The sequence below is a fragment of the Taurulus bubalis genome, assembly GCF_910589615.1.
Source record: "Taurulus bubalis genome assembly, chromosome: 7".
NCBI classification, from domain to species: domain Eukaryota; kingdom Metazoa; phylum Chordata; class Actinopteri; order Perciformes; family Cottidae; genus Taurulus; species Taurulus bubalis.
The window spans coordinates 10,980,812-11,033,089 of NC_136595.1; the positions used below are offsets into that span (position 1 = coordinate 10,980,812).

Here is a 52,278-nt window from a genome sequence, read left to right on the forward strand (position 1 = left end):
GCCTTATCGCACCACACTGCTCAGTCTCATTCTAGACCGATACGAATGCTCACATGTTAGCTGAATGTAAAGCATGCCGCCGAGATAAGCTACTCTTTTCCACAAATACTTCCCCTATGGCGAAATGTCAAGCTAATTTAGCTTCTTTATGGGCATGCTTTAGCGCTTCAGCATGGACGTGTTTCCAAACCATCACAGAGGAGTAAATGACTTTGCTGTAATGAGATCCCTCTAAATAGAAGGGAAACGGGCATGTTTAGTCACTGGACTTTTTGAAATGCCACTGGCTGTTATTCTCCTGGAGCAAATCAGGAATGGAGGAGGTTAATGTTTCTCCTGATGCTGGTGAAGGGTGATGGAAGTATTTGTCCATCAGTGAAAGCATGTTGTATAAACTTTAAAGAACACATTCTGTTTTAGATTCAATCATTTTTATATTTTTATTTATTTTAAAATACACATGTATTTATCTCAAACAAGAGTTATATATGTATTTATTTAAGCATCTCACTGGGTAAAACATTACACCTAAAATACAAGGTGATAGAAATTATTTTAATTATGACTAAATGCATAACATGCACAGTTATGAAACCTTCTTTTGTACATGGGATTATATTTTATCGAGGGAGTAAAATAAGATGTAACCTTGATTCTTCTTACCAATCACTGCACAGTCCCAAAATGATATAGTCGTGTAGATGCGAGTAAAGTTGCTGATAAAATGTGTGCAATATCAGATATAAAATCTAAATTAAGGCAAAAATCTAAAATGGTTTATTACAAAACCATGATCATAATGTTGGATCTCGCAGGCACAGGTTTGGTTGTGAAATAGACTTTAAATCAAGATTAGACATTATACAACTGTCAAGGTGAAAAGTATTTCTCATGATGAGTAAACTAATCTGAATGTACACGGATTCATGCTGCAAATAAAGGCAGAGGTTATCACACAATTGTTTGTACCCGACTCATTTTAGAATCGGGATACATTTCTGCCGTATCTTTATCTCAGGTTTTATTAGCGGGTTAAATGGTGCGCTGATTTTCAGTTTTTCCTTTGGGATCCCAAAACAGTCTGTTGTACATACAATTTGAGTTGCATTGGACGCCGCGGGATGATGGTACGTGTCGGTTTGTAGCCTTGGTGTCATGGCCGTGTCACAGGGACTCCCTGGGGTTCCCGTGGCCCTCGTCCAATGAGGCACTGGTGTTGTGGGTGGAACCAAATCTCACACAGAAAGGAGATTTTAACACCTGATCTGGGGTTGGCGCGGTTTCAAAATCTAGGCTTTCAAAATGACTTGTTGTTGGACACTCTCTTTGTTTCAACCACATGGTGAAGCCCCATCAACAGCCTCCACCCTTCTGTGAAGGCTTTCCACGAGATTTTAGAACTTGTTCCAGGAGTTTGCTCCCATTCAGCCACAAAACCATTAGTCAGGTTGATGTTGGGCGATACGGTGTTCTGGCTTTTTGCACTTTTGTCACGCTAAAACAGAAAAAGATACATGCTAAAGTTTCCAGAAAGTTGAAAAGACACTATTCTCTAAAATAGCATGTCTGCAGAACACAATGAATTCCTTTAAATGAAACAAAGAGCTAAACTTAAAGTACTGTACATACTGTACGTGAATTGGGACGAGAGGAGATTGAACAACTTGACACGAGTGAGCTCATGCTGGTGTGTTCAATCTTCTTATCCATGAAGAAGCCTTTAATATGAGTTAATGACAAGGCTGGGGAGTATCCTCACGCTTAAGGCTGACGGAGAGAGCTGTTGTTCGTCGTGGTAATGGGGGATCATTATCTAACTGCATCATCTGGAAGCGGCCAATGATGGGCTGCCATAATAATGTGTTTCTCAGTGAGACAAAGCTGGGGGTTGAAGCATTTCTTTCCATAATTCCAAACAGGCCTCTCTACTTTGCATAAACGTCTCGTTAATTCTGGGACCGGTCCTGGCACCGTCTAATTCTCACTTGACCCCATTTGATCTTGACTTTTTGAACCAGACGATGATAACAGCTAATGTTGCAAATGTGCACGAACCATATCATGTGGGGGCAAGCTTGGAGCCTCGATGAGCTACGCCTCTGCTGCAGAAGAAATGGAAGTTGATAAATCCCCAGGCTCGCTCAAAATGTCAAATACACATCATATGGATGCAAAGAGCTTTTATGAATCATGAACAGGTTTCTGGTATTGAGGATATAATGAAATCATTGTACAATCATTTCAGCCGTTGAGGCCACAGCTCCTTCTGACCCCTTGCAGTGTAATAAAAAAGGCTTGAAACAGACTAAAACATGTGGTGATGGTGGCGTCCACCTCGTCTGTGCAAAGAAGACAGTGTCCTATAATTCTGCTTGCATCCTGTGTGGGCTCTCGTGGTTCTAACCTTGTTTTATACCTCCACAGCCCTGTCAGGGAAGCTAAACTATACCCCTTCATTGACCCAATTTGTCATACGCCAAATGTGTTCAGTTCAACTAATTCTGAAAGAGTATGTTAATAAAAGTGGATGTTGTTTCGGTCAGTTTGCAGTACTGATACTACTACTACTACTACTACTACTACTATTATTATCTAGTGGCAGAAGCAAGACCTTTTAACATCCATCACTTTTATCTGTTTCAACTGATTATCCATCACAATTAGATGATTATTTCAACTTTTGTTTGAAAATTAATCACTTTTATCTTGCTTTTCATGGTTATGAAACCAGCTCCCAACCGGCTCAAAATGGAAGTTTCTTTCGCCACAGTGAGAACCTCATGGAAAGTGTTGGTTCACTGTCACATCTCTCGGTCCCCCTACCTACTCTTCTGCCATCTTGTGTTCATTTTCCAAATATGCTGCATGCAGAGGATGTGATTATGAATGTAATGTAGTAGCTAATGGCAGGAATTAGTGGTCGGGATGTAATGCAGAAATGTGTCTGCGGAGCCGATTTCAACTGCTTGGTATTCTGATCCGCTCCTCACTTCACTTCTACAGCTCACGCTGAGATAAGAGACCAGCTGACCTCTTAGAAACTGCCAAGATACCGTGTTCCTTATTACGAGTGGAACGAGGACTGTCTAGCAATGGAGCCCTGACTAACTGCTGAGCAAAATGATCACCAGTATAATATTAATTCTTAATTACTTGACTGCAACGAAAAGGGAGAGATTGTCTGCATACTGAACTATGAAAAGCTCGCAAAGGTTTTGACCTACAAAATGACAACTCCACCTGTGCACATTAACATTTGAGCATTTAATAACAGGTGTTTAATACGAGCAAAGCTTTCATCTCATGAGGTAGACGCCAACTTCATGAGGTAAAAAGGTTGCATCGAAGGTCGCATTGAACCTTGAAGGCCGTTACAGCTTTTTAGGGGCATCAGACGACTACCAGTACTCTCACAGTATATACTGTGTAGCTGCAGGTTGCCAAGACATGGACTTCGGGATACAACACTATTCAGTGATCCCAAAAGACTTCCTATATCCAAAATTATATTAATAATGAATGGGATGACTGTCTAATCTAAAAGAAAATATCACAAAAAGTGGCAAACTCTTATCACCTGACTCTGCACAGTTTTAGTGCGTTCCAGCTTATTGTTTGGGATTTAAGGGGCCCTACTTTAGCGTTCTGGTTCACTCCCACAGTCCTCACCAGCATCGTTTACAGCAACAGCAGGTAAATAGCTCCAAAAATCCAGTGCACACTACTTGCCCAACACTCAACTGACAGACACAGTTGGCAAATAGCCGTTAAACATAGTGAAGTACTTTGTAGCTAGAAAAGAACAACCATTTCACTCAGGAGTTTGTCAGAAACTAAACTAAACAGAGAACAAATATTAAACTCAATTTGTCATTTTGCTAAGAAGATAAGTTCAAATGAATGCTTACGGTGTTCTGTGTCCGCTGGATGTGTAAATAAGCTTCTGTCAATTAAGCAAGTCAAGAATACCAGGCATGGCGTCAATGTAAGTGTTCAATGTAATATCATTCTCCTCTTAAAGGCCCGAGTTGAATGACATTCACAAACCAAGCGGTGATTACCAGACCTCGGACAATGATTGGGAAAAAGTGTCTCAAACAAAAAGAAATTTATTTATTTAAAAAAAATTTACATCCAATTAAAGACAAAGTTTCATTCATGGAAATCAGTACGATAACAGAATGCTTTCTTTCCATTACTTCAGCAGATTATAATTTTCACATGGAGTGCGCATGATCACTTTGTCTTGATATTTGATACATCGTTGACCCAGAAACTACATGCTATCAGAACCTTTTACAGCTGGGAATGAAATGGATGGGATATCTATATGAGGAGGGCAATCTTGGTACCCATCAGTCTGAAAACAGACAACCCTCTGGGGGCAAGGGGCAATACTTCTGAGGTTACGGTGCAGCCAGCGGAAATCCAGACCGGGACTTCCTTTTCCGTGCGCTGCTGAATGTATACAGTCCAATTTGAACTTGAGATGCCGGACTGGAGTTGGGAGTTGGCATATACGACCGGTTCGCGCCCCAAGTAGCCAGTTTACGAGCTCCAAGATGACATTATGGTCAATGCCTTCTGCCTCTTTAGCTCTTCACATGGACTGTTGACTTGCATTGGGCCAAAGCCGGCTCGCACATGATCAGTCTTTACAACTCAAGACTAAAACCAGAAACCAGCACACTTTTGATGCAAAAATATTGTCCGGTTGCCTCGAGATTTGACACATCAATGCAGAATATGTTTATAGAGATCATGTGCTGGATAATGAAAAGTTCACACTATATGTCGGGCTGCTGCGTGTTGAAAGCAGGTAGGAAAGTCCAAGAGGCTGTCAGAACAGAAATTAAATAAATAACAGCTGCTAATGAGGTCCAGGGGTCCGTGCAGAACTGCAGTAAAGTTTGAATTTAACACAAAATATTGCGGTAGCATGTGGAGGCCTTGTTGGAGAATTCATCTGGTCCAGGACCGAGGGAGGGGCTCTGTGTCGTCCAGGCAGACTGCTGTGGTGGGATTCAGGCTAAAAACTATTGCGTACCTCTGTGGAACGATGCTGCTGAGCCAGCTTACCGTAGCCGCCTCTGGCTGGGTCGTAGTCCTGCCTGTACTCATCTCTCACCTACAAAAGAAACACAACCAGAGGGTACAAGTAAATACACATATTTTCATTACTTTAATTGAGGGGGGTTTGTCTGAAAAAAGTACATACTGGAGGGTATTTGCCTGCATTTCCCCCTCACCCCCGACAAGGAACCAGTTTTTAGTCCAATATTTAGATTTCCTCATTTACGCTCTTCAGAAAGCTCATCGTCTACCACTGCAACACAATTGGATTACATTATGTATTTGTTAACAGCGTAATATAGACTTTCATTTACAAATGTCACGCTATAGTAATGCCGTCCCTTCAAAAGGCCATGGTAAATCGTGCATAATTTATTTTGGACGGGATATCACTTTCTAAATATCATACTGGTGTATTAAAATGTCATGAGTATTGATTTCTTTGAATGCCATTTTCAAAACACCATTTTAATATTGTTTTCCAAAACTTTTTAAGTGTGAATGGTTCAACCTTCTACAATCACTAGTTTCCTCTTCCCCATTGTGGTGAGGAAATCCTGCTGCTTCCTAATCTGTTTTTTTGGAAAACACTGCCAAACTTAATATGCTTTCTTATGTTGTACAATGGGTCTCGAGTTTAACATTTTTACAAGCGCACACAAACATTTTGGGATTGAAGCTGCTGATGTGCAATCTGTTTGTCTGATGCAAAAGCAAGCATTCAGTGTTTCATACACACGTGTATCTTTGAAAAAGAAGAAACGTGTATTTAGCAGATGGGATATTAAATCTGATAGCCAATTTGTAACAACAAAAAAAGATACACATTGGGCAACATATTTCACAGTTCCCATCAGATCATTTTCAGTAACAAACTAACTGGTATGACAGACACCAATATGTTCCTCTCTGTGGAAGTCTGTTTTAAAAGACTATGTATACTATAGTCTATAATTTATCTAAGAAATAATATCCTACATACTTAGAAATTGATTATATAATAGTACAGTTACCAGCAATGCCCAATGTTTACATTATTGTGAGTTTTGGCCAATTAAGTTATGTCTGTTATGGGAGCCCTGATCATTCATAGCTAAAAAGTTGAATTTTCCACAACACAAGATTCAAGAACATTTGACTTCTCTTCTCTCCATGAGGTCACCATAACAAGTGTTATGGTGACCTCAAACCGAGTTAATTTCTGCACTGCAATGCCTTAGTAATTAGCGGACATATACAGACAGTGATATATCTGCATTAGGCTTATATGACTTTTTCCCCTTCCCATATATTTCCCTTGTTAATTTATTAGCCTTAATCTACTTAAGACCAATTCAAGATGGGACCTTGCATCAATCAACATGGTTCCTTTCAGCTCATCAAGCTTAAAATAAATATTGTCTAGCTCACTGCATCATGTCCATCCTTCAAGATTCTTACTGTACCAGAGATAGTTTTAAACGTACGAGCATTGGTTCCCAAAGGAGGTGCCTTGAGGGAGGACTTCATACAAGAACAACAAACAAGTTGTTCCTCACCTGTCCTCCTGATTTTCCACGGCCGTACTGCCGTCCCTCCTTGAAGCCAGCGTCCCAGTCTGTCCTGATGATACGGTCATCCAGCCGTGTGCCATTAATGAAGCGCATGGCATTTTCTGCACCTAAGCGCGTGTAGTATCTGGTACAGATGGGGTTAAGGTCTAAACTTGCACAACATGGTCACGTCATGCTAAATTGGTTTAACTTAATAGTGCATGGATTATTTGGTTCGTCTCCCGGCAGGCAGATGACTTGATGTTGAGGTGCGTTTTCTGTGAAAATGGATGAATGCTTAAATTTACAAGGATACTCGACAAAGCAGAATCCACAGGCTGTCTTCTTGACTTTATCTGTGCCAATGACGATGCGCTTCACGTCTCCACTTTTAGAGAATATCTCGTGTACCTGCACATAAATTACAAAAGACAAGTGAGAATTGTGTCAGAGATAATAAGAAGCAGTTGAACTTAAGACTATCCTCCAAATATTTTACACTCATGAAATTATAGTTTTTAAAAAACTTGTTTGAAATGTATAACAATTTTAATAGAACTAACTGCTAGAGTTGCAAGCCTCTGGAAATCTGACAAATAAAGTCAAAGCCTGGCCAATAAAGATGAAAAACTAGCCAAAAAAAAGCTCTTCAGGTAATACTGGTTTGAGGAAATATGTATACACCTGAGGATTGCGATACTATGTTTTGTGGCAGAGTCCACTGTCTGCCACAAAACATAGTATCGCACATGGCCCAAACAGTAGTGCAATAATGTTAGATATGACAGCGACTGATAAATGCAAATGCAGTCCCCCACAGTTTTCCTAAAATTGGGTTTTAAAAACAATACACACACCTCTTTTTCAAATTTATTGTACTTCATGCGCACACGTGCTTAGCCAAAAAGTACTTACCTGGTCCTCGGTGGAGTAAAAGGAGAGATTTCCAACATACAGAGTGTGGCTCTGCTTCAGCAGCTTCTCCTGATCATAGCGGTTACCCTGAAAATACAAGCAATACGAGTCATTTCACTCGGCACCATTTTAGTAAACTCATAGCTCGATATCAAGCATTTGAGTAAATGGCGAGGATTATCTGATCGAGCTCATTAAGCCCATCAATGGATATTTCTAAATGAACACCAATCAGCGCCTGAGAACTCCTTTACGTTACCGTTGCTCAAGCGTCTGCACGACCAAACACGTGCAGACGAATAATGCTTGAATCTCAAAGTACAGCGGTACAATTACATTTAAGTAGCGAGACGATTTAATTTATATATTTAAAACAAAGGTGACAAATAAAAACAGCGCCATACTGAGCGCGAGCGGCCCGCTCTGTTATTTGCCGCTAACGCTAACGCTAAGGCTAAGTGTTGGCTAAAAGCTGGACAGTTACAAACCTCGGGTATCGGCCGGTGTTTCCCCACTTACCTTAAAATGTTGGTCTCTGTATTGACTCACATCAACGTAAGAGTCGCTAACCAATGCGTTTAATTTAGAAGCCATTGTGAGGAAACGACAGCTAGCTGTCCGCAGAAGGTTCACTCCTGTGTGCTTGTCTTACATTAGTTCCGGTTCATGTGTCCGTCCTCTAAAGAACTCCGGGAGGAACATTCTCTCTGTGATGATATCCACATTACATTAATTGAGTAGCGCCCCCTTTCGGTGGGTTCTTGATACACTGATTTTGTTTGATGTACGTCAATGATAAAATGAAATACGTCGTGTTTTTTTTATTCATTTAACTGAGCAAACGCATGCTATTGTAAAATCCACATAACAGAAGTCGCTTTTATAACAAATATCTAATTCTTGAACAATTAAATTACCCACGGTCACATGACTATTGAAGCTGGCAGCTGAGCTGTGAGATGTGGTGCCACTCGATTGGCTGCTGCCATTTTGTCAATAGGCTCGTTCGTTAGAGCTGCGCCTCGCCTGGAATCCAGACGAGAGCAGCGGCCGCAGCTGGAGGCGTTGACAAAAAACTGCAATCAAGTCGGACAGTTGTCAACTGCCTTCAAAATATACACAGAAACTCACGGGAAACAGTACTTCCTGTTAGTTCCGAACTTTTGTTTACAGATCACGTTTGGATTTATTATATGTGTTTATAAATATATATATTAATGTAGAAATGACTGTGTAGCTGCATCCTTTGGTATTTTTATGTCTGCCTGTGAAATACATTATTACTGGTTTAGATATGTGTTATGAAAATAAGATTTTGTATTATCAACCACACAAGATGTGTTTTTAGATTAAACATGAGACGAATAGTCAATAATCGAGGATTAAGTATTACAACTACACATAAAAAAAGGATTTTCTGCAACACATGGTGTTTGCTGTCAGATCTAAGAGCCAATCAGCTCTCTGATGTGGCGAGAGCCAGGCGTTTCCCATCATGCACTGGGCAAAGCAGTCGTTTGAGAGCAACTACGGTGACTGACTCTGAAATCGACAGCCGGCTTGGTCTCGTGAGAGTATCGTTGAACACGTGTGCATGACGTCAGAGCAAGTCGGGACCAAGTCGGACACAAATCTAACCGGCATGCATTGCGCGCCGATCGCCGCCGATCGATTCTGCGCAGAACTGGCTCATCTCGAACGAGCCTATTGGCTGTTGTTGGAGTAGTGGTTTGAATCAACATTTTATGTCTATTTTTTCTCGTATACTATAAAATATGTGTTGGATATTTTACAGATGTTTTTATTTAAACACATTTTTTCTCATACTTTGCCTTCAAAAAACAAAACAAAACAAAAATATATATATATATATATATATATATATATATATATATATATATATATACACACACACACATATATATATATACATATATATATATATATAAAAAGGGTGTTTCTTCGTTTGCTTTTTGAATATCCTGCATTTAATACACTTGTGTCTGACTGCTCAATAAGACTACATGCCAGATAACTGGCCTTATTCTCACAGTATTTGAAACCTTAATGATTAAGTGTTAAAGTACATCTGTAGGGTGTAATTACCAGAATACTTCAGTGAATCATCCATTTAGCGTTAAGAAAGTGCATTACCCAACTATAGGTCTACTATATACATATAATGAGATATTCAGAGGTATTAGAATTGTGTTTTGTTAAACAATCAGAAGACATTAGTTACGGCTACTGCATAAAATACACATTAATGAAGCCATGGAATAGTGGAAAAATATTTCTTGTTCAACAAAACCACTTCAGACTGCAAAGTTTCCCGTAAGATGACCATTTTATTATCATAATTCAAATATTTAAAGTAAAAAATATTTATCTTTCCATCCCCTGCCTGCCTTCTGACTAAATTAACAAACTAACTTACTTGTGAAAAGAACGTAGAAATATGAATGAACCCTCTAGTAAACATTACAGACAATTAGTAACTATAAACTATTAGGGCATGACTTGATTATCAACCTGTAGCCAAATACTGGGTTTAGCTGCTCACTGTCAGTTCTACTAATGTTTAGGAAGGCCATACATCACTTCTTGTATCATAATAACTTCAGACCAATAAATCAGAGCACAATAAGGAGCACAGTAGCTCTGTCGTGGGTTGTCAACTCCACTCCCGAGTTTTCCATGTAGTCTTTATCAGAGGTCAGATGATCTCCAAGTAGTCGTGCTGCAGCAGCTCCTGGAACCTGAAAGAAAAAGAAAAACATGTATGAAATACAATTAACAGACAATTTCAATCCTCCCACCCCCAATGGCTAGCAATACAATACTACATTAAGAGGTTTTTACTGAACGTATATGCATTGAATGGCCAGAACTGAAAAATCCAGACCATAAATAGTATAATACATTTTGTTTGTTTTCATGAAAATATTAAAGTGGGTTCAGATTTATAAAATATACTTGATGCGTGTGCTATGAGTACAGATCCACTCTTATTTTATATGGTGCATGCTTCTAATTTGACTTTCAGTTAATCAAATTATTCAGAGGAGGGCTGAGGCCATGTTGTATTCCAGGAATAATGTAGTAGGCCTGCACAATGCATGGTGAATAGTGGGGGTGGGTAATATGGCTACAGGTTGATAATCAAGTCATGCCCTAGTAGTTTCTAGTCTGTAATGTTTACTAGAGGGTTCATTCGTATGTCTACGTCATTTTCACAAATAAGTTAGTTAAGTTAGTCAGAAGGCAGGCAGGGGAAGGAGAAAAATAAATGTTTTTTACTTTAAATATTTGAATTATGATAATAAAATGGTCATCTTACAGGAAACTTTGCGTTCTGAAGTAGTTCTGTTGAACAAGAAATATGCTTCCACTATTCCATTGCTTCATTAATGTGTATTTTATGCAGTAGCCGTAACAAATGTCTTCATGTTGTATTCCAGGAATAACGTAGTAGGCCTGCACAATGCACGGAGAAGGGTGGGGGGTGGGTAAAAGGCCCGAGCACCATACTATTGCACCATAAAAAATAAAAAAAAGACCGTAAGCGCTCACGTTTTGAAAGTTGCTTTCTTCTCCATCCTCTCTTCATCAAAGCTCGTTCTTCCTCTCGATGGTGAGCAGCTCCACTTCGAAGATGAGCGTTGCTCCCCCGGGGATCTTTGGCGGAGCTCCCCGGTCTCCGTAGCCGAGCTCGGAGGGGATGACCAGCTTCCTCTTCTCGCCCTCGCACATGCCCAGCAGGCCCTGATCCCAGCCTTTGATCACCTGGCCCGTGCCCAGTGTAAAGGTGAAGGGCCTGTCGCGGGGGATGCTGCTGTCAAACTCCGTGCCGTCCTCCAGCTTGCCCGTGTAGTGCATGTTCAGCACGTCTCCTTTACGGGACTTGATGGAGCAGTTGTCCACTCGCTTCTTGATGCCAATCTGTAGCTTCTTCTTATCGGCTCCGCTCTCCGCCGCCGGGCACAGAGACAGCACGGTCACGGCGAGCAACAGGATGACCCTCATGGCAGCAGTCCACGTCACGGTGTCCACACGACCAGGGCTTTGTTTTGGGGGAGAGAAGACTGCCCTGAACACTCCAAGCGCAAACTGTAGTGAGACGAGTGGTGGGAATTCGCTGGGGAGTCTGTTGCTGAAAGCGGATGTACGTATGATACAACCGGATGTGTTTCCCCGGCTGGTGTCACCGACAAAAACGTTCGGAATACCGTTTGCCACATTGCAGAAGTTAGCTTCAGATTCGTAGATCCCGCTCAACTCTTTAGGGGAGAACTTAAAGATACAACCTGAAACCAACTTCAGCCACGCTTTACAGTGTGTTATGTAGTCGCCTAGCTAGCGCAACCCGAGCTAGTTTTCACCTGGTTCAGCTGAAGTAAGGAAGTCAACTTTGTTATCACTGACCTCAACATACATGACCATATAGCAAGCTACCGTCGATGAGCATAACTCCACCTAACCGTACACGTTGATGTCATTACAGGGATACAGGAGAGTGACGGGCAGCTAACGCGTCAAGGTGCTCTGAAAACACCCGACAACATGCTCGCTCGTATGCTGTTTAACCTCCTCAACAACCTCCAGGTCGTTGAGAAGTTGGCAGAGTCTCGTCCGATTCGCCGGGCGGCCCAGATCACAGCCTACGCCATCACCAAGGCTCAAATAGCCGGCAGGGACGCCTCGAAGCGGGTCATGCGGTCACAGACGCTGCGGCAAGTCCGGGACGAGGCTGGCACAGCCCCGCGGGACGTGGGAGAGATGGGCAGCCGCCTCAAGAGAGTCAGAGAGACCTTTGTGAATGAAGTGAAGGAGGGGTGGAAGGACGGCTCCAGACAGATCAAGAAATAAAGGAAGGAAGGAAGGAAGGAAGGAAGGGCTGGCTATAGGGGGTTAAAGTGACTGGGGGGGGGTGCACTTATCACTTTTGTGGCCAGTTATTAAGCTGACAACATCTCTTGTTTTCGTGGCGTATTGAACCAACAGTGGCTCAAGGGGTGCAAATGTGGTGTGTAAACAATCTGCCTCAGTGATGCAATATAACAGTGTCAGAAAAAAAGTGGCTTCATTTAGGACACTGATCAGTGATCGAGAGCTCCAGACTCACTGATGGCCAGATACTTTATGGGGTTAAACTAAATGCATTGTCTGTATTCACACCTCTAAGAATACATGGGGATCTGCTGTGTTTATTTCATCTTTAAGAAAGCCTGTGGAAAAGTAGGAACTGTCTTGTAGAATTGAAAAAAGTGGAAGTTTAGATTATTAAAGTTAACTGCACTTTTCTAAAGTAAATTGATGATTCAATGAAGACAGACCCTCAGTACTGCCTTCTATCTCTGGCATCTTTACTTAAGCCTGTGATACAAAACCACATACTGTCAGTTCAACAAATTTTGTCCTGTTTCCTTTCTTCCATTTCCCCCCACGATGTGCACTACTACATCAATACCTCCCAAAAAGCTTTTATGGATCTTTAGGACGGTGTCTTGGTTAATAATTGTATCTGTCAAAAATGTATATATAGAGAATGATGTGATTATGCTTTGCATACACAATTAATTCACCTTTTGGCTCTTCACTATTAAATACAATTATAACTTATAACAGCATTTTGACTGCTAGACAGTGTCAATATTGATATGGATACAAAGCAAGTTTTAAAAGAAAAAAAAAAGGGAAAGGATATGTACAATGTTAAGTTAGTTATATCAGGTCTAGATCTTAAACATATTCCTGTGTGGTCATGTGAATGTAACACTTCGGTGTGGACGAATGTCAGAGACTGGCGGTAAGAAAAGCTGTGTCAGGTTTGCAGAGTCAGAGGGTTCACAGACGTCTACAGGTCATTGCTTTCACGTTGTAATTCAGTTAATTAGCTTCCACAACGATGGAGATATGAAACACTGGAAAGAAAGATAAGAGGACATTTTATTGCTCCTTGTGACATTTGGTCCCTGCAGTGACAGTGAATGTTATCATGTACTACCTTTAATTAAGAGTCAAAGACCTGCACACATACACACCAGCCGCCTAGTCAGAGTGCAATAACTTTGATACCTGGCTCCATTTCTCTTCAGATCTTCCATCTACCCTGTGGCTTTGAGAAAACCACGACCCATTTACTATGTGTTGTACTGTCATATAGTGCAGCAATAACAAATCGAATATCATCAGAAAATGATTTGGCAACTGTTTTGATGATTCATTCATTTAAGTAATAATTTTACAAAGAAGCATTTGATGGTTTTTCAATTTTCATATGTGAGAACTTGCTGTTCATGTCCTTGCATCGTATAATATTGTATATCTGTGATATTTGGACTGTTAGTCAGACAAAACAAGACATCACCACGACAAGACAGTCTCATTGGGCTCTAGAAAATTCTGATTGGCTTTCCCCACTGTTTACTGGTGTTCTATGAAATTATCAAGAATATACTGGGATGATTAATCAATTATGAAACACATTTTACTGCTGATCCTGAAACCAAATTCACTTATTGATGACATGACTGGGGTCTTTATATGACAGCTGGGAATATCTGCAGAAAAGTTAACATTCAATGAAATAATAGCGCAACAGAATGCATTTAATAGCTTTATTCCATTTGAACAAGCACAGAAAACAGCTCTAGTCTGGAGCTTTATGTAGCGATACTTGTGCAGACTCACTGGCCTGGCAACTAAATATTAGTTACATGTTACTTAATTTCACATAGAAATATTAGGAGGAAGATAAGGTTATTGTTTCTGACAGCATGAGTCAGTACATATACACTGATATGGCATCTGAACTTCATATAAAAATAAATCTCTCAACATAGGAAAATACACATCCGATCAACATTAACAGGAAACTGCGTCGAGCAACAGGAAGTAGAGTAGATATGACAGGAACAGGTTAGTTTGAGTTAGAAAGAGACATTTCTGGAGTGAGTTGTTTGGGTTAAGGCTTAAAGCAGTCTAGTATAAACATTAATTTTCTTTTATTTCATGCTTTTTTACTCATATTCCTTTGACACTCTTGCATGATTAACAATATAAAGCCGTCTCTTGAGTCTCTGAGTCTTTCCTCAACTGACACAAACTTCTCTTTAAATTATCCAGACAAAACAAAAACTCATTCACTCTCCAGCACACACATGTTTTCTTTATGTTCTCCCCAAATCTAAAAAGGTGTGAGAAATGGCTGCAGGTGGAAGGTATTATGACTATCTGCTGCTAAATAAGTTCTTATCAATAAAACATATTAAGAGAACAATTAATCATTCAATTCATAATTCACCTTTCAGTTGAGGAGAATACATGAAGCAGACAGCTATGCACAAACATTCATCATCACACCATCCAGCACAGCTCTGTGTCGAGGCAACACTAGTACATATTCACTGATATGGCATTAGCTTTTGGAGAAACAAAGCTTTCACTAAGGGAAGGCCGTGTTGGTTAGCTCACAGAGCAAGTGGCAGCAGAACAGCAATCTGACTTCTATTCACATGAAGAGTTTAATAAGGGGGGAACTGATCTGGGGTCAGTTACAGAAGGTACTGTCTCAATCAATACAGTTTTAAAGACACCAGGAGGAGAAAGCTTTAAGGTTAGGTTGATTGACCTCTGACTCACACTCCAAACGTATTGCAGAGATGAAAACAGTCATCTCATCTCTGCAAAAAATAATTGTATTTCTCAAAATGTCAAACTCTTTTTTAGAAGATAAGGGACCTGGTCACTGATCTCAGACGCATACTTACACAAGACAGACAGTGAAGGTAAAGTGATCTAGATCTTTTTAGGAACTCTGTGGTGAAAGTTAAAACATTACATGTGACTTATGTGAAGTTAACAATCTGATTGTCTGTTCTTTGTAAAATGAAACAGGCATGCACAAACCACTAAAGTAATGTAACAGGTGGCAGCATACACACTGATATGGCAGCTCACCTTCAAAAAGTGGCCGCAACACCTTCTCTCATGTCGGATTCACACAAGCTGAAAGTTCTTTTGGGAATTAAACCTTATTATCTGCCACTAAAACAAGTGACAATGTGCTTCATTTTAACACTAGCACTATCTGAATCAAAGGTAGTTTCAACATGCCATCCAAGGGAGTAGGAGACAAGGCTGGACACCTGTGTCACATTACATCCAGAGGTTGGTCAGCATGAAGCTGAACGGAGCCAACAGCAGCAGCCATACAGAGGACATCACTGTAAGAGGAATACATGGGACGTATTAGAAGTTGTACATAGGAAAACAATATAAATGTCTTTATTTATGGATCAATCTTTCTGTCTTGATTCATTTCATGCACTCAAGCATTTTCAAAACTATATTGGGAAACCCAGAGGCTGTAACATCCATTATATCATCTGTAACAACTCAGACACTCCCGGCTGGATTTAGATGAAACAAGGAGACGTAGACACATGAAAAAATAATAATCTTGTTCTTTCATTTCCACTTATTGGAGTAGGGGATAACTCACATGTCAAACAAGCTGACGTAGTAATTACTGATTGTACTGTCCACACAGTCAGCTTGAACATGAGCTACAATATAAGCCTACTGAATATTAGACAGTGTTGAATTTCTTACCAGAGCAGTTTCACAATGTTAATGTAATAGCTTGAATTTGTGGGACGTACGCTTGCAGAGTATTAGTTTGACTCTACTCTGATGTATGTTGGATATAAATGAAACTGGAATCAGCAGCTGGCTAGTTTAGCTTAGCACAAAGACTGAAAAGAGGGGGAAACAGCTAGCATGGGTCTGTCCAAAAGGGTTTTTACCTGCACTCGATGAGTTACACTCCATATCGACCAGTGACTCCATGTAGACCTGTCCGAGCCACTCCTGGTAGGTCTTTCTGTCACCAACGCCCACGAGGCGCACAGTGGAGTCTTTGAAAATGAGATCTGTGCCCTTGTAGCTCTGGGAGTCAAACATCCTGAATGTAGTACCTGTGTCACTGCCGAAATATGTCTACAAGGAAACAGACAGACACATAGGGAATCAGAGAAAAAGAGAAACCAAATTAACACCTAAACTGACCAACACAATTGATTCCCGCCATTCAATTTTAAACCTAAAATTAAAGTGCAGAGACACAACCTGATATTTTTTGTATTCATCTATTGGTAAAATTCACGTTGCAATCACAAAATGAGCCTGGTGGCTATAGGGTTATTTTGTCAGATAGTTGAGAGTTGGCTGCTCAAGATAAGTTTTATTAATTTAATAAACAATTTCCATGTAATCAATAATTATCTATGTGCGTGAGTTAATATGTGTACTAGCATGGGCGTCTTACCTGTGCGCGGTCTAGGAGTCCATAGATAGCGTGGATGTTGGTGTCAGCCCGTACCATTACAGCGTGGGAGGGGACTCTGGCTAGGTTGCAGTGTCTGTACTGTGTGACCTCTGCTTTGGTGTCTTGAGAACAGAGCAACTGGAAGTCTGAAGACAGGAGATCCACTGCCCATGACTCACCAGAGTTACCTGAACAAACACATAAAGTGAGGCGGTCATGTCCCTTAAACATTTGAGACCCTTAAAAGGGAACATCTTGTATGTTGGAGTCACTCGTCTTACCATCAGTGTTTTGGAAGACAGTAGAATGTTTGACGAAAGCCACATCTCCCTCTCCTTTTGCAAGACATCTGAATAGACAGAGAGACAGACACATGTAGTGTTTGGCATAAGTTCAAGTAACTTTTCTATCGGAGGCTACATTGGAGAAGCTCCTGTATTTTGGGCCCTCCCGTTCATATTTACAAAGACAGATTTACATGACTGACAGTTGGATCACTTCTATGACTTGAATCATCAGCACAAACGATGATACGCCAGAAAATCGCAACCATCTAATCATCATAAAGCTTAACATTCTGTTACATGCTGCTAAAGATTAGTGCGGAGAAAACTGGCAATACAATCTGAATTATACGCGTCATAACATAAACCTCTGTGATCTGTGAGAGTCACGTGTTCCTATGTTCAGTAATGTAGTTATCATCAAATACAATTTTGATGGACAAAACTTGAGTGAAACATGTCCCCCTGATGAGGTGCATGGGTTTGGGATGTTACCTGAAGGCACCGTCGTATCCATCATACAGGTCTTTTCCCTTCTCACATTTGTTCTGTCCTGAGCTGTCGCCCACACAAACGCCACACAGGTTGTCGGGGAAACCAGGCTGATTGGCACCTGGTACGCAGCTCTCCTTGAAGAACCCTCCCACCGCTAAGTGTCATGGGAAATACGAAAATAGAAAATCAAAACTGGAAGGAAAAGACAGGCTTTTAAGCCAAATAAGTTGTGTAACCTAATTTACTCAAAAAAACTAAAATTACTTTAAATGTTCATTCCATCATTAGTTTAAACATGCGTTACAAACTGAAGGTTTGGATTTGCGACGATTTCATCAGACAACTCCAGAAGGTTGCATGATTGTCGATTGGTCGCGTGAGGGTTTAAATACTGTGAATTGTATATATCAGTGGTTCTCAAATGGGGGTACGTGTACCCCTAGGATTACGTGAAGGCACTCCAGGGGGCACGTACGATTTTTTTGTTATATATTTCAAATTAGCATCCATTAAAAAATCCTTTAAAAATAGCTATTTAACAAATATTCAATAAAATATAAGTGTAATTTCATGAAATTAATTAAATATATTCTATATTAAATCAGACACTGATGGAACAGCACTGTGTTTTTAGTTTTTGTTTGTTTTCAACCAAAGATGCTTTGTGCTGGTTAGGGGGTACTTGGCTGAAAAAATATTTCACAGGGGGTTCATCACTGAAAAAAGATTGAAAACCAGTGTTATATATAACATTATATCCATTATATTTGAGGTTATATATAGAAGTCATTGGCTGAATGAGGCATTGTTTCTAGCTTCCAAGTCGTAATAACAGACAATGACTCAACCATTTTAATAATCCATTAATCGTTTGAGTCATTAATCAAATACAAATGCTCGACATTCTTTGGTTCCAGCTTAATACAGTAAATCCGAGGATTCTTTGAAATCTTTGTTATAAATGTAAACTGTAATTTTTTCACTACTTTCTTACATTTGAACAGTTTTCATTCTTTGACCACTGGATTCCTACGAATTCTGACGACTCCAGCAAACACCCCCTGCTGCACACGCGGACCCACACCCCACTGACCTTGGGGTATCTGACAATGCTGAGGGATGATCAGGCCTTTCTCCATCAGCGTTGTCACAGGAATGTTCCAGCCGGCCGTGCGACCGTATCCGGTGTGACAGGAGCGGAGGCCACGCAGGCTGTCAAAGTTACGGATGTTGAGACTACTCTTCTTCACCACCGCGACTGCGTAGTATATCGAACCATCAAGGTCATCTGGAGAAAAACACAATGTTGTGGCAAAATGACGAGAAGAGACGCTGATTTGGAGTTAAAACCCAGCGGGAAGTGTTTTAATGAGCATAAGGCAACATTCAACAAGTCCAATGTATTAGAACTTTCAGCGTAAATTCAGTCCTCCTAGATCACTTTCCACCAATCAAACCAGTCGGTTGAAACACAGACAAAGCCCATCCGGCTTTCCAAATATGGTATGTTCTTTTGGTGTGTCCTTCGGGGCCCAGTTCACAGGAGAACTTGGCCACTCATTTGATTTACTTCGGTTGGGTCAAGATAAACCTTTGGCAGAACACACGATTCATGTACGGGAAATGTGTTTACTCGACCCAAGTTTCATGATGCAATTTCAAGAACTATTTGTTATAAAACCAAATGTGTTCATCATAACAAGTTACATAACCCGTTTTCTTACGAGTCCAAATGTAGGGTGTTCAAACTACATTATATGATGATTTTCTTCAACAACAACATTTATCTGTAGAATTTGAAACAAGAATCTGTGACTATGTCTGCGTGAGTCTCTATGTGTCCGTGTCTCTACCTGTGTAGCTCTCGCCGGTAGCCGGGACCAAGCCGTACTCTTTGCCCGCTGAGTAGATGTAACCTCCATCCAAAGTGATGGCATCCGCCTCATTGTCCTACACAAAATGGAAAATTGCAGGAAAGATTGTGATTGCATGACATCAGTTGGTCTTTTTATTCAGTAATCACAGTTTTCTGTTTTTTTGGAGCCTGATGGTTATATCACTATGACCAATATCACTGTTATCACAAGACTCGAGCCGTAAAGTCTTGAGTCAAGTGCAAGTCCTAAAGTTTGTGATTCAAGTTCTAAACAAGTCATCATGTGATTGTGCCCTTTACCAAATTTAATTATTTTAACAGAGAAAACAGATTCACAGAAACAGAAATGCTTGCTGAATGGTTTGCATGACTTTCGGACTGTCCACCACTCTGGTCCAGATGGAAATGGGTCAACAACTAGCGCATTAATATTAGTGAAATGTGTTACACAAAATCACATTCACCTCAGAATGAACCACTCTGGTGATTCCCTGATCTTTCATCTAAAATATGACCACTTTGGTTTATTACAAAACACCTTCAAATGTCATGCTATTCTCGTCACACTTTGAGTTTATTGCTAATTAGCAAATAAGAACATGCTATTAAGCTAAATTAAGATGGTGAACCTGGTAAATATGACTTCCAATCATAAGCTCACAGACACGTCGCAGCCTCACAGAGCTGCTAGCATGCCTGTAGACATCAGAATGTGATCATCTTAGACATCGTCCATCGGCCGCTGGTCTGCACTGACAAATGCACCTTTCCCTCTTGCTTGCTTGGCATTACCGAGTTGCAAGTCTTTTACATTTTTCTGATCAAAAGTCTGACTCCAGTCCAAGTACTATGACTCAGGTCCAAACCTCTGGTTTAGCCTAGAATCAGTGTTGCTGTTTCAGTTTGTCCACCGGACACCACAAACAAGTTTACTTTGAATGTCCTGTTCAGTACACATATCTTGGTCACCCATCTTGAATCTTAGTGATGATTAATATCCAAAATGCTTGTTTGTTACAAATATAAACTCTAAGAAGTATTGCCATGAGTCTAAAACATACAGTCTCCATCAGACTCTGGAGTTTAATGCCTTTATTTAAAGTGAATGAATATCGCTGTAGATGTTCCTCAGGAACCAGCAGTAAGAAACATCCGTTACCTTGATTTTCTTCATGCAGTCAGTCACAGAGTCCCCGTAGACACACTTGATGTTTGGAGTCAGACCTTTACTTTGGAAGTGCGTGCTCATGTCAGCACACTTCTGCTGCTCACCGCTGGACAACACACACCACCGCAGCACATCTGGGATATTTGTAGATGAATGGGTGAGTATAAAGAAGGAAAGAAAGATCAATTGATGTTGAAATATAAATGAATGAATCAATATATTTCACACAGAAGCTACCAAGAAAACCACGAGTGCCATTTTTGTTTCACCTTCGCGTTTGCAGTCCATAGCTGTCAGAGCATTATTATAGAAATGACCCATCCAGTTTTTGGGGTCGTCTGACTCGGCCCCTAGAAACATGGTGGTTGATTCAGAGAAGAGTACAGTTCCTCCGCCGTATGCCGTAGACGAAAACATGTTGAAGCCTGATTTTTCCTGCACACAGTAAGTTGCACTCTCATAGATAGAATCACGGCAATGTGGTTAAATGCAAGTCCGATTGCTTCACTGTGTCTTAAGCTATTTGAGTAGCAGTCATGTTTTGGTGGATGTTACCATCCTGTGTGGACGTACCAGGCCCTCCTTTAGCATGCTGAACACCACAGAAGGAGTGATGTCATTGCGGACAACAATCCCACGAAATGGGACGCGGACCAGATGGCATCTTCTCCACTGAGAGACAGGAGCTTTGGTGCCGTCACGACACAACAGCTCATAGTCCGATGAGAACAGTCCATTTGCCCATTCTGGACCAAGACCTGGAGAAAAAATAACTTATTAGCTAACGACAATGTGGCTTTAATAAACAAATAATTACTGGCTATCCAGCTGGCCAACTAAGAATTTACCATTTGTGTTTTCCTCAACAGTTGTGTGTTTGATGAAGGCTACCTCTCCTGCATCTTCAGCCAGACACCTACAGAGACGGCACGGAAAGAAATTGAGAATTATGGGTGCAAGATATCCTAAGATCCTGCAGAATTAGGGTACCCTAAATCCTGGTTTTTAATAAAATGTGCTTTGCTTCCTGTCACAAAAGGACGCCAACACACTTTGGTTATGCCTTGCATGTGTTTTATCAATGTGAGTAGGGTGGCTCTAGGGATTAGTTCATGTTTGTCAGCTGTTCAGGTCCAATTTTCTTTTTACTATTAGATGGATTGTCATGAAATGTTCATGGTCCCTGCACCTTGAATCCTAAAAACATTGATTCCCTCACTTCTAATGACAGCCAATGTTAGCATGCTAACATGCTAAACTAAGATGTTCAATAGGGTTGATGTTATACCTGCTAAACATGAACATGTTATGTTTTTGTTGAGCATGCTAGCGTTGGCATTTAGCTCAAGTGCCCAATTGATTTAACGTTAATTGTTTCATAGACATTTTGATAAATGTTTAAATAGCTTTGTTTTGGCAACAGTTGTATCCTAAAACAGCCCTGATAATATACATGCATTATTAATACACAATAAAACAAACATTTATAAATACTGTTATTAGAGAAAAGGAAGGAGACTAGATATGTCTTGGAGTGAACTCAAATGACACGTACATACACAGTTCCTCAGAACTGTAACTTCTGTGTGTTACCTGAACGCTCCTTCGTAGCTGAAGTATCTCTCTTTGTTGCTCATCTCACATTTGTGCACTCCTGTAGGATCCTCTCCTATGCACAGCTGACACAGAGAAGCAGGGTCGCCCACCTCGTTTGCTCCGGGGATACAGCTGGCATTGAAGAAATGTGCCACACCTGACCACACAAACACATGTCTCTCCAGCTTTCTGTATATACGTCTATGCATGTCTATGTATATGTATGTATTGTGCATGTTTCCTACCCTCAGGGATGTTGCAGCCCACTACAGACATGTAGCCCTGGTCTATGAGATATCCCAAAGGCATATTCCAGCCAGCTGTTCGGCCTTTACCAGTGTGGCAGCTCTTTTTTCCTGCCAGGTTGTTGATGTTGATGCCAGAATTTGCTTTCTTCACCACAGCAACTGCATAGTAGGAAGCACCGGTTTCTGAGGCAACAACAGCACAGGTGTTAAAACATGACAGTATGTTCTATGAGTACTTTGACAGCAATGTGCTGTATGACATTTCGGCTCTGAGGTCAAGGTCTAAAAGATCAAAGAGCAGACTATCACTCCTGTTTTGAAATATTCCACATGCGGGACAGAGATTATAATCAAGGTATCATGTGTTATAACTGAGGGCGTGCCTGAATTAACTCACTTATTGCAGGTTATCAATCATAAACTAATTACATTTTGTATATAGCTGTATATTTTTAATAATGAGATATAAAGTGTTGATTAGTTAGCTTTTTTATTGTTTTACCTCTGGATAAAGCCAATCTTTCGTTCAGTTAACTTCTAGATCCCGAAAACAACAAACACCAAATAAGGACAGGTTATATGTATCGACATATGCATCCTGCAAACCAGCATCACTGGAAAAAGCTTGATTAAACCTGACAACCATGTTTACCGAAACAAAATACAATTCCAACACAAAGCAACTATAGTGCTACTGCACAAATGTTATGTCATTATGGAGACTCCACATATTCCAACAGTATACGTTTTATCACTCCACGACCAAAACTCACTGAACTAGTAATCAAAGAACAGACAAAATAAACTTCACTTTATACAGCCTTAACCAGGAATTAGGTCTCACCTCTATTTTGTGATCAAAAGTTGTGCTCCAGGGCTGCTCCAATAATTCTGGATAATGTATTTGTCGACATTGACTGTAGAAGCCGGGGATTGAACCTCAGATCCTCTGATTGAAGGACAGCCCACTCTACCTTTAACCCACGTCACCCCATGTTGTCTCTATCTAGTGGATGAATCATGGTACTGCACTCTTTCTAAAGGCATTGTCCTTCAATACAAAGCTTGTCAACTAGTGGGTAATGGGTTATCTTTGAACGAGAACACAGTGGTCTGATTGATTGATTTTTCAAAACAAAACAAAAACAGTTGTATATAGATGGATTTAATACCCAGTTTATCTAAATTAAATTAACATTTAACATTAACATTTCAAATGGCACAAATAAATGTACCCAAATGGGGTAGATTCAGCCTCAACATGCCACTCCAACTTTGCTCTTCTTAACTTTATTAGCATTAGCTTGCACAGATAACGTTCATATGTAACATGGTTTTCTAGAGGTTTAGGGCTGCAACTCCAATATTCCAAAAGATATTCCCAAATTCTCCCAAAAAATTCCAAATGACAGTTTATGTTATGCAAAATGGCATCTTTCATTTAAATCTCACAAGAGTAACCTTTAGTATGATACCAAGATCATTCAAATAGACCTTGTAGTTGCAGAGACTATTCAAGAAAATATTTCCCAAAATGTCAAACTATTCCTTTAACAGTTATACTGAATGAAGTAACGTGCCCTTTTAATTTGATAATCCGACTGAGCAGCAAAAGTTGAACTCTAAGTTGAAATATAATATCGTTCACACCACTTTTTCTCTACCTCTATATCTTCTAATTCTTTCAGATTGATTCCCTCTTTCAGAATAAAAAACACATCTTACGATCAGCTTTTGTTTCACTGCCAGCCATCTTGAAGGAAGCCGTCTTCCCCAGGTTGTAGATGTCAGTGCCGAACATGGATAAAGCATCTGCTTCTTTTTTCTGCACGGATACAGCAAACAAAACGATTGATGGTGTTGAAAATATCACAGGGATTCCACTTTATCTTAACAACATTTAAGCCCCATTGTTAAAAGACTCACAGCTATGAAGAGTTTCTAACAAATATATCGTAGGAGAAGACATTATCGAACACAACAACTATATCTTCCTCCTAAAATAAGTGCATGAAAGTCTAGCTAATTAAACTAAATATTTGGGATTGTTTGAACTTGTGAGGCATTTCCTTATAATGTTTCATATTTAAATGTATAATTCACTAAAACTATATCACCTTAGGAATGTATTGCAACATAACATATAACGTTCCTGCCTTGTTATTTGCTGCTTGATTGTGTGTTCGGACTCTCAACGTATTTTATTACCTTTTTTTTTTACTACCCTTTACAGTAACCCGTCCTCTGATGACCTGACTGATTGATGGATGACTAATGAGATATTATACAATGCAAACGACAGTTGTTCAAACATGTTGACTGACACGATTTTATTCAAATAAGTTCCTGTTGTCAAAATCTGACCTGTAGTTTCTGAACGCAGCCCTCGACCGTCACACCGTTGACACAGCTGAGGGATGGACGGATGGAGACGCCGGCGAAAGACTCCGACATGGCCTGACATTTCCTCTGCTCGGCATCTGAGATGGTGCACCATCTGATGTTGTTCTGGCCCAACACTGAGAGAGAGACACACACAAACACACACAGAGAGCACTCATCATTAACCACTACACCAAATGATTCGTGAACACATCCTGTCACTTCAACAGCTCTGACTATATTTTGCTATTTCAACTGTAACGTCTGCATCAGGCTTCAGGACAGTGCTTCCCAACCGGGACCCCTCATGTTTCTCACATGTTGCTTTTATCTATCGTGAAATACTGGAGAGCGTTTGATACCTTCGGACTTCTGAAACCTATCCAAATGAAACAAACTAAGAAGAGCACTTTTTGGTTGAACTATTAACAACTCATAAGCAACTTGTGACATGCGGTCATGAGTAGATGTTGCTTATGAACCAGTATTTAATGAATCGGATACCGTACAAATATACTTTGTGTTTTCTTATTGAAACAATCATATATAAACAATAATTTGAGGTCAAATGGAAAAATATGGTCAACATGATCAAGCTATTATAGTAATGGTGATCATAATGCTTTTTGATTTTATGTCATGTTTATAGTATTTATGTTTATTTGTATGTTTGTTTGCTGCTGAAGGACAAATTTGTTGAAAGTTAAGTGTATAAATGCTCTCTTACCTGTTTGCAGTATTAGCAGCAGAGCTCCAGTTGTCCTCCACATGGCCATGGCTTCGTTCTCTCTTACTCTTTCGATTGAGTAAAATAACCTCCCTCTCCTTTACTTTATATGATGACTCTTGAGTCAAAGTCCAGCTTCTATCTTCAAGACTCAGCTTAAAGTCTGTGTGCGGAGCTCAGAGTAGGCTGTATATTTGAGTGATTTACAACTCTACATCTACAACATGTCATTCAGGAGTCATAAGACTCTCAAGCTGCAGTATTTGAACTTCTGTAGAGTTTATGTTAAGTGCGCCTCTGGTGTACCTGGTCTGACACGTCTTCGCTGCCTGGCTGCAGGCCAAAGTCTGGACAAAGAGTTCTTTTACAGTCAGAGCCCCACCTCAGCTCTCCTGTGTGGTGCTTTTCCACTGATGGTAAAAAGTAAAGAGGGGATTCATGCCAACACAGGGAGGCAGTTGGTCACTGACTCACTGCTCTGGCTGCTGAGAGGAACAACACAGTCTGCTTACTTGTTTCGTTGCTAACATTGACTTTGTCTCTGACTTTTAGAAGTTTGTTGTGTAAATAATATTTAGATGCACTCAGTTATTCCCAGATTCACTGTGAACTGAGTCTTTTGATCATGAAGTGGTTATTATGGTGGTTCAGGGTGCCACGGTATTCTGTTTGAATTGGGGCTGGGGTTTATTCCCACTTTAATGCACATTTTTCTGATTTCCATATACTCTTTCATATATTACGACTTTACGTAGTAATGTATGTATAAGGTGGTTCGGGCATCTAGTCAGGATGCCTCCTGGACGCCTCCCATTAAAGGTTTTCCAGGCACGTCCAACTGGTAGGAGGCCCCGGGGAAGGCTGGAGGGATTATATCTCCCGGCTGGACTGGGAACGCTCAGGATCCCCCAAAATGGGCTGGAAAGTGTTGCGGGTGAGAGAGAAGCCTAGGTCGGCCTGCTGAACCTGCTGCCACCGTGACCCGACCCCGGATAAGCGGCTGATAATGGATGGATGGATGGATGTATGATAGCTTATGAATTACAATGCACTGTTATCTACCTCACTATATTGAAACATGTTAAACAATTAGCTCCACTTTGACATTTGGAAACATTTGGCAAAGTTCCACTGTGCTAGTATTGTTCTATATGTGACTTATCTTGTGTGCCTTACTCAATAACAAGACCATACATGTTTTTCGTGCTTGTGTGCATTGCTGAATGGTAACGATTCCATATAGGTTACTTCTGTTTAGCTTTGAGAAGAGGAAAGCAACTCAATGTACAACACGACCATGCAGGATGTCTGCTTTGCTTCCATCAGAGGAACTGAATGGGGGAGAAAGTTAACCACATAATGTTTCGGTTAGGAACTGCTGCACAGATAGTCTTAGGGAGGACTCATTCTACCCTTGTGCACTGCTCCTTTATAAGATGTACACACTCTGCACAGTGTGTTCATCCTGCACTGCACTCTGCATGACGATTTAACCTTCTGTGCGCAGAGAATAAAATGCTCAGAAGAATCATTTTAATTTGTCAAAGTTCGTTATTTCAGTATTATAGGACTCACTCTGCACGATTAGGTAAAGGATCTAAATACTTCCTTGAACCAATACTTATTTCTTAATTCCTCCAAAAGGTCTTGTATGCAAGGGTGACTGACTCAATAAATCCCCCAAATGCACTTTTCTTCCAAGCTCATGAGTATGAAGCAGTATCATAGATCCAAATGAAATGTATGACTCTTCAACAAAGATGCAGAACTCAGCCTCATAAGGTAGTCGTAGCAAGCAGCTGCTTCATATCAAACTATGTATGATTATGATTACAACATAATCACAGGAACACAGGAAGGAAGCCTATAGTCATAAAAACATGTAATTGCTCTGATTGTTCGTCCGGGTTCATGTTCACTCTGGTATTGGACCAACGATGGACATTATCAAAACATGAGTGATAAGAATAATAATGTTTAAATGGTTTAGGCCTGTCATGAATTATGAATGCAACACCAGTGAATACCTCTGCTGCTTTAAATTAAAACAAATAGATAGATAATGCAATTTTAAAACAGGACATAATGTGGAGCATGGAAACAGTAATACAGTTATTGTTAGGCAGTACATTTGGCTGCAGAAACTGACACTAGTTATTTTGGGAGTTCAACACTCACAAGACGCGTGTTGGAGTGAGGATGACACAGAGTTGACAGCCAAACCAATGTGTCACGTCGCTGCTATTTTCCCTTCTCAAAATAATCTGACTTTCTCTCTTAAATCAAAAACTTGTGAGCTGCATCCCACAATACAGTTTACATGCAAATAATCCATTTTCTCCTCATGTAAATGTTTCAACAGCAAATTTTGCTGTTCCTCACATTTCAAGATGAACCTTTCTTTCTCACTGTGTGCTTCCAAAGTACCTGACATCTTTAAACATTTACAAGTATTGGTACGACGGGTGTTATGCTCTTTTCACATCCTGAGGTTGATTTCTTGCCAATTTTGAATGATTTACGTTTTATATCTCCTTTTACTCTATAGATTATATGAGGAAAGTATCCTCTGATTACCATGCTACTGCGACTATAACCCGGAGAACTGGATAACCTCAAGGAGAGAATGATAACGTCAACTTTGGACCTCAATAAATTTAATGAGGTGAGACGGCAGCTGCATATGAGATATGTGAAGATGTGCATGATCAACTTATTCGATAATTGACCTTGGAGATTCATATTTTGTAGAATTGACGTGAATTTTCCTAAAACAACAAAACGACAGTCACTAGTGCTGCTGCAGCCTCTTCAGTCAGAAGATGCTTCACCTTCCCAGCCTATAAGCTGGTTGTCTCTGCTAAAGGGAGCCACATTGGACATCAATAGAGACCACTACAAACCTGCAATAGAGGTGAAAATGAAGAAGAATATATTCATATTTAGAGCTTTCATATCATATGCAAATTCATTCACATTCCACAATGCAAAAAGAATGATCATCTCTGGTCATCGGTCGAGGAATTTCAATAAATCTCGATAAAGACTTTTATTTTTTTTGTACCAAAATAGGCAGTTAGAGCAGGGATACATATTATAATGTTAGATATAGATCCATCTCTTTAATATATTCTTTGCATCGGTGCTTTACTCTAACAGACAGTGGCATGATCCCCTGGCTAAAACACACAGCCAGAGTCACACAGCGAGTCCAGTTCTGTCAACTGTCAACACCACTGATTTACTGGATCCACAGAGCATCATAGTTGGAAAGAAGTAATTCAGCTGGACATTTAGTGAGGAAATATTAAAGCTTTTGAAACACATGTGGTCAAAACTATTTATTATTTGGGTCTAAGAGCTACTCTGTTGACAGAACGGTCTTTCTGTAGGTCTCTGGTCTCCAGTCAGCTTGGAGGAGTCGCCGCGGGGGTTGAGGGTGGAGATGAGAAGTGGGGAGCTGACAAGGTCCGCAGGAGCTTTGTTACCAAAAGCATCTTGGTATTTCAAATGTTACGGCTAACAACAGAGGTTATCGTCATGTTTCAGGTAAGCGCCATTTGTGACTTCACTCTCTTTTAGCTCTGTTTTGGTCTCCACCACCTCCTGAGGGAAATATCTGGCTCTTTAGCTACTAAATGCTCCACTATGTTGACCAGCTAGTCTCTATCTTTATCTGTCTTTTAAATCTTTTTCGATGAAAACAACTGCCTGCTGCTTCCAAAAAGGACGCCATGAGAGCAGTGAGAGTGAACCAAAACAGTGACGTTGTGGACCGAACAGATAAACAATGAACTGAAACTCACTATGAAGTTCCATAAAGCAGAAGGGATCTGAAACTTATCTGTTCACATTGCCACACTGTTTTCACATTGTCATTGTCATTTGATACATTGCTATTATAAAAAAATATTGATTATAGTCGCTTTAAGGGAAAAGCCAAATCGTAATCGTCTCACCTGTTGCAAAAGGTTGCATTTCCAAAGGTGTTTTTGTCACAGAGCACAGAAATCTACTGTCTACCATGAAAAGATACAAGTTTCTCGAGGCTAAACCCACATTTAAATAGTCTATTTCCACAGACTGGGACACTCTACTGTTATTTATTGCGGAAATGTACATTAAATTATATATTTTTGTAAACAAACAAAAGTTGTTCACATTCACAGCCGACCCTGCCAAATGTCGATCAGCGTTATAGCTCGAAACCAATCACAAGATATGATTAACGCTGCCCATGGGTGGCAGATGTGCAAAGCGAGGGTCATGTGACTGACATGGCTGCTTGTACTGTAAAGTGTCTGTAAAGCGGGAAATGGCGATTCATAATAAAAACATCATGTGATCATGAAAACACCTTTGGTGATACAACCCACTGCTGGATGACAGGTAAGAAAATAACGCTTTGATTGTCCACCATGTGCCTGTATTATAGAGAGACGTATGGAGCACTAAGGTCACAGATGGAGCGAGTTTCAGGTGTTCTTCATGCACAGGAACTGAAGGCTAAAACTCATAAAATATCTGTTAAAAAATAAGCCAAACCAGTTGATCAGTGGTTCATGATAGTAGCGTTTACCAGAGTTTTACCTGATGTCTTTAACTACACAACCAATGAGCATAAAGAGTTCCCTGACCTTGTTTGCTCTTTCAAACCAGCATAATAATCACTGACAGCCGAAAGAAAAGTGAGCGCATCACACATCCAAATACCTGAAACACTGGGATGGGATCAACTCTGTCAAGATGCTTTAAGAAACCAGCCCTCATTAGTGCAACTGCAGTATGAAGGAAAGCTATAACGATGATGCTGATGATTATGATCGTGATGATAGTGTTGAAGAAGAAGATGATACACTGTTTGATGCTGGAGTGCTCGACTAATGTAACACTGTGAATGTGGAGAAGGAGAGAGATGAAGGTATGAGACAGCGAGGAGGGAGAGGAGGAGGAGGAGGAGGAGGAGAGGCAGAGAAGCCCTTGTTTGAAGAAGACATGGTTGATACATGTTTTTTAAACAGAAGATCTGGGCCCATATTTATCAAACTGCAAAAAGTAAAATGTTGGACTTGAAATCCTTCACCTTTACCTTCCTAAATTGTACAATATATTATTGGCCAAGAGGAGCGATACCTTACCTGAAGCAATATGTTTAATTTAGATTACGGTAGTTTTAGTTGGTCTGTGTTTATCAAGATGCAAACAACAACAACAACGTATCTGTCATTGATGATAACTTTCCATGCATCTTTATTATCTGCACTCATCAATGTGGCACTAAATTACACCCATTATCTGTTTTCTCTGCTGTTTATCATCCACCAACAGCAGAATTTCTTTCCTGCTCCAGTTTGGTTCTCTTTTTGTTTCCATATCATCCCATTATGTATCCATATTTATGTATAATAAATATATTAGATTGTTTTTAATTTCATAATAGTTTCTACTATATTGAGGATTTTACACAAATAAAATGTACTTTAAACAGTAAAAATATACATATTCTTGCAGGATACAGTAACCCAAAACTGAGTGCAATTTAACAGAGCAGATGTTCAGTAAACCTTGACACTGATTGGCTGTTCTTACTCCAAGGTGTAATTAATTATCTGATGACTTGAAAGCTTCTCTAAAACGTTACTCCTCCACTTTGCTGTAAATCAGAGTAGGACGCTTGATGAATGTGTCCTAAAATATACTTTTAGAGAATAACATCGTTTTAGGCATCAGTCAGAAATTTGTGGAATAAGGGCTCAGGACTCCGAATGGACTCTAAAACATTATGAGGCGTAATACTTTATATATTTGGAAGCTATCTAACTTAGTTTTCTACGTACTAAGTTTTGATTGAGAATTCCTGCTTGTTACAGGACATATCAACTAGGGTCTCAATGATAGAAATCCTGAATTATTACGAAATTAATTATTTTCTTGCAACCTCTCGAAACAGTTCTATTGTAGTATAATTTAATTTTGGCCCTTGATACCAAAATGCTGGGGCACATTATAAAGTCTTCAACTTATTCCTTAAGTCTGTTGTCTCAAGGGTGGGACATGAGAGAGAGAGAGAGAGAGAGAGAGAGAGAGAGAGAGAGAGAGAGAGAGAGAGAGAGAGAGAGAAAAACACTAAACAGAAGCAATGCCATGAGGAAAGACAGACAGACCGGGAAGAAGATCAACATTTTGTCCCAAAAACATGCTCTTAAAGCTACAGCGTGCAAAAGTCTGCCTCTTGGTGACAATATTATCATGACAAACCCATACATGAATGCATTACCCTTCGTAAATATGAAAACAACAACGACAACAACAATAAGAAGAACAATAATGAACTCAAATCAGATAATGGTACATGTCGCCTTGATTTGAACCTCCTCCTTAAACATTAAGGATCTGAGCTGAAGGAAGATCCACCAATCGGCTGCTGGTCAGACATTAGCCCCTCCCACTTCAGGAAGTAGCAGTCCCAGATAGTCCCAGCCTCATCCGACTTCATGTGCTTGTGTAAATCGTTGTGTGTGTGTGTGTGTGTCCGTGCGCAGTAATGTGTGTTTACGAGAGAGAGAGAGGGGGGGGAAGCAGGCCGATAATAGAAAATTAGAGGAAGTGTTGAAAGAGTGATGTGTATGATCTTGTAGTATGTGTGTGTGAATTCAAAGTCGCTCCTTGGTGGGCACCCAGATGTAAGGACCAGACTGCTCCTCAATTATCTGCTTCACCTGCGAATACACTTCCTCTAGAGTCAAGCCATGGACAATAGCTGCAGAAAGAGAGAGAGAGAGAGAAAGAGAGAGAGAGAGAGAGAGAGAGAGAGAGAGAGAGAGAGAGAGAGAGAAATAATTAATATCCAAGAAGAACATCTACCAGAATATATTACCATGGCACTGGTACATGCACTGTGTGTGCAGAAAGACAACTATAATCAAAATCTCCATTAAAGGGGAAGTAACCTTTAAAGGTCAAAATGTGTGTATGTTGATCTTTACACATAGACTTCCTATGTGGGGAAATAAGATGATTAATCTGTCCCCTCAAGATCAAGAAGTCCAGCCATGTTTTAAACAAACATAATCCCAGTTTGTGGAAACTTAACAAGGCACTTTGTGAATCTCGAGTGGTTGATTTACATAAAACTGTTACGTATGAGGACTTTCCGATGGTTTGCATTCTAACCAATAAAGTTATTGTTTTGTGAAAGGAATAGTTCAACACTTCTCTTTCGTGCCCCAAAGTTAGATGAGAAGATCAACACTACTCTGATGTCTGAGAGTCAAGGATAGAAGCATGACGTCTAGAGACAGCTAGTCTGCCTCTGGTCAAAGTCAAAAAGAATATGCCTGCCAACACCTTAGAAGCTCACCAATTAAAATGTTATATCTTGTTAACTATTTCTAAACAAACTGCAGTGCATTCATTGTCTGTGTGCTTGTAACTAACCGCTGAAGAACTCTGTGAACTCGTGCTCCAGTTTGACAGCTCTGTCGAAGGTCTTCCTCGCCTGCTCCTCAGTCAAACGCTTGTTCATCTCTCTGGAGAGACAAATAAGAGTAACAAATATCAAGGAACAGAAGAATCATTTAAAACACCTTATACATGAAACTCAACCCTCAGCAATCATCATGACCTCCTTGTAAATTATGACATTATGGTGTTGATATCCACGTTACTTACAGTATGTTGTCGACATTGCGTGGTCTAATGAAGACAGCGATGGGATGGAGGCCTGCCAACTGGAGACGCTTTATCGCATTTCCTGATACATCCAGTATACAGTGTTTACCCTGGGAAAGAGACACAGAAACCATGTTATCATTCTATCGTCAAACTCATTTTAAGCAGAATTCTGAAATGTTGCAAAAAAAGAAATACGAACTAGGTGTGTTTCCATCCAACTGGCTTGGAGTGAATTAACTCAGCTACAGTGTAGTTTGGATAGACGTTGGCGCTATAGGGTTGTACGACTGTAACCCTCCAATAAATAATAAATAAAGAAGTAAAGGTAGCCAACTGGAAACACCACAAGTCTGCCTGATAAGTGATGTGAGTATATTCTGCCAGAAAACCCCTTTCCACCAGTGATTTCCTGAGGTTTAGGCTACAAACCTACAAGGGTAGGTTTAGGAAAATATCATAGTTTGGGTTCAAGTCTATCCTTTCTGGCAGAAAGCCATTCAGGCAGACTTCTCCCATACGCGTTACAGGTTCCCATAATCCATTATGCGCATCAACTCTTTTTCAACAACGTAAAACCACCTCAAGCGACCTTTATATATGTCTTTTTTGTCTGTTTCCATACAGCTTTTCTAATGAAACACTTCAAAATGTGCACACAAATATGTGAATGTAAACATGGCTGGAGTTTTTCCTCTGTTTCCTCTGTCCTTTGTATTGTATCTCCTTTCGGCTCACTCTCTCTCTTTGAACTCACCTTGTCAGCGACTTCTTTGACCGACTGTATGCTGGTTCCATACAGATGGTTGTTATACTGTCCGGCCTCGATGAACTTGTGTTCCTGGATCTCTTGCTCCATGAGCTCCCTGGAGGACATGAAGTGGTAATCTCTGCCGTCCACCTCGTAGTCTCGCCGCGGCCGCGTTGTGTCTGAGTCACATAGATTTTACACACATTACTCTTAACACAAGCGTGATCTTTTTTTCTCCCACTATGAACACACTATAACGTTTTGCTGCTTAGACCTGACCAATCCTTTAGCAACATTAACCACGGGACATTGTGCATTTCTGCAAGCATGACATGAGGCTGATTGGAAACATACTTAATTATGTTTTTGTTTCAGAAACATCCACATTCAACGTTATCGTGGTTTACAGAAACCTGCCAAGCCAAAAGTGACGACTGTGTTGCTATTTCACCAATAAAATCACTTCAGTCCTCCTGCTGCCTCCTCAGTCCATCTTATCCCTGTTGTACTGTATAACCAGTCGTTACTTTTAGTTCACTCCTTTGATCAGCTTTTATTACAGTATTTTAAACACGGTTTTATAGTTTTCATAATTAACCTTTTGCCCTGTGTGCACAGTTCCATTATCACTCTAGAGTTCACTGGTGGCATTCATCACATAGCTCAAGCAGAAGTTATACTTGAGGGTCCGCAAGACTTCAGATACTCACGTGGGACGCAGGAGCCAAACTTGTCAGGGAACTCTGAGATGAGGTCATCGTTGATCCGATCTTTCATGGGTCCAAGCACGATGACTGGCCGTGTGTAATTAACTGCAGTATGACAAACAGAAGCAGTTCAACACACACAAAGATACACAGTATGTTGAGTTAAGACTTGAAAACAAAAAGTAATACAAGTTATAATTATATAAACACATGATATCAAATGTATGTGCTGTCTGAGTCACATATAAAGAAAACAAGTGAATCTTGAGAAAGTAAAATTAAAGGATGAAGTTTAGCACTGACCCTCATGCTGCATGACAGGCTGGTAAGTGAGAAGGATCTCCTCCTGGCCAGCTGATTGGACAAAGAGAAATGAACACATTCAGAGGCACAGCGGGCGGGACTATTGACAACAAAACACATTTGAACCTTTCCTACTGTTGGACTGAACTTCTCCAACAGCTCTGGCTGGAGAAGCAGAGAAAGGTAATTTACACACAAACACACGCGCACACACACACACACACACACACACACACACACACACACACACACACACACACACACACACACATGCACATAAGAACAAAAGAATGACAACACACAATAAATACATGTGCATGTATGCATGACACATTCACAAGCACACACAGATAAACACACACACACACACACACACACACACATAAACACACAAATCAAATAAAAAATGAACAAGAACGAGCAAAGAAGGAAGAGAGAGAGAGGGAACGAAAAGAAAGGAAGAATGAAAGAAAGAGGTAGAGGAGGGTCTAGACTTACAGGAACTACTCTCACTATCGCTGGTGCCAGAGGTTACCAGCTCTGGAAGGACAAGACAGGTCAGAGTCAGCAACACACACACATACAAACAAACAGATCAGACAAAAACACAAAGACTTACATTGTTTTTATGTCGCACAACCATTGACACACTTTCACTTATGACAGAAAACATCAGACATACAATATCATTCCATCCATCCGTTTTCTATACTCGCTCATCCTGGTCAGGTGAGACGAGGCCGGAGCCTTTCCCAGCATGCAATCCCAAAGACCATGGCCAAAAGCATGTGGACACCTGAACAGTACAGCCTCAAAGAGACAATATGGTGAACTTCTTTCTATAAAATGTCTACTTTATTACATTAACAAAGGCACATATGTGTCCGGAGGGAGAAAAGTTGGCCAAATATTTGGGTATCAAATATTGTACTTTTCCTTATGTAGTAATGAAGGAGAACATCTAAAGGGGTACTCTTGCGATTCACTATTGCACTAAATTGGGGGAATTGTGAGGAGCAGGATGGTCAAAATTGCAGCAGCAGATGTCCCACAATGCCGTCTTTCATTAGACCCACTGCCTCCATCACGTCCGCTTCTTTTAAACTCTACACCTCCAGTTGGTAATGCAGGCTTTCTGTTTTCTACACTGACAGTAATATATATACCATAATATAAGTATATTTACTCAAGTACTATACGTAAATACAATTCTGAGATATGTATTTTACTAAAGTATTTTAATCTTATGCTACGTTGTACTTCTACTACACTAAATCTCAGAGGAAAATATTGTAATTATAGTTAAGTTAACTGCTTTACAAGTTAATATTTTGGACCACCCAACATCTATAACATTAATACAATTATTATTATAATAAAAGTATAAGTACAAGTTCATTTATATAGTTAAACTTCAGTAGACTTTTTAATCCAGGAGAAAGCACTTTTTAATATTATTTAAGATCTGAATACTCCCACTGCATTTGTTTCATATACTATTGCTGTTTTTGTAAATACCCTGTTCCGATATTCCCACAGTTTTTTGTTTTTTTAATCCTAGCAAATTAGATAGGCTATCCTGGACAGTGGCCTTATGGATTTACAGTTATTTAAATCTACTTTACTGTCCGTTTCATTCCACCCTTTTCCTCCCTCTCCATCATGCTCATCTTCCTCCATCCCATAGCAGGATGGAGGAAGATGAGTTTGAAGTGGAAAGATGAGGGTGGAGATGAGATGAGGGTGGAGGTGAGAGGAACGGTGGTGTCAGTCTGGTTTGCTGAAAACCTGTAGTTACATAATCTGACCAGCAGGTGTCACTGATGATGGAGAGAATCCCTACCTTTATCATCCTGATCCTGGAGAGAGAGGGAGAGAGAGAGAGAGTATTAATCATCACAACGAAGACGATCATAACACTATATTGACTCTTATCAAGCACTATTTGAAAGCTCATGGGTTCTCTATTCCTCTCACACACAGTTTGAACGAGCAAGACTAATTTGCAGTTTTCTCAGCGCATGGCGCCAGGGGATACAGCATGTGTGCGTGTGTCATCATTTTTAATTATCAGCTCTTCACCATGCAGAGTTGCTGATTACAGACTTGCTGATTCCCGCAGTGCGAGAACAAAAACAGAGTGCAAGCTGACAACACAGTGATACCAATAGCTGGTGTTAGACTCATGTGTCAGCTCTGATCATCACGCTGTGTGAAGTGTGATTAAAGTCTCACCTCGACTTGGAGCTCAGCCTGTAAGCTTTGTAAGTCCCAATTATCAAAGAAACAAAAAGCTATTTCGTACTTTTTAATCAATAGTTAACCCGCTTACACTTTTCCTACTAACAAGTGGTGCGGCTGTCATTGACAAGATACCTTTTGTCAACACATACAGATCGGAGTTTCTCAAATCGTTCATTTGTGGATTCAACTGAAAAACAGTCAACTCTCATGTAGAAGCATCAATTATTACAGACCAAAGCATATTTGTGAATATTAATGTAATTTCCTTAGAGGTTTGGAGTAATTACAATATTTCCTATAAAATTCCTCACAACTTACTGGTTGACTAATTTAATAAGAAAGAGGAATGGAGCTAGGAATAAAACATTTTCACTACACGTTTTATTTTGTATGAGACACAAATATTTGATTTGATTTAAGTGTTGAATGATAAATGATAGAGACGTTTAACATTTCTGTTTGGAAGTATTGTTTCTAATATGATTTTATTAACAGCACAGTTATGTATCATAAAGTGGGCAGGTGAAATATAAAAGAAACATCAAGCCTCCTTCTGCACCTGGTTTAACAACAACTCAACACGTTCTCGTTCGAGAATTCATGTGAGAAGCTCACTGGAAAGCTGTTATGAAAATTTCACATGGTATTCATTAATTATGTTGTTATATTGCTGTAAGAATGTCTAACCCACAAGGGAATAAGAGCAAACTCTGATTAGAAGGGTTTAATCTTTTTTTTAAGCAACCACCATTAGTCTTGATGTGAAAGAGGAAAAAGAGGATGAGTATTTCTTCTGACTTCATCTGTTACTAATACTAGTTACTCATTTGAGTGGTGAACCCCGTACTGGTCAACGCACCAACACCAATGCGGTTAAGAACTCAGTGACCTTTGAGAACCATCATTTTGAAATGTATAAATCAGCTTGCTACTCACCGATCTGTCTTGAGACCTCGACACTCTGACTGTCTTTAACCTAGACCTCTCCTTTTTCTCTGCCCTGAGATGGAAGGACAAGAAAAAAAGAACACTAAGAGAAATGCGAAGAGATAACAGACATGAATACAAACATCAGAGTTTGGATTGAAGCAAATACAAAAATGATGGATCACATTTGTACTTACTTCTCATCTACCCTATTTGGATCTGACATTTCTCTTTTGCAGAGTGTTTAGTACCAATTACGGGAAAAAATTTGTTGCAAAGCAAATTTCAACCATCAATCTTGGGACATTCTTCAGGCATGTTAGACAATTTTCATTGCTTCATTGTGATACACGCCTACACAACAGTAATTGTTCACAGTAAAAATAATGGGCGTTTAACCAGGCGAATGCAAACTCTTGATCCTCTCTAATGTCCGGAAGACGTTATCACAGAACCGTCATCTTAAAACATTTGTCAGCCAACTTTAATCTCACAGTCTAACCATGCCTCCTCAATAACTATGTCCAATGAACCTAAACTGCATTGTCAATTATGTTCCCAGTAGACAGAAACAGATTTTCTCCCAGATTATGGTCACAGTTTTAAACGTGTGATTAACGTCGTAAATTGAAACAAAACAAAATTCTGGCTTGGTTATGTTCAGGCAATACAACTACTTGGTAAGATATAGTTAAACATCATGTTTTGGGTGAATTTAAGTACTACAAATTTGTTTGTCAGGGTATTTAAGTTATGGATGTAAATTAAAATATGTCAGCGTTGATTTTTGGTTTCATACTGGAAATGAGCAGCAAACTTCTGGGTGTAAGTTCTGTGTTTGACTGCCGGACCTCTACCGACGCGGACTTCCAAGGACTATGATTAGAAATGTATTTGTGGTATGTCAAAAACAAACATTAGCCAGGAGAAAATGTATTTCCCTCGAAATGTAATTTACAAAAGAAGTCTAAATATCCCATAATGTTCCTTGTTCAAAAAATATTTTAATAGCTTACTAGATTTTAAGAATTTAAAAATAAAAACTATTCTGTCTTTGAGCAGCACTATGAGATGATGGGGTTTTTGAATAGTAGTGAGAGGTAGCTGATTGAATTTTGTGGACTTTAATGTGGACCAGATATTATGTAACTTGACCATAAAAAGTAGATATATTGTCCACTAATCTGAATGTGATTACATTATGAGAAACGCAAAGGGATCTGTTTTTCAAATTCCATGATTCAAATTTAATTTTAAAGCCAATGGTTACTTTAATTAAGGATATGAAAGGGGACATGGGGGGAGGGGAGAGAGAAAGACGAGGAGCACGTGAAACAGAAAGAGGAAGAGAAGAAGGAAGAGAGGAGGTGAGCAGAAAGAGGAAGGGAGGGAGATAAAGATGAGGAAAAGAGAAGCAGGGAAGGGGAGAGGAGGATGGAGGACATATAGTGGAGAAGAGGATGAGGAGAGGGAGCGTCACTGTTGATTAAGTCACTAATTAACATCACATATTAGACCTCATATCACACATTATTCCATCACAGCTTTGAATCCTATCATATATTGTATTTAATTATTCTTATAATCTTTCTTCTTATAATATCCACACATCTGTTGGCCATATATATTCTTTCATCCTTTTTTTCTATTATAGGTCTTTTCACTATAACTCAGTTATTCAATAACCCCTAAAGCACCAGCCTCTATTCTAACTGCTCCGTCTAATAATACCCCACCGTCTCCACCTTTGTGTGACAATCTCTACATCTATCCCTCCCATGCTCCATTCGCTCACTCACACTCATCCTTGTTGCCTCTAGTCCTTCACACTTGCTCATCCCCGTCACCTTTTCCGTGTCATAGATGGACTAAATCTAAATCTGCTCTTCCCACCTGAAATCCTATTAACATCTGTCTGTCACCTCCTCTGCTGGGAAACAAGGAGGAGGTGAGAGGAATAAGTTTCCACTCCAGCTTTAATTCAGCAGATTCTACAGAATGATGTGTTATGAGCCAGCAGCAAAATGACACATCAACGTAAACTGAAACCAATTTGAAACTCTCCACCGCTGACAGCTGTCCTGGATCAGAAAAGGAGAAGCAGGAAGAGGAAGAGAGAACAAGGAGGAGAGGAGAAGAGAGGAAGAGGTGACAATGGAGAAGGAAGAGAATAAGAGGAGTACAAAATGGCAAGATGAGGAAGACGTGAATAAAAGGATAAGAGGAAGAGGAGAGAAGGAGGAGCAAACGAGGAGTTAGAAGGATGATTAGATGGAAGAGGGGAAAGTAGGCAGAGGTGAGGAGGAAGAGGAGACGAGGAGGAGGGCATGAAGAGGAAATTGATTATGTGAATGGAGAGTGTGTACAGCATTGATGTTTGGCGTCCAGGCGCTGACCTTGTCACTCTCTCGCAGGTTCAGGACAGCAGGAAGTGGGGAACAATGACACTAACTTCTCTCCTGGGAAAAGCTGTATGTTGCGGCCACGGCTCGGATTTACTGCCTAAACCATCTCACAGACTTTAATCAATACAATCAACAGCACACTCCCATCCCAAGCCCTGTGACCTCTCACCTCCTGCGGCTGGGAATGACTCCGACTTCAGGGCAATTTGGAGGCGGTGGGCTGAGGTGGCGGGCGGGCCACCACTCCTCTTCGCCGGCGCTGCTCACGTGGAGGACATCCCCGAAATGGAACGGCAGGGCCTGATTGGGCGTGCTCAGATCGGACGCGCTTCCGTCGTAGTCGAACAACGCTCTGCAGACAGAGAAACATTTACTGTATACATTTAGTCTAAAACACATCTTGAGTGTGACAATATAATCTGCTGGAGGAGATGGAAACAGACAGATTAGTCATTAATGTAGTGACATTGATGTTGAAATCTTTCCGATTTTGGTTTGTCCTAAATATGAACCACACACACACACACACACGCGCACACACACGCGCACACACACACGCACACACACACACACACACACACACACACACACACACACACACACACACACACACACACACACACACACACACACATGTTGCAGTTAGAAATGTCAAAATATTCATATACAGTTTCTCTTCTTTACAATTTAGAAGAAAGAAACCTTTGTCCTGATGCCTTTCACATTTCTCACAACTATTGAGAACAACTTGACATCTATCATGAACTGAAATAATAAAATAAACTGACAAAACAAAACAGACAGACAGATCTGTTGTAGTATATGAATGCCAGAACAGCTGGGGGCTGCATTCCTAAATTTATTTTATCCTAATAATTTTTGACGTTGTTTGTGTGTACATGCCTGTGTGTGTGTATGTGTGTGTGTGTGTGTGTGTGTGTGTGTGTGTGTGTGTGTGTGTGTGTGTGTGTGTGTGTGTGTGTGTGCAGTTGTACACATCTGTCTTTGTGCATGTGAGTCTGTTTGTGTGCATTTGTGTGTGTCTGAACGGTGACCACAGAGTTCCAAACCAGTCCAGAGGGAAAAGACCTGAGAAAGTAGGCCAGCAATATGTGTGTGTGTGTGTGTGTGTATGTGTGAGTGTGTGTGTGTGTGTGTGTGTGTGTGTGTGTGTGTGCGTGTGTGTGTGTGTGCGTGTGTCTGTGTGTGCAAAGGAACTAGAGCTGAAATAACTGGCATCCCCTAAAGTCCCTCCTGCCTTCATCAATAAAACAGAACATAGACAGGGAAGAAGGAACGGAGAGAGAAAATCAGACAGAAGAGGTAGACACAGAGCGTCTAACTTCGGTACAAAAAAAACACCATCTCATGTTTTATTTATGTTAGATTGAAGATGAGGAAAGTAAAACCTCCCCACGGGACATTATATATTTAGCTGACTGCTAAAATGTGACTTTATGATCCTTAAATCAGACGAAACAGGACCATCAGTATATTTCACAGGAATGTCATTTTCTGTCATTATGTGGTTTGGTACTACTTACAGAGGAAAAAGGGCCACAAATTAAAAATTAAACAGCAAAATACTTTGCATGTCCCGTGTCCTCTACATCGACACATGAAAGTGTTTTAGGATCCGACGCCCCCATCAGCAGCAGCGGGTTTTGTCACTTGAATGTCGACATTTGTTGTTTTAGGGTGACTGGCCTTATCCCAGTGAGTGTGTCAACCTGTGGAAATATATCTATGGAAATGTGTAACCGTAAATATTATATTTACCCAAACTGTATTTCAGTATAACCTTTCTATCGGTTTACTGTGTTGTATGTATTGATGTATGTATGTGAAAGGTTCCAATAAATACTGTAAACTCGAGGTGCAGTGTTGCTTTTATATCGGTGGGACCACAGATATATTATTAAAGGGTATACATGATCCTCCTTTCCTTCATTTTGTCACCAAGAGAGAAATATAAGTACAGCAAGAAACATGAGTTCTACAATCCCCAAATGGATTTTTTAGCAGGCAGGTTACACTGATGGATCGTTTATTATTAGGTCCACATGTAAATGTAACTCTAAATCAATAACCTGCTCTTCGTAATACAGTTGTTTTAATTCCTGTGTGGAAACCTCTGAAATCTCATTACTCAAGTGAAGGAACACAGTAATTACTGAAGAGTGTAACGGAAACACCTGGTCATCTTTTACACATTTTACCAACTCAAACAAGATCGTGCAGATTTTTGCACTGCCAGCAACCTTTAGTCCGAACTGCATTGCGGTTTTACTTTTCACCAAATACTCAGATACGAATACTGCATACATGCACTTTAGTTCAGAATATTCAGCGGAAATGACTGGAATGTGACTGTATGATAGTGATGTTGAATACAAAACAGTAAATAAGTATTGTAATGGTAAAATATAAATTTGCTTATGTTACAGAAGGTAGAGAAGAATTTGCATAGAGAATTGTTTCTGTCTAATGTTAAAGTACCAAACCGACGTAAGCAGAAGTGATCTGAGGGTCACAGGGCAGACGGTACAAGGATTGTACTTTGGTTCTTTTAATTATAAGTTAATTAAGTTTAATAATTAAGTTAATAAGAAATTACTGGAATGTGCTGTAATTATACTGTATGTTCAACATCAGACCACATTCAAACAACTAACTCAGAAGAAAAGCCCCTGAGCAACTTAAAACCATAATATTCTGTTTCAAGAAGCAAATGTCCCGGAGCATTGTGTTTGCTTATATGCTTCGAAACTGATGTACGCACAGGAAAACTGTAGATGGTGATTGGTGTATTCTGACTCAGTCTTCATACAGCTCTCAAACTCAAATGAATGCATCAGTGTTCTTTTATAAATCCGTTGATCAAATCCTCAGAGAATATGTCAGGTCTGTCTGTTCTTTGAACCTGTCTTTATATGCCCCTGCTCTGCTAGCAAAGGAATCCTAATAATGTGAAATGTGCAGCTCCGTAAAGAAAATGAAAAGACATATATATATATATATATATATATATATATATATATTTGTCATTCTGAATACAATATGAACTTTAAATGGTAGTGGGATTTCCTTGCCTTTCAGGTGAATCTTTGTGGTGTATAAGGACACCCCATCATACGGTGCGTTTGAAACATTAGGGTGTAAAATAAGGAACACACACACACACACACACACACACACACACACACACACACACACACACACACACACACACACACACACACACAGCAGTCCACAGCGCCAGACACCCCCAATCTGCCACACACCAACAGCCTCAGAGTGACCAATAAGTGGCTAGTCTGAGAGTTCCTATTTAAATATTTAAAGCTGAAGGTCATTTATGTGCAGTAACCAGCAACAGGGACGACACCTCTGACAGTGATTTATCATATGGGTTGTTGTTGTTGCTGTTGTTTCTACATTATTCTATATAACCCTTGACATGATCTTTGCTTAGTTTTGATAAGACTTGGAGGAACGTTATCATTCAAATTCATCATGTAAACTGATTAACTCACAGGCGGTGACATTATAATTTGCTGAATCATGGATATGTTTTAACTAAATCCACGAGTATACAAGTACAGCCTGACCTGCTTGCAGCATGGCTCAAGAGATGCCGATGGAGACCTCAGGACTGAAACATCTGGGTAAACTTTCATTTTGTCTTGGTCGGTGAAGCTGCTGTTTTGATGTTATGCTATTGACTATTAAAGCAGTTCCATATTAAAAAAAACTTAGCTGCTTCTTCTATGTGACTTCAATATGTAAAATATCAATCTGTACAGATGTGCATCTCATTGCTTTCTAAGCTAGGACATCCTTTGGAACAGTTACGTTTTTTATAACGCCAAAACAAACATGATATGTGTATCCAATTGTTAAATTTGTTCTAAACATTGTATTATAATCTACCTCCTTTTGCAAACAAGTGCAAATTAAATTATAGCTAAATAAACTTCAAGTTATTTATTATTGCACCATTTCCCTGTAATGCATCTCAAAGTGCTCTTTAGCACATCACACCAATCAATGTGTAAGCATGATAATGCAGGTTTCTTAAAATGTAATCATAAAAGCAGTGGACAGGCCTTTTCTCCTCACTTTTAGCCATAGTCAAGTAAAAACCGTGAGTGTGCACTTAATTTATGCTAATGATATATATCTACAGGTGACTGCTTAAAAATAAATAAAAAGGGTGACGGCAAGCAGCTGCAATGTCACATTTTCCACATATCTTTCTATTAAAGCTCCATTTCACAAACAGGACCATTTGTTTTATTAGTGGGTATCCCACTGGTATTACCTTTAACAGACTCTAAGAAATAAAATAAAAACTAGAATAATATTTCACTCACACATTCAATCCAATTGCTAATTTACATAAATGAATCCGCTTGCTTCTCAGGCAGTCTGAGAAATCTCTGACACTTGTTGGACTAAAGGGCTGAATTTGAAGTTTGGCCTCTATCTGCTGAATCTGACCCCAGCGCTGCTCTGTGTGTGAGTCAGTCTGTGCGAGTGGCTCAAGGTGACTCTGTTCCAGCTGCTGCCGTACCCTTCCTTCCAGGCCACTTGCACACAGTTCAGGTCAGATGTCCCTTTCATGCGCAGTACTTGTCAGCTGTAGTTTCCTCTGAGCTTTGTTTTTTTTTGTTGGTATTTTTGGACCAGACATGAAAACAATGTTGAAATCTTTTGGTGCTCATTTCTCCACAATGTCAACCAAGAGCCAGTTAAGGGTTCATGGCTGAGACACAGTTTACTCCATCACAAATATGTAGTTTACTATCCAGCATCTATGTAGATAATACAAATATGGATATAAGAAATACTATATTATTGTGTAACCATAAACCTCATTGACTATCTTTAACCTCTTGCTCCTTTTGACTTGAAATGGTCCTTGATGCTGAACCCTCTAGATTACAGCCCTGGTCTCTTATTTCACTCACTTTTTTCATCCATGACCGTTTAAATTTAAATTTAACTTACTGACTGAGACTGTTGCTGAGATTTGATTTTTGATAATATGTTAAATCATTTTCAGTTGTAGCCTAACTGATACAACACTAAAAGGTGTCCGTGTCTCTTTAAAGCTGAACCAGTGGATTTAATCATTAGTGTGATCATTAGAGCTACTGTCTTTGCTTTCCATTGTATTGATCAACTAAGAGCTCCATTGTGACTTATCTGGTCCCAGTGACCTCACGGTTAATCAATATTTCAACTGCTGTGATTCTTGTGAAGAAAGGATCTTAAAATTGTAGTTGGATTAGGACTGACACTGCTTCTGGGCTCTGCAGAGGATGGACGGGGTGATTCAGAGAAGACTGAACAATCCGGACAGGCAAGGACAAGAGGACAGAGGAACACACAAACACAGGAAATCGAGAGAGTTGACCGGCGATGGATGTGTTTGTGTTTTCGACAGTATTTGCCAGAAAATCTAATTGTGATTTTAAATGTGATAACCTCTCCTGCAGCAGCCTCTCAGACACACAAGACGTAGGGCAGACAGTTGAGATAAGACCTTAGAATAGTTGTGTCACCCTGAAGGACACTAGACAATCAGTCACCTCTGACTGCTGTGTGTGTGCGTACGTGCGTGTGTGTGTGTGTGTGTGTGTCTCACCTGACGTATAGTGTGCGTTTCTGTGTGGAGCGGAGTGACGTAGAGCTGGAGCTGACACTGCTGGTCATCATCTGTTCCCTCAGGTCATGGATCTTCGCCTCGAAACGACTGTACTCTACACACACAAACAGACACACACACACAATTGAAGACAAACACTATTATACCTAGCAGAGCAGGTTACAGGTTTCTAAAAATAATGCTGACACAAACTATTAAAACATAGATCATCTAGTTTACAAGCAACACGTTACTCCACATTAGAAGCAGCTGAGCGACAGGGATTTTTCACGCTACAATCATCTTCGCTCGCTAGTTCGGAAATCTCATAACGGTTCAATGATCAAAGAGAAGATCAGAGGCATGAAAAAACACAGCTTTAAGGGTGGTAGAAGTGCAGAAGTGCAGGACTATCCTGCTTAGCTACACACACTCAGACACACACACACACATTAAAGTCACACACACACAAATTAATTGATACGCAGACACAAACATTGAGTTGTCAACTGATTCTCTGCAGCCATGATCTCATATAGTCTGTTTGATCTGAATATTAACTCCTGTTACATCAGACGCAGTCTATGTCAATATCAAACAAACAAACAACCAAACACACACACACACACACACACACACACACACACACACACACACACACACACATACAAACGCACACACGCACGCACACATGCAAAAACAGAGCCAGTTTGAGACTCAGATAGACCACTCCTCAATACTCCTCAATATCTGCGTAGCAAATCTCTTCACGCAGGATGTTTTTGTATTCATAAATGCAGATATCAGAATGTATTTATTTAGATAAATTCATCAAAGCAGTGTCCAAGGAAATAACTGGTTTAGCTGGCTGAGAGAGAACGAAGGGCGTTTTGTAGGTGGATCAGGTGTCCCTGATTGGATAGGAGGAGTTAGTTGATTGGGAGCATCCTGAAACAAAGAAGGAAAGCCAGGTACACAGAACACGACTGAGGTCATCACATCAGTGAGGTCATCACCAGACATGTTTTCAAATGCTGAACAAACCGAGAGATTCAGAGGTCTGGAGCGAGGCTACCAACGTCTGTTAGTCCAAACCATTTCCTTCTTCCCTCCCTCATTGTTTCCTTCCTTCAAATTGTGAAATGTTTAGTTTCATAAGTCTACCATACAACTCAAATTGGGCTCCAGTCTCCGTTTAACCACAAGAATGCCAAACAGGCGAGTCTGCAAGGAACACAAGCGGCACATTAAACATGTACACTGAGTTCAGACTGTGATGTTAAAGCAGCTCAGCAGTGGTGTGACTTAGCATATTTGGTGCAGGAGTTACGAGTTAGTTAGCTCATATTTGTTTGTCGACTAGAATGGATTCAACCTACTGGAAACACAAAAGTGGGATCAAAACACACATGGCAATGCTTTTTTCCCCTCAAAGTGCATTTTTGATGTTTTCCACAAATACAACAATTGTTTTTCAAACAGCTCTTTCAGCCTTAATTGCCAGGAACCACTGTATCCCCATCTCACTTAAAGGACAAGTAGTAAAGAGAGCAACCAGTTGGCCAATCAATGGAACGTGTAATGATTTGCTTACGCACTCAGCAAAGAAGCCCTGAGTTTTAGTATCCTGCTGCTACATGCTGCAAAAACACTTTAGTTTCTGACCCTTTTTTTTCTAATGGTCAGAAAAATGTCATTGTGCCTTTTTAATTATAAATGTACATTATTAATGGGAATTCTCAAAGTAAAAATTAATAGCGATTGCTGTCTCCAAATGGCATTAAATTGAGATATTTTTGATTCAGAGTGGCTGAACAAACAACAGATAAGTGTGAAGTAAATCTTAAATGACTGTCCTCTAGTTTCCTTAACACCACACAGCTTCCCAGAAACCTCTGAACTAACAAACGGATGACAACGCCGCTGGCAATAAGCCTGCAAAAGCTCTTCTGAAGGATGTCCCTGTCTGCGTGTGTGTGTGTGTGTGTGTGTGTGTGTGTGTGTGTGTGTGTGTGTGTGTGTGTTTCTGTAGTGTACCTCGAGTATGATTGAATTACTCAGGGTTAATTAGATTCTGAAGTCAACAGTAATGGTTTACACACACACACACACACACACACACACACACACACACACACACACACACACACACACACACACACACTATCTAGAACCTGCAGTATCTCTTGACTTTTCCTGTTTTTCTCTCTATTTCTCAGTTTTCATTTCCTTGTTTACATCTCTACTAACACGCTCAGCATCTGAACGCTGTCAAAAAACATCCCACAACAGCCGGATCTCAGCTCTGATTTCCCCCAACGCGTTCATTAATCTGACACATTGACGCTCACAAACAACTAAACTGTATTAAAATGGCTCCAAGCCACACACTTCTGAAATATTCAGTGTAACAAGTTCCCCATGCTTTTGTTTTTCAAGAGCTATGGTTTCAAACAACACATTGATGTTTTGGGAAAAAAAAACTTCAATGAATTGGATGTTTGCTGACAAGGAGGTTCACCTTTAACTTCCAATGGTACAGAAAGCATGGAAAGTACCACAATGCATTACTTCACATAGAAGCACTGCCTCAAATCTCAGGACCAAAATGCCCTTTTTCTGAGAAATGAATTTCTTGCTTTAACCTTACATATTTTCATCGCTGACCTCAGTCCGGCATTTTCAATCTCAGCTTTAATCCCTTAAAAATTGTTGGATTACCACTTCTATTTATGTTCATCTCGTTGGACACACCACAGAGTGATCACAGGCATCCCCATTACCAGATACTGTGTGAACTTTCATCATCATCGGCATCTAACTGTCTTTGTCAACACACATGGCCTCAATGCAGCATTATGGGATTAAGAGGAAGAGAGAGAGAGAGAGAGAGAGACAGAGAGAGAGAGAGAGAGAGAGAGAGACAGACAGACAGACAGACAGAGAGAGAGAGAGAGAGAGAGGGAGCGAGACAACAAGACCAAATGAAGAGAGGGAAGAGGAAACAGATTAATGTGATTGAGCTCAGATCTAGTCCAGCAAAATCACATCTGATACAGTAAAGTTTATCAATGAGAGGCAGCGTTGAAATAGATTATGTAGAGCCATAGAGAGTTGATGTAATCTGTAGAACAAAGACTGTGTTCCAGCTAATAGATAGTATAGTGTTGTTGAGTCGTGAAGAGCACGACAAAGGCTGCAGCTCTGATCATCTTCTGCTTTCAGAACAAAGTGCGCTGGTGTTGAGAAGTCAGAGTTCAGCTGGATCATCTTTTTAGAAGTCGAAAAAACAAAATCCGGCAATGCCGTGAAAGGACCACAATTAAGACAACATTTAATACTAAACCACCGATGTTTCCTCATCACTGATCATTTCTCACACCGTGAGACAAAGTCATCAGACCAAAAAGAGCGTAGGAGTCAACATGTTAATGCTGCATCACTGGTCATCAGAGGAAAAACAGTGTCACCAGATCATCTGCCTTTTTCACTGCAATATTAGCGTTACCAACATTCCCCAAAACACTCCCCGAAACAGAGACGCCGAGGTGTTTCTAGAGGCAAGATGTTAGTTAAATAAATGAATCAGATAAATCCGTTCAAGTCTGTCTCTCCCAACTACCGCACCAGCTGTACTCACATGCTGCTGGCGGACGGGCAGGCTCAACAACGTCCACACCATATGATGCGGTTCTGATAAGTGTCTGTGCATGCAAGAGTGGGGTTTTGCCGCCGCTTAGAGTCCCGGGATGTGAATGAGAAAAAGAAAAGAAAAACAGGACGAGAGCGAGAGAGCAGATGTGTGAGTGAGAAAGAGAGATGATGGAGAAGATCTAACGGCAGCTCCACATTGGATCCAGCATGCGAGCGAGTGTGTGAAATTAAGTGTGTGTAGGTATGCAGACGTGTGTGGCACAGAGAGGATGTGTGTGTGTGTGTGTGTGTGTGTATGTGTATGTGTGTGTGTAAAATCAGTCCAGTGTTGCTCAGCTGCCACAGAAACAACAGATGCTAACTCTCTCTCTCTCTTTCTCTCTCTCTCTCTACTGCACTTCTCTCTTTCTCTCATTCGCTGGTGCGTTCATTTGCTCCTCCCCCTCTTTGTAAGCAGCTTGCTGTAGGGTGGAGACACACACATGCACATGCACACGCGCACTCAGACGCACACACTTACACACACACTCACCAACAGACACACACACACTGTTCCCTCAGGTCACTCATGCAGGAAGCTGAGTCGATGCCAGGCTCTCCTGCCCTACTTTGGCCCAGGGAATCGGTCTACACACACACAGCTTGACCAAGCATTTTGAATATTGATTTTTGGAAAGCTTAAGTAAAACCTCAGTTCATATTTCTTAAATTGATTTTCCATTCCTTTTATACAAAAACAGCAAAAATAAAAAAAAGACATTAGCATCTGCCATCATAAGTATAAGGACTTAAACTCTCTCTGCAATGCATGATTTATGTCTGTCTGCCTCCATCTGTCTCTCATTCTCTCTCCATCTCCACTTTCTGTAAAGCTACTTTTCAAGACTTTTTTTCTTTCCTTCTATGTCTGGAATCTGGTTCTCTTTTCCAAGGGTTTCAAAAGGTATAAGACACCTCGTATTTAAAAAAAATACTTTTTTCAAGTCAAAATCAGTAAGTCATGCTAAGCTTCAATTGTCCCTTCAAGCAAACACCCACTCCCATCTCTTTCTCTGGACATCAGCTCTCCAGGGGTGATACAGTAAACCACATTGAAATCATCACACATGAAGTTTCACGTGATCAACATCTGACTGTTTCTGTCAGCGCAAATCACCTCATTGCAGCATTATCAGATTAAGGAGCAAGAGAGAGACACAGAGACGGAGAGCAAATGAGAGATAGGGGGAAAACAAGACATAATGGAGAGAGAAACAGAAAAGGGAGAAGGTAGAAGGAGTGGAAGATCTTGGTGGGGGAGGGGTGATGACAAAGACTAATGACTTTGGGGCTCATATACTCTTTTTTTCTTCATTCACCTCTTCCCCTCCTCTCCTCTCCTCTCCTCTCCCTAGAGGAGCATTGTTTCTCCATTCAGCAGCTGGCAGAGACCTTTTCTGCATTGTGCAGCTTCAGTGCTAACAGAAAACCACTGGCGACGGCCAGTGCTCATCTCTAGTTTGCATTGCACCAATATTTCCCTTTCAGATCACCCTTTCTAATATTGAATCAGAGCCTTTTTGTAGAAACATGCATGTAATGTAGATAACCTGCAGGAAAGAACATGGCTTTTATGTATTATTTCATGTCATCACTATTACTATTACTTTTAATGTTGCTGGTGCAAAAATCTAATTGATGCAAGGGGATGATTACATTTAATCATCTAAATTTCCAAGACATTATGTGGACTTAACTTAGTTTTTAATCATTAAGTGGATGTGCATATCAGTCTAAGAGACTAATGCTTTACTAAGACGTCCCTTGCGCGTTTGTACACATATCCACCAATTGGTAGTCTGTTGTTGAAGTGGACCAGAATCAATATGAGGCTCTGGCTCTAAAAATAGCATTGCTGGAGGAGACTCATCTATAATTGATACGATACAGTACTGTAATCTATATTGATATTGATTACCGGATCAGATTGCAGAGGAGACTAGAGGAGACAAAAAGAGACCAGAAAAGGGAAAATAAGAAAAAGTAGCAAAATGTTTTATATTAATGTACTCAATTCAAGTTTAAATCCCAAGACCGAAACATATGTTCTCTCTCTGGCATCAAATAAAAGCCAGCCAGTAACGCGGTGGCACGCTGCAAATCTCAAATCAGTCATTTTCCTGTTACAAGTAATGCCTCCAAGTCCCCAAATTATTACCATTACCACAGACACCAGTAACACTGGAGAGGAGCGGGGGCACTGACAGGTGGATAGGAAGGAAAAGGCACGAAGAAGTGGAAAGAAACTGAGCAAAAATGAAGGAACAGAAAGTGTCTCAGGAAAAGAAAGGAAAGCA

The 52,278-nt window shown here is 40.2% G+C and overlaps 5 protein-coding genes across 5 annotated transcripts in view; 1 reads left to right on the forward strand and 4 right to left on the reverse strand.

The window, feature by feature from the left end:
• Positions 1-4,091: 4,091 nt before the first annotated feature.
• On the reverse strand, positions 4,092-8,167 carry ncbp2 (nuclear cap binding protein subunit 2). Its single transcript, XM_079220957.1, has 5 exons — positions 8,040-8,167; positions 7,521-7,607; positions 6,922-7,016; positions 6,612-6,750; positions 4,092-5,128 (listed from the first exon to the last, which is right to left on the reverse strand). The coding sequence occupies exons 1-5, from the start codon at positions 8,112-8,114 to the stop codon at positions 5,030-5,032; spliced, it is 495 nt and encodes a 164-aa protein (XP_079077083.1). The 5' UTR covers positions 8,115-8,167; the 3' UTR covers positions 4,092-5,029.
• A 1,688-nt stretch (positions 8,168-9,855) lies between these two features.
• Positions 9,856-11,649, reverse strand: fkbp2 (FKBP prolyl isomerase 2). Its single transcript, XM_079220750.1, has 2 exons — positions 11,094-11,649; positions 9,856-10,279 (listed from the first exon to the last, which is right to left on the reverse strand). The coding sequence occupies exon 1, from the start codon at positions 11,544-11,546 to the stop codon at positions 11,130-11,132; it is 417 nt and encodes a 138-aa protein (XP_079076876.1). The 5' UTR covers positions 11,547-11,649; the 3' UTR covers positions 9,856-10,279; positions 11,094-11,129.
• Positions 11,650-11,813: 164 nt separating this feature from the next.
• On the forward strand, positions 11,814-13,136 carry LOC306738593 (protein NCBP2AS2-like). Its single transcript, XM_079220469.1, has 2 exons — positions 11,814-11,916; positions 12,025-13,136. Exon 2 carries the CDS (start codon positions 12,084-12,086, stop codon positions 12,387-12,389), a length of 306 nt encoding a protein of 101 aa, XP_079076595.1. The 5' UTR covers positions 11,814-11,916; positions 12,025-12,083; the 3' UTR covers positions 12,390-13,136.
• Positions 13,137-15,680: 2,544 nt separating this feature from the next.
• Positions 15,681-25,676, reverse strand: meltf (melanotransferrin; the record flags this gene model as incomplete). The annotated part of the gene is made up of 16 exons (XM_079221495.1): positions 15,681-15,748; positions 16,331-16,523; positions 16,852-17,039; positions 17,133-17,200; positions 17,631-17,784; positions 18,724-18,918; positions 19,484-19,580; positions 20,666-20,808; positions 20,944-21,109; positions 21,248-21,432; positions 21,523-21,590; positions 22,268-22,427; positions 22,516-22,701; positions 24,244-24,343; positions 24,883-25,037; positions 25,628-25,676. 16 exons carry the CDS (start codon positions 25,674-25,676, stop codon positions 15,681-15,683), a joined length of 2,175 nt encoding a protein of 724 aa, XP_079077621.1.
• Positions 25,677-32,280: 6,604 nt separating this feature from the next.
• Positions 32,281-52,278, reverse strand: part of LOC306739104 (discs large homolog 1-like protein) — a gene marked incomplete at its 3' end in the record, with an annotated part of 68,668 nt that continues 48,670 nt past the window's right edge. Inside the window, exons 12-22 of the mRNA XM_079221056.1 lie at positions 46,289-46,403; positions 40,805-40,987; positions 38,240-38,303; positions 36,903-36,918; positions 35,558-35,599; positions 35,060-35,110; positions 34,760-34,861; positions 34,056-34,228; positions 33,299-33,408; positions 33,065-33,156; positions 32,281-32,387 (exon numbers count right to left, since the gene is read on the reverse strand). Of these exons, the coding sequence (XP_079077182.1) occupies positions 32,281-32,387; positions 33,065-33,156; positions 33,299-33,408; positions 34,056-34,228; positions 34,760-34,861; positions 35,060-35,110; positions 35,558-35,599; positions 36,903-36,918; positions 38,240-38,303; positions 40,805-40,987; positions 46,289-46,403 (1,055 nt within the window). The remainder of the gene's footprint in view (positions 32,388-33,064; positions 33,157-33,298; positions 33,409-34,055; positions 34,229-34,759; positions 34,862-35,059; positions 35,111-35,557; positions 35,600-36,902; positions 36,919-38,239; positions 38,304-40,804; positions 40,988-46,288; positions 46,404-52,278) is intronic.

What these genes read in the sequence shown, in the direction of transcription:
- fkbp2 (XM_079220750.1), bottom strand. Translation starts at nt 11,546, where the DNA reads ATGAGGGTCATCCTGTTGCTCGCCGTGACCGTGCTGTCTCTGTGCCCG.
- ncbp2 (XM_079220957.1), bottom strand. Translation starts at nt 8,114, where the DNA reads ATGGCTTCTAAATTAAACGCATTGGTTAGCGACTCTTACGTTGATGTG. An exon ending in ACAGAGACCAACATTTTAAG is followed by an intron (nt 7,608 to 8,039) that starts GTAAGTGGGGAA and finishes TTGTATTTTCAG; the next exon opens with GGTAACCGCTATGATCAGGA. An exon ending in GTGGAAAATCAGGAGGACAG is followed by an intron (nt 5,129 to 6,611) that starts GTGAGGAACAAC and finishes TTTCTTTTGTAG; the next exon opens with GTGAGAGATGAGTACAGGCA.
- LOC306738593 (XM_079220469.1), top strand. Translation starts at nt 12,084, where the DNA reads ATGCTCGCTCGTATGCTGTTTAACCTCCTCAACAACCTCCAGGTCGTT.